The sequence below is a fragment of the Phocoena phocoena genome, chromosome 12, assembly GCF_963924675.1.
Source record: "Phocoena phocoena chromosome 12, mPhoPho1.1, whole genome shotgun sequence".
In the NCBI taxonomy this organism is placed as follows: Eukaryota; Metazoa; Chordata; class Mammalia; order Artiodactyla; family Phocoenidae; genus Phocoena; species Phocoena phocoena.
The window spans coordinates 57,931,551-58,003,639 of NC_089230.1; the positions used below are offsets into that span (position 1 = coordinate 57,931,551).

The 72,089-nt window shown below is 43.1% G+C and overlaps 2 protein-coding genes across 3 annotated transcripts in view; one reads left to right on the plus strand and one right to left on the minus strand.

Moving 5' to 3' along the window:
- Window positions 1-27,612: 27,612 nt before the first annotated feature.
- On the minus strand, window positions 27,613-35,325 carry PRDM13 (PR/SET domain 13). Its single transcript, XM_065888648.1, has 4 exons — window positions 35,182-35,325; window positions 33,516-33,647; window positions 33,096-33,216; window positions 27,613-29,363 (listed from the first exon to the last, which is right to left on the minus strand). Exons 1-4 carry the CDS (start codon window positions 35,323-35,325, stop codon window positions 27,613-27,615), a joined length of 2,148 nt encoding a protein of 715 aa, XP_065744720.1.
- Window positions 35,326-71,861: 36,536 nt separating this feature from the next.
- Window positions 71,862-72,089, plus strand: part of CCNC (cyclin C) — a 25,179-nt gene continuing 24,951 nt past the window's right edge. Inside the window, exon 1 of one of the 2 annotated variants that reach the window (XM_065888543.1) lies at window positions 71,862-72,014. In XM_065888543.1, the coding sequence (XP_065744615.1) occupies window positions 71,983-72,014 (32 nt within the window). In that variant the 5' untranslated portion in view covers window positions 71,862-71,982. The remainder of the gene's footprint in view (window positions 72,015-72,089) is intronic. The other variant, XM_065888544.1, reaches the window with a different exon arrangement.

The window sequence follows — 72,089 nt, forward strand, 5'->3', positions numbered from 1 at the left end:
CTGTTGAGGAGGGAGAAGATTAAATATGCCACAGTGGTCCCTTCATAATCATATGAAGTAGGGTTTCTCAACCATGGCACTATCGACATTTGGGGCCAGATAATTCTTTATTGTGAAGGATTGTCCTACGCACTGCAGGACGTTTAGCAGCACCCCTGACCTCTACCTACTAAATGCCAGTAGCACCTTCCCTCTCCAGTCATGAAAATCACAAATATCACCAGGCATTGCCAAATATCCCTTGGGAGTCAAAACTGTCCCTGGTTGAGAAGCACTAATATAAAGATATGGTCTTGGTTAAAACCCACTCTGGGCTCTGCACTCCAGACACATTTCAAAAGTGATGGCGGCTGCCTTTTCTGGCTCACATCCATAGAAAATCTGCTGTTTATTCCAATCTCTTCATAGAAAAGTGTTAACACTCCGTTTCTTGACAAATGACTTTGATTATTAGATTGCACCACAATGTGCATCAAAGTACAAGGTCAGAGCTTTAGCTCCGCTGTCAAGACAACCGCTGCCTCTTCAAGCAAAAGGAAAAGCAAAGACTTGTAGGATGCCGGTTGAGTCAGAACCTTGAGCCAAAGGCAAGTGCGGTGGCCACGACTGAGCACCTGGCACTTCCCTATGAGAGCTGAATACTCAAGAAAATTGAGACTTCAAATGAGATTCCACCTAACAAGCTGCAATTTTGTTTCATTGGGGGAGAGTCAGGGATGAGTTAGGGGAAGAAACCAGAGGAGAATTCAACATGACAGTCCATTTGCTACTTCAGTGAAGAGGAGTCCAAGACAATCCTCAGAATTCAACAAGACAAAAGCATCATTATCTGTAATTACTGCTTACCAGTAGCACGGATTGATAACAAGCTTCCTCTGCCAATCTTACCCCGCCATTATGAGAAGAGGTGATTAAACTAATTAACAAATCAACTTTTCTGTGCAACAGTGGGTTCAATAGCAGAAAATAATGAGAAAAGCTAGTTATTTGAAGGGATGAAATGAGATAGAAATCTGAAGTTAACAATATGGATAGGGACCTTGACTAATTGGCAAACATATACATTTTGACATTAGAAAATCTGCACATTGGGAAATACTGGACTATTTGTTTAAAGCCACAGTTTAAATAGAAAATGCTTTATTTGAACATGAAAAGTATATTAATTATAACAATCATGCACAGCTCTGTATATGTGACACACACAAATATAAAATAATACCTCACTATCGAGAAGTCAGATTGTCAGGAACCTCAGTCACAGTCGTGGATACTAAGTCAACAAGAATCCAGAAAGTCCTTTCAGCCATAAAGTCACACTACTCTATAGGAAGAGGCAAACAACTACTACTCTCAGACCATTTGCTATATTTTGTACTCCTCTCAACTCCCTTATTCCTTTTTTTTTTTTAATTGGAGTAGAGTTGATTTACATTGAGGTAGGCAGGGACACCGTGTTTTATAGCCCTGTCTCTAGTCTAATGTCTTTTATACACCATAGTAGGGGCTCCATAAACATCTTAAGCAGTGTTGACCAATGTGACAGGCACAACTACATGTGGCTACTGAGCACCTGAAATGTGCCTGGGGCAATTTTATTTAATTTTAATTATTTTAATAAAAAACTGATAATTTTCTCATTTGGAAACTTTAAAATGTATTTGGCTATGTGAATCTATTTTTTAACTATAAAGTTTATGAAATCTAAGTAAAGAAAAAGTATCTAATAAAAATTTTAGCACTGGAATGGAGATGTGCTGTAAGAGTAAAATACACATCAGATTTCAAAGATTTGGTATGAAAAAATTAATATAAATACATTATAATATTTGTACATTAATTACATGTTGAAATGATAATACTTTTTACATATTGGGTTAATTAAAATAAATCATTAGAGATAATTTCACCTGTTTCTTTTTGCTTTGTTTAACTTGACTACTAGAAAATTTTAAATTACAAATTTGGCTATTCGATAGGACTAGTCTATAGAGTGAATGAATGATATACAACATACAGCAGCATAGCAGAAGCAGTAAGAGAATACTCACAGCAACCAAAAATAACATCTACTACTTGAGGGAGACCAAAAAAATCAACCAAGCACAGTTATCTGGAGCCATTTAAAGTTTGAGTATATATCTCAACCTATTTCAGAGGGTCCTAAGGGTTCTACAGTTATTTATGTATTATAACTCAACCACAAAAAAAGGGAGGGATTCTATCTGCCTATTGTGTTTAAGAAGACATGATGCTGAATCTTGTAAATATTTTAATATTTAACAATAAGCTCCATTTATCTAAATATTTCACTAATATTTAACAACTCATCTAATTCCCACAACAACCTTATAAGATAGCTATTAGTATCAACTTTCTCATTTTGTAGGTAAGGAAACTGGGACTTAGGTTAAGTATAATTTGTCAAGGTTATATATATTTACTACGATATTCTATTACCTCTATTACAATTCTTTTCCAGTATTTACATATATCTGTGCTTGACCAAAGTGCTGTTCTCTTCTGTCTTTGAATATTGTTGCCTTTAATGGCCTGGAGAGGTTTAGCCAAATCAACCCTGGGGATGAAAGTTCTGCCAGATGTCTCATGTAGACCTCCATCACATCCTCAAACATTAGTAAATTAAGTCCTGTTGATGGAGGGTCCATAAGGAGACTGCCTTATAAGGTCTTTCTCTTAATTTCTGGTTAACAGTTGCAAAATTTCTAAAATTCTCTATGCTTCTTCCACATGGTGGATAATATCCTTAGCAAAGACTTAACAATGACACGTGAAACTGTGAATGTGATATTTGTATTGCATTACCTGGTAATGACATACCAAAAAAAAAGATAAATATTGTGATTTTTTTCAGGTAAGTAAAAATTATCCTTAATCTCTGTGGCTTCCACTAATATATAAAAGGTTCCACTCAGTGAAAGGTTAGTGAGAAGAATTAAGATGCTTTAGGACACCTAAAAAGATAAAAGGCTGATTGAGATTAGAAGAGGGTGACAACTAAGAAGGCTAAATAATTAAGCCAACAGGTTGAATGAAGAGAATCAGGAATCAGAAGGCAAAATGCTACAGAAAGATCAAAAGATTTAAACCCCATGTGAAGTACAAGGGAAGTGAAACTGAGCAGCTTAATAAGGAACTGATCTAGAGGAGTAACAGCAGCATGCAGTGGAGAAAATGAAGCACTTTTTAAGTGTGAGCATTGTGTAACATAGTTTATTAGCACAGAATGCTTAATGTGCTATGTGTTGAGCTGTTTAGTTTCTCTATTTTCTATTCATGGCTTTGTTTTTCCTCTTTGATGGTTGTTTTCTTTTTCTAAACAAAAACAAATTAATACACTGAGTCGAATATTGTAATTTCAAGACATGGAAAATTAAGCAGTTGGAATCAAGATTCTTAGTTTTTGTAAAAGGAACATCAGAACATCATCTCTTATTCATCCACTATCTGTTTTTAACCTATTTGATATTATGAAGAGTGAGAAGAGCTATTCAACAGGTTTGTGGACTACTGAATACCCAGGATTCTGTAGATGGTGACCGCTATTCTGCCTTTTTCTGTTGAGTGCCTTGGGAAACATCATCCTATGTATCTTTAATTTTCTTCTGGTAATTTCAGGATCACTTCTGGGGAATGAGCCTGGAGAAAGGAATCAAGTTTCTCTTTAATCTCATTAGGTCCCCACAGTGCAGACAGACTTTCCCAGAAGCTGTTTAGTGATTTTTATTTGCTGTGTTTTTCCAACAGGAGATGCTTTAAAGGAAAGACGTACTGCTGGCCTGTCAATTCTGGACACTCTACCACAAGGCCTGGCTATCACCACGAGGGTTTACCCAGCTTGCTCTGCAGGGCAGGTAACCCAACCAGAGTCACTAAAGAACCAATACCTGAGAGTCCAGCAAACACCATGACACAGAGCAAAATCTGGTATGACCAACAATTCATGCTGTTCTCAGATCCTTTGACAGAAAAGGCTGGAATCAGAAAAAATTGCTCTATGGAAAATTTAACGTAAAGGACTTTTAAACCTTTAACTGAAGTTTTCCTATCTTGAAATGGTATCTTTCTCAAAGTTCTTTTTATTACATAACTTTCACAGATCTCCTTATGGTTTAGTCCCTTGGGAAACAACATGTATCTTTAATATTATATGATTTTTTCAAATCTGTTGTTTAAATGCTAGAAACAAGTTATTAAAGAGTCATGACAGCAACTGCAATTCCAAACAACCTTAACAAAAGAAATCCACAATTAGAGATATGTTTGCATTTGATTATTTGCTATTTCTTGGTGCTTATAAATATTCTAAATCCTTTTCATCTTGTTTCTTTTAAATTAGCTTTTGGGCCTTCAGAAAGAATATACTTTTTTTGCTTTCTTTTGAACATCTTTTCTGGTTTAGAACTTGTCTCAAGGGAAAACCTTGAAAGAAAATCAAACCTTCTTTTTTTAAAGCCCGCATCAATTTATTAATATTTTAAAGCTTTTCAACAGAGTTGTATTCACAAATTGGATTTGTACTGTTTGATATAAAACAATTGTTTTATTCCCACTTCAAGTGCTCCACGGTTTTCAAGCTTGTTAATTAAATGTTTTATTTTTAAAAATGCTGCACAAGTTTCTCAAAACTTCATCTGCACCTGCTCCGTAAATGAAAAGACGTCCTTGGAACAAATCCAGTTTATTAAGTGGAAAGCCATTTATTTCACACAAGAATTCAGTCTTTTACCTATAAGCTTTAACATGAGTTACTAAGCATTGTATTCTTTCACCTTTTATCTTCTGTCAATTAATACAAGCATTTTCAGTGCATAGAGGGGGAAAATGACATGTCGTTTGGAATGTCACATCCATTGCCTGATGCTCCTATGTGTGTGCTCAGCTGACATCTCTGTAAAGCTATTTGGTGGATTTATCCTTTGGCCTGGCCCTTTTGGTCTTTCCCATCATCCTTTTCCCAACAAAATTGTGTAGTGTGATCTGATGAGATACAGGGATTGTGTGGAGCAGTAAAACTGCTACAACTTCTCAGAAATTTTCATAGCAGAGCCCAAACTAATGAACTGCTTTCTAGCATAGAAAAGAAATGGGAAAGCTGGAATAATTTGTTTACAGATTGGATCTGGAGCATGAGAGAAAGACAGGAGTTATGGATGACCCCCAAATATTGCCCTGAGTATCTGAAAGAAATGCCATTTACTAAGGAAAAATGCAGGAGGAGCACATTTGGGGGCAGAAAATCAGGACTTTAGTAAAAGAAAAAAGAGAGAGAGAATAAAGAAATGAGACACAGTGAATCCTACAGGACCACTAAGGCCTTATGCATTCTTGCCAGAAGCATTTGAAATTGATAAGATTAAACACCACTAAAGACAAGTCCTCAGTGAATGAATTTTTGTCACAGATCAATTTAAGATGTCTGAATATGACAATTCCAGTACCCATCTACCCTTACTTAGCAAAGAAGGCTCAGAACGTCTGCTGAAAGAACTGCTAGGACTCAAAAATATCAGCAATATACAATTGTCCCTTGGTGTCCATGAGGGATTGTTTGGCAATCTGTATATCTTCTTTAGAGAAATGTCTATTTCGGTCTTCTGCCCATTATTGGATTGGGTTGTTTTTTTGATATTGAGCTGCATGAGCTGCTTGTATATTTTGGAGATTAATCCTTTGTCAGTTGCTTCGTTGGCAAATATTTTCTCCCATTCTAAGGGTTGTCTTTTCATCTTGTTTATGGTTTCCTTTGCTGTGCAAAAGCTTTGAAGTTTCATTAAGTCCCATTTGTTTATTTTTGTTTTTATTTCCATTTCTCTAGTAGGTGGGTCAAAGAGGATCTTGCTGTGATTTATGTCAGTGTTCTGCCTATCTTTTCCTCTAAGAGGTTTATAGTGTCTGGCCTTACATTTAGGTCTTTAATCCATTTTGAGTTTATTTTTGTGTATGGTGTTAGGGAGTGTTGTAATTTCATTCTTTTACATGTCGCTGTCCAGTTTTCCCAGCACTACTTATTGAAGAGGCTGTCTTTTCTCCATTGTATACTCTTGCCTCCTTTATCAAAGATAAGGTGAGCATATGTGCGTGGGTTTATCTCTGGGCTTTCTATCCTGTTCCATTGATCTATATTTCTGTTTTTGTGCCAGAACCATACTGTCTTGATTACTGTAGCTTTGTAGAATAGTCTGAAGTCAGGGAGCCTGAGTCCTTCCAGATCTGTTTTTCTTTCAAGATTGCTTTGGCTATTTGGGGTCTTTTGTGTTTCCCTACAAATTGTGAACTTTTTTGTTCTAGTTCTGTGAAAAATGCCATTGGTAGTTTGATAGGTATTGCATTGAATCTGTAGATGCTTTGGGTAGTATAGTCATTTTCACAATGTTGATTCTTCCAATCCAAGAACATGGTATATCTCTCCCCCCGTATACTTTAAATAATCTCTAGATTACTTATAATACCTAACACAATGCAAGTGCTATGTAAATAATTGACAGCGTGCAGCAAATTCAAGTTTTGCTTTTTGTAACTTTCTGGAATTTTTTTTTCAATTTTTTTTCAATTTTTCAATTTTTTTTTTTTTTTTTGCAGTATGTGGGCCTCTCACTGTTGTGGCCTCTCCCGTTGCAGAGCACAGGCTCTGGACGCGCAGGCTCAGCGGCCATGGCTCATGGGCCTAGCCGCTCCATGGCATGTGGGATCTTCCTGGACCGGGGCACAAACCCGTGTCCCCTGCATCGGCAGGCGGACTCTCAACCACTGCGCCACCAGGGAAGCCCTTTTCAAATATTTTTGATCTTTGGTTGTTTAACTCTGTGGCTGTGGATCCCACAGATACAGAGGGCCAACTCTATTGTTAAGTTTTTAAAAAGTAGATTACAAAAGTACATAAAGTCTATTTTTATATAAAATCACATTTGTCCACATACATGACAGAGAAGAGTCAGGAAACTAATAGACCAAAGCATTAACACTGTTTTTCACCAGGTAAAGTGACACTGTGGGCATTTTTTAATTGTCTTCTTTTTGCTTGTCTGAATTTTCTGATTTTTCTGCAATGAATATGTACTTCTTCTATGAATTAAAAGAATGAGCTTTTTAAAAATGTTTTTTAAAGATGTATTCGACTGTGTTATATGGAATACAAGGAGTATATAGTAGAAAAACTTCTCTATATTATTAACTGAATCAATGAAATAAATCAAGGAAATTCCATTTTGGAAGATATGCATATTACTTAATAAACAGCTTTAAAGATATTTTGATAATCATAAGAAATTGTATTATGAAGTGTTTAAGGATATGAAAATATCCATGTCTCATTATCTTCCTTTTTTTCTTTATGTCATAAGTAACTGATATTGTTTTATAACTAAATGTTTTTTACAACTTGCTAATCCAGATATCTGAACCCATCCTGGACTCCCCAATATCTCTTCATTTTCTATACCATTACATAATCTAAAAAAAAAAAAAAAAATCAGGTATTACTTCTTTTAAATATTCTATCTCAAAGACAGATGCATCTTTTCCATTATTAAGTGGGGAGACGATTTTTCTTAAAATTAAGAAAAGAAAAGCTTCATGTGGTCTTCCTGAACTATAACTGATACTGTAGTTCTCAAGGTGGTACTCTTATTACAAGGTGGGTCCCTGTACCAAGATCATATTGCCCAGAGAAAGACTGGAGGGTTTTTTGTTTTTTTGTTTGTCTACATTTTAAATTTTGTGGTTGTTGTTGGAAAATAAAATAAAATGTACCATATAATCGTTTTATTCTACTGTCAATAGCGTTAAGTATAATATATTCTCATTGTTATGCAATAAATAGCCTGCATATCTTTCAGAACTTCTCCATCTTGCTGAACTAAACTCTATACCCTTTAAACAACAACTTTCTATTCCCTCCCCACAGCCACTGATAACCACCATCCTACTTCGTTTTTCTATGAATTTGACTACTTTACATACCCCATATATGTAGACTCGTAAGTATTTTTCTTTTTGTGACTGGTTTATTTTATTTAGCATATTGTCCTCAAGGTTCATCCGTGTTATCGCATGTGACAGTACTTCCTTCCTTTTAAAGGCTGAATAATATTCCACTGTGTATATAAACCATATATTGTTTATCCATTCATCTCATGATCAACATTTGGGTTGCTTCCACCTCTTTGCTTTTGTGAATAATACCGGTATAAACATGGGTTTGTACATATCTCTTTGAGGCTCTGCTTTCAATTTTTTTGGATATGAACCTAGGATTTGGATTACTAGGTTATACGGAAGTTCTATTTTCAATTTTTCAAAGGACCATCATACTGTTTTTCATAGTGGTTGGCTCCATTTTACAGTTCCAGCAACAGCACACAAGGGTTTGAATTTCTCCACATCCTCACAAACAGTTGTTATTTTCTGCTTTTTTTTGACAGCAGCTATCTTAATGTGTACAAGGTAACAGCTCATTTTGGTTTTGATTTGCACTTCTCTAAAGATTAGTAATGTTGAGCATCTTTTCATATGCATATCAGCCATTTGTGTATCACCTTTAGAGAAATGTCCATTCAAGACCTTTGTTCATTTCCTTTTTTTTCTTTTAATTAATTTATTTATTTTATTTATTTATGGCCACGTTGGGTCTTCGTTGCTGCGGGCGGGCTTTCTCTAGTTGCAGCGAGCAGGGTCTCGCTTTGTTGCGGTGCAACAGGCTTCTCCTGGCGGTGGCTTCTCTTGTTGTGGAGCACGAGCTCTAGGCACGCAGGCTTCAGTATTTGTGGCATGTGGGCTCGGTAGTGGTGGCTCATGGACTCTGCAGGGGCTCGGCCCTGGCTGACAGGGGGCTGGGCAGCGCCTGGAGGGGCAGGAGCGCCATGCCACCCAGGAGCCTTCTCCTCTCCACCCCCCTCCTCCTCCTCCCTCTCCCTCATTTCTTAATCAGGTTATTTGGCTAATGTTGTTAAGTTGTAGTAATTCTTCATATGTTTTATTAACACCTTATCAGATATGTGATTTACAAGTATTTTCTCCCAATCTGTAGATTATCTTTTCAATCTTCTGATTGTGTCCTTTGATGCACAGCAGTCTTTACGTTTGATGTAGTCTCATTTGCCTATTTTTGCTTTTGTTGTCTGTCCTTTTTGGAAATCATTGCCAAATCCAAAGTAAAGAAATTTTCACCTGTTTTCCTCCAGGAGTTTTATAGTTTTGCATCTTATGTTTAGGTCTTTAATACATTTTTGAGTTAATTTTTGTATATGGTGTAATGTAAATGTCCAGCTTATTTCTTTTGTATGTGGATCTCCAATTGGCCCAACACTATTTGTTGAAGAGACTGTCCTTTCACCATTGAGAGGTCTTCGCATCTTTGTCAAAATCATATACATGATGGTTATTTCTGGGCTTTCTATTCTCCATTGCTCTATACGTGATCCTTGATTGGACCCTGGATCTCTCTATTATACAACAATCACTTCCCTCTTTCTAGGGATATGCGGACAGTATTCTCCAGGATTCTCCAGGATTGCATCAGGTCAACTCCACTTCCACACTCTTGGAAAGCCATGCCATGCCATGCCTCAGTACCACCCTCTAAATCTCCTCCTAAGTGTCATCTGCCAACCGCCAGATCTTTCCTCCCATGATCTTGGCACCTGGTTACTTTCTTTCTTCTACCTTGGCTCCTTTCATCATTCTTTGGGACTTCAATACCCATATTTAGAAAACAAACAAACAAACTTTTCCAAAGCATGGCCAAGATGGCAGAGTAGGAAGACCTTGAGCTCACCTCCTCCCATCAGCACACCAAAACCACAACTATTTACAGAATAACTATTAATGAGAACAACATGAAGACTGGCAGAAAAGATCTGCCACAATTAGAGATATAAAAAAGGAACCACGATGAGATAGGTAGGAGAGATGGAGATACACTATAGTCAAGACCCACACCCCCAGATAGGCAACCCACAAATGGGAAAAACTTCAAGATTGCAGAGGTTCCCCCAAGGATCAAGGGGTCCAAGCCACTCACAGGGCTCTCCAGCCCAGGGGTCCTGCACCAGGAAGATAAGCCCTCAGAATGCCTGGCTTTGAAGGCCAGCAAGGCCTGCACACAAGAGAGCTAGAAGAAGGTAGGAAAGAGAAACTCACTCTTAAAGGAAACACATAAAATCTCACACACTTTGAGACCCAGAGAAGAAGCACTAATTTGAAAGGATTCTGGCTCAGACCCACTCACTGATCTTGGAAAGCCTCCCAGAGATGCAGGAGACAACTAGGACTCCCCCCTGGGGACACAGGTGCTGGCAACTGCCATTTTGGGGAACTTGTTCTACCATGAGAACACTGGTACTAGCCAGCACCACAATGGGGTCTTCCCTCCAGCCTATTAGCACTGGGGGTTTACCCACCCTGACCAGCTAGTCAGCAACAGCCTAAGGACCCCCCAGGCCTCAACAGCCAGCCACACAGGGAGCTGGCCCTGCCACCCCAGCAGGCCGGCAGCCTATGCAGAAGGAAGGGTCTGGCAGCCAACTGGGCCGGGGGCCAGCCCCACCTACCAGTGCACCCACACAACCCACACAGGGCATACCCCTAGAGCATATAGCTCTGGTGACTAGAGAGGAGTGTGCTGCTGAGTCCCACAGAACATCTCCTATATAAGCCACTTCTCCAAGACTGAGAAACATAACCATCCTACCTAATATACAGAAATAAAAACAAAGAATTAGGCAAAATGAGGTGACAGAGGAACATATTCCAAAGGAACAATATAAAACCCCAGAAGAAGGAATAAGCAAAGTAGAGAGAAACAATCTACCCAATAAAGAGTTAAAAGGTAATGATCGTAAAGATGCTCAACAAACTTGGGAGAAGAATGGATGAATACAGTGAGAAGTTTAACAAAGAATTAATAAATATAAAGAACCAAACAGAGATTGAGAATATAATAACTAGTTTAAAAAAAAACTAGAAGGACTCAAAAGTAGATTAGATACAGAGGAACAGTCAGTGAACTAGAAGACAGTAGTGGAAATTACCCAAGCTGAACAGAAAAAAAAATATTTTTTTTAAAATGAGGACAGATTAAGAGAACTTTGGACAACACTGAGCATACTAACATTCTCATTATAGGGGTCCCAGAAGAAGAAAAGAGAGAGAAAGGGGAGGAGAAGTTATCTGAAGAAATAATAGCTGAAACAAATATAAATTTATGACTTACTAAGTTTTCTCATCGGCAAAGTGGAGAATAATAACATTACCTAACTCACAGGATAATTATAAGGATCAAAGTAGTTAATATGTATAAAGGGCTTAGAACAGTGTCTGGTACACTGTTTGCTATTATTATGATTTGTTAAATGAATGAAATAACAAAAACAAAGAGTTACCAACCAGTAGAAAAAACTTTGCCAGAATAACCACATACTGACTCATTAATTTCATTTTTAAAATATGTATTACTTGCCTACTATCTTTCTGTTGCTATAAGTGGCACTACAGATATAAAAAACAATAGGTAGTTTCGGTCCTAGAAGAGCCCACATTTTAGTAAAGATGACAGGTTCATAAATGAAGATTTAAGATGTGTTACATGGGGCTTCCCTGGCGGCACAGTGGTTAAGAATCCACCTGCCAATGCAGGGAACACGGGTTTGAGCCCTGGTCCGGGAAGACCCCACATGCCATGGAGCAACAAAGCCCATGCGCCGCAACTACTGAGCCTGCACTCTAGAGCCCGTGAGCCTCAACTACTGAAGCCTGCACGCCTAGAGCCCGTGCTCCGCAACAAGAGAAGCCCGCACACCGCAACGAGGACCCAACTCAGCCAAAAATAAATAAATAAGTAAATTTATATAAATAAAAAAAAGATGTGTTACAAATACTGTAATACAGATATGTACAAAAGGCAGTGGGAATAATTACTACTGCAAGGAAAATCCAGGAAGTCTTCACCAAAAAGATGACATTTGAGCTGGACCTTTCTTCCACACTGAGGAAGGAACAAGCATTTGAAGCAGAGGTAACAGCATTAGCAAATATCAGTCCATGCCTCAGTTTCCCTGCACTCCCCATCAGTCCCACTCATCTTGCCATCTTTAAACCCAGTCCTACTCCTTCTGCAGTAATGAGGTGGCTCAGTGACACCACGTTGGGTCCAAGGACACAAGAGACCAAGTGGAACCCTCTCTGGGTCACCTACTCATTTCACACTGAAGCAGGTAAGTGTGTGCCTGCCCAGGCTCCCAAGCACTGTCACCACAACCATGCTGGACCCCTGGGATCCATCCTGCCATCTAATACACGTGGAACAAATGAAAGCCTCTCTCATCTTACTCTGAAAATAAATCAGTATCAACACTAAGTTGAGAACTGGTTAATCACTCCTTCGTTTTGTACTCCTGTGACACTTCGGATTTCTGAAATCCTCGTTTACCTGCCTGGGTCCTCTCCCAAACTGTGTACTCCTCAACAGCCTCCCACATAGCCTTCCTGATTCCACTCTTGCCTCACTCCACAATACTTTCTCCACTCAGCAGCCAAGGTGAATTTTTGACCATCCATGTCTTTGTAGCTTTTGTGACTGTGCAATGCCTGGCATTAACCAGGCATTCAGTGAATATTTCATGAATGAGTGAATCAATGAGTGAACAGAAGAATCCACAAATGAATGAAAGTCAGACTTTATAATACATGTACACATGCTTTTATTTTTACAAATAATAATGTGTATACATATGCAAAGATACTGTAATATATATAATATCCCACATATCAATATTATTTCACATGAAAAATTAGAAAATATTAGGAAGAATTTAATAAAAATACTATGGTATATGATACCTGAACATACTAAATATAAAAATAAATTATGTTAGCTAGCTATAGATAATAAATCTATGAAAGGAGAAAAAGCTATAAGTTTGTTTTTAATTAAAAGAAAAATTATTACTCTATTATTGCTCTTGCAATGTATAGACAGTAGACATATAACCACCTGATGCCATCACTGAACAGGAAAAAAACCTCTGTTTTGTGTCTTCTGCCTTGTTTTCAAAGGATGTTTTATAAAGGATGAAATAACCAATGAAGCCAAAGTTAATGGGAAAAAAGTACATGTTTATATACGATGTGTTATTATCTGCCAATCAGAAGAGTTGCAGGTAATTAGAAATTGTTGGCTTAAAGATACAGTGTTTTGTTTGTTTTTTGTTTGTTTGTTTTTTGCACAGGGTGTTTTTCCCAATTTTTATTTGTATAAAGATACCACGTTTTTTGATTAAGAGTCACTTCTCCATGTACAGACAGATTTCCACTAGTTTGCCCAAATTCTGTTTGCTTGCACTGGGTCTGACAGGCGAAGAACACAGCCAGCTGGTTTCCAGAGCAATACGCTCCCTGGTCTGAGGAAGGCCTGTGAGACATGTCACAAAACAGCTGCCTCTGTCTCCCCAACCAGCCAGAAATAAGCTGAGCAGAACAAAACCTGGAATAAAAAAACCTCGACTTTTCATGCAAGGACAAAAGGTGGTTATTAGGCATACCAGAAAGGTTCTTTTATAGCTGGTAATTACAAATAAATTGGGGACGTATAACAAGAAAAATCATTTCCCTCTTCATTTACTTAAAAATGTGATTTCTGCAGTCATTATATAATTACTGGTATTTTTCAGTAACATTATTAGGAATAAAGGGGCTACTGTTTCTGAAATTATCATAAAGATAAAAATACTGAAACTTCCTTTTTAGAACTGGTTGTTGGATAGGTGGAAAGGGAAAATGGTCCATTTCTTTAAAACAGCAAACTGAACTTTCTTCTTTGGCAAAAGGGATCAATCTGCTATTTTCCACCTTTGAAAAAGTGATTCCTCCTATTTCTCACATATTATTTCAAGCCCTCCATCTTGCTTAAATTCCGCCTTCCAACTTCTTGTTCTTTATTACTGCTGACCTGTAAGGAAAACTCCCCTAGACCCTAGTATCCCTCTGTTTCGTGCTTTCCGGACAACATGGTTAGTCAAGAAGAGAATAGGAAACAGAGTCTTGCTTTTGTTTTCTAGGCTATTTCAAGGGCTTAAGCAGAGTCATCCTCAACAAAAGTACAAAGCAATGATTTGTTTTCTCACATCTTTCAACATTTTTCTTCCCCTGCCTTCGACCCCCTCACCAGTCTTCATCCTTGGAGACCCTCACAGAAAAACCTGAACCAAGCCCCAGGTATGCACAGTATCTGTACCAATGGAAACCTCCTTCCCTCACCCAAGCTAATAGTTCCTTCCATTCCCAGCTATGTGCTCCAGACCCAACTACAGAGATGACAGGTGGTAAGCAGCTAACAATAAGATGAACAAATTCCTGCCAATAGGTTCATTCGTGTGCTGGTCCCATCCTCACTCCCAGATAACGTCATACCTTAACCTGGTTACCATTCACGAGTCTGCAGAAGGCCCTTATGGGAGAATACCACTGCTGGGGGTGTCAGACACTACAGCCAGAGAAGAGGAGAATATTTTCATCAAGCCGTCCTTTCAACTCTTCTCAAAGCGTGCCACACAAACATCAAAACTATGCCACGGCATGAAGCTGACACTGTTCATAATTGTCATTACCTCAAAAGTTTACAGTTTTCAGTGAGAAAGGAGGAAGGGAGGAAATCTCCCTCTGACTCCAGGCTATTTCTCAAAGCAGCATCAGAATTACAGCAGCCAGCGTACAGCTGTGCCAAGAACTTAGCCACAGCTCCTAGGGGAAGTGTGAGTGAACTGGCTAATGCAACCAGCTACAGAGACTTGAGATTTAAAAGATAACATAAGAAATAGCACATGCAGAAGGAATGGTAGAACTAGAAAACCACTATTTTGCACCCCTAACGAAAGAATGGATCTAAGCAAGTTTCGTCAACGGCTGCGGAAACCATTAGTTGGAAAGATGATGACTACACCTGGGACTTCACTGCAGTGGTTAAGACTCCGCGCCCCCAACACAGGGGGCCCAGGTTCCATCCCTGGCCAGGGAACTAGATCTCACATGCCTGCCACAACTGAGTTTGCATGCCACAACTAAGGAGCCCGCCTGCCGCAACTAAAGGAGCCCACATGCTGCAAATAAGGAGCCTGCCTACCACAGTGAAGAGCTGGCACAACCAAATAAATAAATAAATAAATTTTTTTTTTTTAAAGATGACGACTACACCTAAATCCAATCATCGATCTTCACATCACTAAAAGTGGGACATGCACACATTCCACACCCCCCGATGTGATACAATAAGTATGTAGCATCACCTATGAATTATTCCTGCCCCCTCCCCCAAATAAAAACACTGGACCCTAATCTAATCAGTCCTCTAGCTGTAACTTCCAGTTTATAGAAATTATGGGGGATAGAGGAAGGTGTTAAATAACACACTGGGGAAACAACCCGGCAGAAGGCAGATTCAGAACGTGGGAAATTATAAAGGACAAATGACCTGATTTCTTCAACAAATGAAAGCGATGGAGTGGGGGTGAGGGAGAGAGAGGGAGAGCCATTATAAATGTAATAGGACCATAAAACCGTAAAGCAATGCAATGAGTGGACCTAGTTCAGATCCCAATTCAAACATATTCAACCTTAAAAAGACATCTTTCAGAAAACTGGAGAAATCTGAACATGGACTGGGTATTAGATGATATTAGTGGAAAACTGTCAATTCTGGTGGGTGAACTGATACAATGCTGGGAATTTATTTTAAAATACTCAAAGCAAAAGCAAATGAAACTAGGTTGGTAAAACATCTGAAGGCTCAATTTACCATTCCCTCAACTTTGGGAAATTTTAGAAAACTTCCATAGTGAAATGTTTTCCGGTTGCTTGTTTGTTTGGGGTTTACCAAGTTACTGTACAGCCTCATATCCCTCATTGTCATTTTTTTAAGGCCTGATTTAATTCAGAAGATCCAGATAATCAAAAAAAGAGACAGTTCTTTGCACAAACCATAGAGAAGGTAAATCAACAACTCAGCCAGGTGTTTCAGAGCCAGCAGCAGCAAGCAGAGTAGGGAGGGCTGTGTGAAATCTTAGGACCTTCCACAACTGGCTTGACGAAGACAATGTTTCAAAGTTTCCCACCCTGAGCACAGACCTGCTGGCTGGTTTCCCACTCCTCATTGCCAGCTGGCTGCAAGAGTCTCAGCGCCTGTGCCCCCGGCTCCCGGGAGCAGAGGGCAGGAAACAAGAGGCAGCTCTACTTGCAGATGGAGCCGACCATCTCTGAGCCAGCTGCCCTCCTCCTCCTCCTAGGGCTCCACACAGAGAGGCCCAGAGGGCTGACAGCTCATCGCCCCGAGCCCGCCAGCCTAGGGACACTCACTGCCATGGCACCAGGGGCCTGGGACCCAGCCACTCTCCAATCAGCAGTGAACAATTCCACCAGACGGAGCAGACTGATCAAGTTATTTCTTTTTTAAAAGAAAATATGAATTGGGAAAATAAACGTGTCTGAGTACTAGATATTAAGGAATTAATTTTGCTTGATATGATAGTACAGTTATGGAGGAAAATGTTCTCAGTGCACACTAAACTATGAAGGGGTAATATGTCATGATAACTATAATGGACTTTACTTCAGCAACGAAAAATACCAACATGTTAACAATTATTAAATAACATCACAGAACTAGACTTGCTAAAGTAAAATCAGAAAAGTCAGGGTAGTGCACGTGAGAATATGTATAAGCACAGCACAACTACTTTCATATTTTGCATATTACTTCCAGGCTTTATCTAAACAAATGCATATTCTGTAATAACTGCAATCATAATCATATTCAGCTTTTCTCAGTTAATATTGATATTTTCGTTAAGAGTTTTCCACTGTTTTATCTTAACAATTATTTTTAACATTACTTCATAATATGTCATAATATTGATGTTCCCTAAATAACCATATCTTAATTTGAATACTTCATTGCTTTTTTTTTTTCTATAGGATTTATTGCTGCAGTGGAAAACCACATGCATATATAACTTTATGCTTTTGTTAAACTGTTCCTCTAGAATAAATCCTCAGAAATGAGTTCTGAGCCCATATATCGACATATAGCCCTGGCAAATTATCCACGTTGCTGGACCTTTAGTGACATCAGTAAAATGTACTTGTATCAGTTTCAGAAGATTACTGGAATTTTCTTAAATTTTTATCTAATTTTTATATTTAAGGAGCTTTTCATGTGCATCTCTGATTTCTACGAAAAAGAACATGTTTGTGCATCTTTGTTTACCAGAAACTTGGTTAATTTTTATCATTTGCGATTTAATTACTGGAATCATGAAGCTTTCTCATAAATTTTAATGAGCTATTTATATATTGCTATTACCCTCAGTTATTGGGAAAACTAATATCTTCCTTGGACTACAACTGCTGTCTTTATTTACAATAATTTATATATTCAAATGCATTGGTCTTTTTTCTTTTCTTTTTTAGGCTTTATTTCTCAACAAAACAGAACACCTCTAAGATCATCTTGACCTAAAGTGAATTTGCCAAAAGCCCATAGACAGTGTGACACTACTGAACACTTTGTAACCGTCCTATCATGAACACTCTTGACTCTCTCTCTTTCTCACGCTCCCCCATCCAGTCACAAAATCCTCCCAATGTTACCTCCTAGATATTTAACTTATCCTCTCCTCTCCATCCCTTTTCCCAATGACCTACATCATCTGTCACCTGAAACGCTGAATGCAACTGCCACCTAACTTGTCTCCCTGCCTCCAACACAGTTCTCTTGCAATGCAAACCATCTGTCCACATGGCTTACATCTTCCACAGACCCTCCTTTTATGGCCCCTGCACAACTGTCCAGTCTCTCAAAAACAATTAGCCAACATGCTTTGAATGTTTACTCTGTGCTAAGCACTTTGCAAACATTACTTCAATTAACCCTCACAAGAACCCTTTAAATACAATGCCGTCGTTGTTCCCATTTTACAGATGAGTACACTGAGGCACACAGAAGTTACATCACTTGACCAAGTACCCATGGCTGGGAAGATGCAGAGCCAGGATTGCAAACTTAACTCTGCCTAACTCGTCCAGGCTCAGCGGCCATGGCTCACGGGCCCAGCCGCTCTGCGGCATGTGGGATCTTCCCAGGCGGGGGCACGAGCCCGTGTTCCCTGCATCGGCAGGCGGACTCTCAACCACTGCGCCACCAGGGAAGCCCCCAGAAATACCTTCTTAACCACTGCACCACACTTCCTCACACATGGATCCTCATCTCTCAGCAATACTGCCTGCTTGCTGCTCTGCCCACCAGCAGCGCTGCACTGCCTGGAATTTCTCACATCCATCCGTGCTGCTTCTCCACTCAGTCTCTTCCCTCATGCTATCCTGTCTGTTGGAAATGTCCTTCCATCTCTCTTTACACTTGACCTATATGACTCTTATCCATCTTTTAAGACTTAGTTCAGGCGTCACCTCCTCTGGGAAGCTTTTGCCTATTTAACTCCTTCCCTGCCCTTACCCTCTTCTTTATCTGATCAAAGAAGTGTCCTTCCTCTGTGCTTATCTCCATCAATATGCCCAGAACACCGTGTTATCAATTTCTGTTCCTGCCTTTGCTTCCTCCAGTAGACCACCAGCAGCCTGAGACAATCTTAACCATCCTGTGTCCCCAACCAGTACAATGCCTGGTATGTAGCAGGCGTTCAGTGCTTCAACATAGTGTTCAGAAGAATGAGAAATTCAGAGTATTTAATCAATTAATTCTCGAATATTTGTTGAATATCTATGCCTAAGTATTATACCAGGGATATTTTTAAAAGCAAATGACATATTCTGTGTGCAATATATGCCTTTGACAAAATAAGTGACAAATAAGTCCCATAGAGCACTTGCTGTGGAAGTTCGTGAAGGCAAAGACCACCTTGGGCTGGGACAGTCAGAGAAAACTACAGAGGACAGGGGAGATTTTAAATAGGGGTTGAGAGATGAATGAGGGTCAGAAAGCAAAGCCACATAGCAATCATCTAAGTCTAATGCTTGAGGAAATGTCTAGGTTGGGGACCACGGCTAGCAATGAAAGACACAGCCGAGAAGATGTTCTTCCTCTTGATCCTCTAAGTTCAGCTCTGTAAGTTCAACCATTCCCTTACCTAAGCGCAAGATGCCAGATTCAAGTTTTATTGCAGGACACTTAGCCTTTCGGTGATGAGCATCTCACAGAACTCTCAGACCATCTCCTAGGACAGAAAATCATGGAAATGTTTCTAAATAAATTAAAAACCTAGAGATTGTTAGAACGTGAGATACACCAATAATGATAAAATGTCAGAAACATGTGCAAATCCAGGTAATGAATTCAGCAACTATCCTAAGGTCATGGATGTCTTCCTACAAAACACATGTCACTCTGTTTACATCAAACACAGAAAACTCATTTACAAGTGAATGTCATTTTCATCTTTGTTCCATGGCCAAGTGCATCTCAATTGCCTTCGTTTGTTTCCCTACTGGAGTGCTTGCCACTGTTCTACAGCTGGTGTGGGTTGTGCTCTGTACGTGCTACTTACCACAGGCCCACACTGCAGTCATCCAGTTACAGATGTGAATCATAATCCCAAAGATGGTTTTGCACAAGGTGTTTTTAAATAATACACATCATAGGGAAATCAAAATCTGAGGGTAGTGTAGATAGAAAAGAACTTTAAAGATTCAAATGCAAGTACACACAAACACACGTTTTCCATGTTAGTGTAACATTAGGATTTCCATGTTGCCTGGCCTGAAGAAGTGCAGTCCTATAGCTAAGGTCTCCCACGGATTCTTTGCCAAATTCCCAAGAGAACACAAGAATGGGATGGAAGCTCCGCTGCTGTCTCCCTTTGAAGAATATGGTCAAGAGCTAAAGGTACTCTGAGTTTTCTAACCACGGAGAAAAGGAGCAAGTTGGGCAGTCAGCTACTCATCCATCTCCTAGAGGTTGGTCTGGTTCTGATACTATCCTGGCCAGCTCAGTCCTCACTGACCACCTCCCCACTATAATCAGAGTAGTGACACCTTCTGAAAAATAACTGAGTCACACCTACAAAATCACTTAGCACAAGTTATTCATTGAAGCATTCTTTATAGAAAACAACCCACTTGTCCATCAACAAAACAGTGGTTGCATAATCTATGAATGTCTACACACTGGAATACTATGCAGCAGAAAAGAAAAAAGACTGAGAAAGCTCTCTTTGGACTGCTATGGAAAGACCTTCAGAGTATGCTACTAAAAGAAAAACCCAAAAGGTACAGGGGAAAAATCTTCAGCTTAAGAAAGGGAGGAAAATAATACATCCATTCTTGGGTGTTTATACTTATAAAAGAAACACTGGAAGTACACAAGAAATCAAGTAAATGGTTACAAAGTAAAGATCCAGATTTCGTACCTTTTTTGGGGAGGGGGATCACTTTAAGAAAAAGAAGACAAAATTAGGTACAAGTCTTGGAAGGAGCTGGCACCAGAGAGCTTCACAATAAATCTACCCCTGAAATTACCTCTAGGACTGGAGTGCACAGTAATGAGGGAGGACTAAGACTCCTAAATATGAACCTATTTATACCTATTTATCTTTGAACATGTGAGCATATTACCTATTTAAAAACCAAAATTAATTTTTTAGAAAATACCGATATCCAGGCTCCAGTCATTCAAGGTCTCACTCCTTCTCCACCTCCTTCATTCTACACCAACCTTCTTGTTCTAGTTTGGTTTCATTCTGCTTTTCATTCTGCTGCCTGTATCTACTGAGATTCTGCCTCAGCCTGGCTCTTTCCAGATGGCAATGTGCCTGACATTCTATTTTGATTTTGCCCTTGTATTTCTCTCTTTCTGATCACCCTTGGTTCTACCATCATCAGAGCAGCTTCAGGGCAGCCCAGTGCCACCCCTGCACCCCGCGTGGCCTAGACTCCCAGGAATCTAGCCTGCTACATGTGAAAAAGTTTGAAAATTGACTGAAGTACACCAGAGGTGATCAGTCCCAAGGGATGCTAGGAGACTGGGAAAAAATTTAGGGACTTACTTGGGAATTGGGTGATTCTCTGGCAGTACATAGTTGGTCCTGAAATTCTCAACAGAATCAAATTATCATACCTTCCTTTCTAGGGTCCTCAGGATCACAGGTGGGACACTCTAGACTCACCTCTGTAGATACATCTTTGTGTTTAACAAGACCAAGCCAGGTTAGACTAAACGGAACCCAGACTTATAGGGATTTACCAGAATTCAAATAATTTCAAATATATAACAAGGCAAAGATGGTCTCTAATTTAACTCTAGTTCCAGCTGAAAAAGTCTAGGCACCATTGTTCTTTCAGCTTACTGCATCACTGTCCTAGTAAAACATTCACTGGATCCAGTTAAAGGATTCAAACTGAATTTCTGGACACTTCCTACAGCAGATGACTGTTTTAAAGAGGACATATAGAATGCTGAGAGTCAGGCTTGGATTCGACAAGCCTAGGAATGCATTCTAGGACTAGTTCTAGCTGGCTGAGCAACATAAGCTTCATTTCCCTTATCTGTAAAATAGGTTGTTACAAAGATTAAATGAGATAATGAAGATGTAATGAAATGAGTTCTCTCCCAAAACATTCTCAAGGCAAAGCTAATTTTTTTTCTCACTTTATAAGGAGACTGCTGGCCAGTATGTATATCAGGAAGTCCCAAACTACCAATTCACGACAGTAATACACACATTGATTTTGGAAACAAACATAAGGCACAGTATATATACAAGCACCTACAGTTGCAAAGCCAGTATCCTGAGCTCACATTTCAGCATGTTAACTTTAAATAATTCAGAAAGTCTACCCTATAAAGCCCCTAATAGATTTTCTTTTCTCTGTGTCTTCTTGGTTGCTAAGGCATTTCTTTCTCCAGCTTTCTGAAAATCACAAATAGGCTTATAAAATGCGACATCCAGCATTGACTCATTTCTCATTGGACTGACTTTTAGCATACCTGAAAGCATTTTGTTGCTCACAGACGTGTTCTGCTATGGTCCGATGCACTCAAGTAAGCTTAAACCTGACCTGGTCATGTCTCATTATACCTTAAGGTGGTAATTCAGGAATCAACTGTTCAGTGTCAAGTATAGAATCTTATCTTTCTGCCGGTTGTCAGGGATATTTAAAAAAAGGATTAAAAACTATCTTTGACCTTCACTACGTTCTTATGTAAAGCCATCTGCTATTGCATCTCTCTTCACTGTATCTCCTGTCACATAAGACATTTCTACCTAAGACTTTCTACTCAAATCACTGGAATTGAGTGTCTCCCATTCAAATACAACTTGCCATGAAAAGCTGGATTTTAAATCATTCACTACTTAAAATAACCTCCAGGAACATTCCTGTACTGCCAACATCAAAAATAGGAAATATGTATAGAAAGCCATTTCCTACAATACTGAATTATGCAAAAGTGTATGTGGATACCAAAAAAAAAAGGAGAGGAATATTCATGATATTTGGATATCGGATTTATTTTATTTTTAATAAAGTTTCCTCTGTATGAAAACGTTCCTCTCAATCTATTTGATTCGAATTACCAAAAAAATCTTTTATGCTATCACTTTTATATTGTTTAACCAACTTGTGCTTTAATTTTTATCTACTTACATGATATGCTTAAAACTGAAATTATTAAAACATACTGAAATAAAATCAGTCTTTAAAGGGTTTACACGCATACATAGAGTCCACCCAATCTCAGTCACTTTTTGAAGGGCCCTAGGATCGTTTGCAAGGCAAAGGCATTAACAAGTTGTCTGTCTTACAGCGGTTACACCTAATTTGAATTAAACTACAGTCGCAGAGGACAGAAGCGCTGCTTTCATCTTTTGTAGGAAGGTCACCCAGCCCAGAGCGAGTGCCACACTCCTTCTGGAACTAAACACATTGGCCCCGCCGTCTGTTGAGTCCTCCCCTTCACAACCCACACCTGGGTGGCCAAGGGTCACGGCTGACCTCCCGACGGCGCCAGCGCCTCTTCGCTCTTCCCTTTGGGGAAGCAGCAGATGGCGAGGGCGCGCAGTGCTGGTGCCGCAGCTCCCTGCCACCGCAGGCCAGGAACACCGAAACAAGGACTAGTTCGGCGCCTGCGACTCCCCGGGCCGCCTGCTGGGCGCCGCGGGGTTTTTCCCGCGTCTCTCTCCCTTCTGGGTTCCCGGACTGTACACCCAAACGCGGCGAGACTCCCACCCTTCTGCCCGGAACACACACACACACACACACACACACACACACACACACACACACACACACACACACACACACACACACACACACACAATCACACAATCACACAATCACACCCCGACGCCGCAACACTTACCCAAGCGGCGCCTGGGCCCGGGGTTCTCGCGAGCCTGCCCGGATCTTCGCGCGCGACCAGCCCTCTACCAATAGCAACCCTGGCTCCAAGGGATGAGCCAATGGGAGCGCTCGAACTAACGGGAGCAGCCAATCACCGCCCTCTCGGCTCTGGAACCCCGCAACCAGTACCACTAAGCTCTTCCAGCTCACGCGAACTACAGTTCCAATCTGGAGGCTCGCCGCCGCCTGCCTTCCTCTCTCAATCTAGGCGGTAAATAAACTTTCCCCACAGTACAGCCTTGGGGAATTGCAGCTCCTGCCTTGTACTCCGCTCTCTGCTCCGCTCAGGAGGGAAGATGTACGCACGGTCACCTCCTTTGCATTCTTCTACCAAAACTCATGGCTCACCGCAAGCACAGCCAAGCATTTAAAAAATTAGTGACAACAGACGAAGAACACTTTTCTTCCCGTTCACGTAACCACTATGAACCATTTGAACCAGTGTCTGAATTTTAAATGGAAAGATGGATTAATAAGGAGCTTGAAGAAATTTCTCTTTAGCAAAAGTGTGAGTCCTTTACTGAAATTGTTGAGAGTTTATCGGGGCTAGAAGTGAACCAAGGGGATAGCGAGTGCCCTGCAAAAAGATGCTAATGCTTATGAAAGGGCATCTCCCCTTATCTCGTTCGTTGATGTCTTCGAAATAAAACCACAAAGAGTTGCTAGAGGTTTGTAAATACTGTTAGAGAGCTCACTGTGTGTCAGGCTTGATTCTAAAAGGAGTTTAACTGAATTAACTCATTCAGTCTTCATAACTACCTTATGGCTCATTTCAACCTGTTTTACAGATGAGGAAATTGAGAAAGATTGGCCCAGGATGCCAAGCAAGTGAGAGAAGGTAAGCCTAGAACCCATGTCTGGATGATTTATCCAGCTTAGCAAAACATTTTCATGTCTGAATTAACTAGACCTAAGCAATCTAGAGTCTTTCACTTCTAAAAGGTATGAATTCTCCTATTTTTTAAAATATCTTTTGGGACTTCCTTGGTGGTGCAGTGGTTAAGAATCCGCCTGCCAATGCAGGGGACATGGGTTCGATCCCTGGTCCAGGAAGATCCCACATGCCACGGAGCACATAGCTACTGAGCCTGCACTCTAGAGCCCACGAACTACAACTACTGAATCCCGCGCGCCTAGAGTCGGTGCTCTGCAACAAGAGAAGCCACCGCTTGCTGCAACTAGAGAAAGCCCGCGCGCAGAAACGAAGACCCAATGCAGTCAAAAATGATTTAAAAAAAAAATCTTTTGTTACAAAATATTCAGTTAAAATCTCAGGAACTTCCAGTGGCTTTAGTGTAACCTTCACAGTTAGCTGCGGATATCAGGATGAGAAGAATTGAGGGTTGGGGGCTGGGAGTGGAGAGAAAGGGATAGGAGACTGAAGGAAGTGACCTGAGAAACATTGTCAGCTGAACCACTTAAAATAAGTAATATTGTTACTGATTGTACATCACTGATTTGATTTCATCATTAAAATAAATAATTGCATTAATTATGTATGATAGTGTGCACACCCGCGGACAAATATAGAGGTTATCTGAGGCAACCTATGGAGAATTATGAATGATCTACGATTGAGAGCCTTTTAAATCTGTATTCAATTTTCATTTTTATGTTGGAATTTATTCTAATAACATAGTAGATATCAATTATAAAGGGGAAAACAGAAGGCTGGAGTTGTTTTATTAAATATTTATCAATTTTCAATGCATTTCCTTTCCAAACTATTTTTAATTTATTTCTTTAAAGGCTATTTTCACACAAAACAAGTTATAGGACTGAGTACTGAGCTAAGAAATGGGAGAATGAAACATGACTTTTATAGCTGTTAAAACTTCCTGTGTTTCAAATCTGGGCAGCCTTTCTCACTTTCCTTGAGGACTTACACGATCTGATTTCAGAAAAGTTTTCCAATATTTCTCTGTAAGTGTGGATTTGGTTTTAAGCTTTGCTTCAAAGGGCAGGACCATAATACTAAGTAGGCAGTGATAAGCCCTGGGATCCTGGAGCCCAGGCTGAACTGGCAGATGCTTGGGTTCACTTCCAATTCTGTGTGGCAAGGCCATCACTAAACCTTGTTCCTCTGCAGAGAAGAAAGAATTGCAAATAGCATAAGGATCAATGGTAGTATCATTGTCACCATATGTAAATGTTAATCCACACATATATTTTGTTTCTCTTTGGGCTTTCTTTTACAAAGCAAAACATTTTCAGGTCAGCTGACACTAAAAAGCCTATAATTCCCAGCATAAGTTTTCCCATAGAAGAAATCTTTTTTGCTGATCACCGCCCATAGAACTTAGATGCCCTTCATCTCCCACCCATGCCTCCTGCTGCGATGGGTTAGAGAAAGTCCCTGCCTGCCACCCAGTAACTGAGGCCGTGTTCCCAAATGGAAGACAGCAGGTTGGAGACTGCCACAGTACTCAGGATGCAGAAAATAAAGGACATTTTTGACTGAGTTAAATCATCAGGGTCATATCCAAGACCCTTTGGTGACCCACTAGATGCTTCCCACCAACCTCTGGGAAGAGCGCTGCAGACCTGGGCTGTTAGGGTACCTACCCTTAGCAGAGGAGTGTGACTTGTCCTCCTCTTCCTAGTAACTGCAGTGAAACCCCAGAAAGCATGTGGGGAGAGGGAATGGGAGGTAGAGGAGGTGTTTTCCAATTTTAGCCCACAAAATTATATTCTTTGTGATATCCTTCCATTAGTTAGCATTAATTTTTTATACCCATAAATAAAGTCACTGCTTCTAACTTTTCCTTCTAATTATGGGCCTCCCAGTAGTGACCTTGAAGAGTATACTTTCTCTTCTGTAAAATGGGACCCATTCAGACAGCAGGAGATTGTTGAAAGGTGTACATGGGAGGCGGGGGACCTACATAAAGCAGATAGATCAGCACCTCCAACAAAATAGATCCTCCTTCAGTATTTGTTGAATGAATATTAAAGTGTACAAATCATAAAAGCACTATTCAAGTTTCCTTTTTCTTGCTTCCCATGGGAAGTTCTGTCGAAGTGTACGTAACAAGAAATAGTGATTCTACAGTTCCACAGTTCTTTTTGATGAGAAATATTGTGTGTGGGTGTGTTTTTCCTTGAAGGTCATTAGCTTTTTTCCATAAAGATGAAAACACTTAGCATGATTAACAATGGTTTCAGAAAACAATTGTTTTGCCTGCTAGCTGGGAGCCTGTGAAATGCACGTATTAAAAATTGTATATTTTCCTATTACAACAGTACTTAAAATTTATTTAATGAATAATCAAAGTATTCAAGTGTCCTCTAATTTATTGTATTATGGAGTCTCCTTGAAAACCGTTTTCAAATTAAACGATTTCTTTAAAAGATCTGCTGAAATTGCTAAGTGAACAAACTCTCATTCTTATCTTTATTTTTATTAAAGATTGCACAAACTGGAACCAAGACGAAAATACTGAATCCACTGTACATCATTCATTATAAAACAACATACATCACATTTGTACTCTACCAAATAGGACATTTTCTTTAAAATTATATATTGTGTGCTCTTAGATTCATGCTTTAGATATTTTACATTTGTCACTATTCTCTTATAAATAATTGCAACTTGACCAATTTGTACACCTGCTACCACTATATCTTCAATGCAGCGAGGCGCAGTCCTTGACACGAAAACAGATGAAATGGAAACAAGTGTATGGATGTCACATCTACCGAATTGTGACTACTGTTTTGCCTATGCAGTGAAATGCTAATGTAAAATACACACACAAAACGTCGTTTCAAAAGGCACAATTTTCTCCACAAAAAAGAACAATTTAAAAATACGTGGCGGTTAAATTCGGCACCCTCGAGGGCGCTGTGGCTTCACATTAATGTGATCCTAAACTCCGAGAGCAGACCGCCTGGCTTGGGGGGTGACGGAGCCTATCTGCGGAGTCCAGGAGCCTGGAGCGCGCTGGGACCCGCGGCCCTCGGTATGCTCGGAAGGCAAGATTTCTTTAAGCCACCTCGAAACCTTTGCTCAGAGTTTCAGCATCGGACCAGCGATTTCTCACCGTTCCAAATGCGGCGCCCAACCAAAACAAAACCGGTTTTGTCCGCTGGGCCCTTCTCACCACCAGCAGTTCCTCTTCTCCCAGAACAGAAGCCCCTTTTCTCTCTGTCCACGGCCCCATACTCCCCGCTTCCCAGGAAGACTCGTTACGAGTCGCGCTCGCCACCGCCCCCGGCCTCAGGGTCGCTCTGGTCGTCGGTGAAGCAGACGTCCACGTCGCTGTCGTTGTCGCTCTTGGGCTCCCCCGGCTCCGGGGGGTAGTCAGGCTCCGCGCCCGGGCCGTCGGCCGCCTTGGCCAGCAGGTTCTGGCCGGGGTGGCGGGACTTGACGTGGCGCTCCAGGTCCCGGCGTCGCACCAGCACCTTGCCGCAGAACTCGCAGCGGTAGGGCGTGTTGCCCTCGGCGTGCAGCCGGATATGCTTGTTGAGATTGCTGGGGTCGCCGAAGGGCCGCAGGCACACTTTGCACTTGAGCGGCTTGTAGCCCGTGTGCGTTCGCATGTGGATCTTGAGCCCATACTTGCGCGAATACAGCTTGCCGCAGTAGAGGCACAGGTGGCCCGTCTTGGGCTTGCCCGCGCCGCCGCCCCCGCTGCCGCAACCCCCAGCGCCACCCGCCGCCACGACGGCCGCGGGCAACGTTCCCGCGTCCAGGCGGCCGCGGCCTTTCCCGGCCGCCATCTCCGACAGTTGCTGCGTGTGCATGGCGATCTCTCGGTCGATGGTAGCCAGGGAGCCCAGCTCTGCCGGGCTCAGAGCGGTCGCCGCCGCCGCCGCCGCCGCCGCCGCGGGCCCACTGAAATAAGAGAGGGACTCCGGATACTTGAGCAGCCCGCCGAAGTGCAGTTTGAGCGGGTAATAAGTGGCAGCGGCCGGTGAGCCGTAGAGTAGCTCCCCGTTGTAGACGGTAAAGGCCGGCATGACGGCGGGCAGGTGGCTGCACTCGCCACCCGGGTAGCCTTTGAGGCCGCCTGCGTCGGGGGCGGGCAGCACGCAGCGCTCAAGGGGCAGCCCGGCCGCCGAGGGCAACTGCGCGTAACGCGCTCCCGGCAGCTCGGCGGCTGCGGGAGGGGCGCGCTCCATGTGCTTGAAGGCGGACGCTTCTTCTGGGGGCCCGGGGAGCAAAGGGAAGCCGCGCAGAGCCCCGGAGCAGGGCAGGCCAGGAGGAGGCGGCGGGTCCCCTGCGAGCAGGCATTTGGGGTGGTGGTGGTGGTGATGGTGCGCGTGGTGGTGATGGTGGTGGCCCGCTTCGCCCGCCGCCGGGTTCTCCCCGCTTCCCGGGCGTCCGCCCACCCGGCCCCCGCCCAGCAGCCTGCTTAAGGCCAGGCTGGCCCCAGGTTTGTCGCCGCCCTCCTCCCGGTAGGGGTCGCAGTGCGCGGCCGCGGCTGCCCTGGCCAAGCCAGCGGGCTTGAAAGCCGAGCGCACGCCAGGATAGAAAGCCAAGCCGCCGCCCCCCGCTGGGGAACCTCCCACGATGCCGAGGAAGTGGCCGTGTCCCCGGGCAGCACCACTCATGTCCAGGATGCGCTCCGGCTGCTCCTTGCCCTTCTTGGACGGCCCCCACTTGGCCAGGGGTGGCGAGGTGGCCGAGGGCGCGGAGGAGGCCTCGCGCTTGATGCTCTCCCGCGCTCCGCAAGCCTGGAGGGCCGGCGGCACCTGCGGGTGGGCCCGAAGAGTGCCCGCCGGGGCGGCCGCAGCGAAGTCTGGCGCCGGGGGTTTCGGGGAGAGGCGAAGGCCATCCGCGGCCGGGGCAGCGCCTTGGCGAGCCGTGTGCTCGTGGTGCAGGTAGGCGCGGCCCCCGCCGCTGCTGAGCACACAGTGGAAACGTAGGTGCGCCTTAAGGCTGTTGGGGTATCTAAACGTCCTCCAGCAGTACCAGCAAATGTAGCGCTCCTCCCCTGGACGAGAAAAAGTGAAAAAGCGAAAAAGCGACCCAGTGAGAAGCAAGCAAGCGAGAGAGAAAAAAAGCGCCAGCGCGCCCAAGGCAAAGCCCAGGTTTTGACCAGCGGTATGGGAAGAAGCAGGAGTATTCTTGAGTTCCGGCGAATAAGTGAGTTCGGTAGCCCCATTGTAGCGAGGACTCCGAGAAGCCCCAAATGGCCAACTTTGTCACCATCTCCATCCTCTGAGACTACTCAGGGGCCGAGAGGGGTGACCTGGGCCTTTCCAACGAAGACTTCCTCCGGGCCATGCGAGCAAATCTTTCTTGAGAGGGCAGCGCTCAGGCAGGCTGGCCAGGGAAGAGCCGAGAGCAGCTGTTGCTTTAAATCAAGTGTTTGGGGCTGTGGTGGGCCTGGGCCCATCTGTTGGCGTTTGCAGAATAGGTGGCGTATGTCAAGGAGTTTGGGTAAACTGAACAAAGGCCAATCTAATGGTCGTGAGCGCCTCATTACCAGGCGAGACAATATCCTGTATGTATGGGCCATATGTAATCATTCCTTTTCATAGAACAATGTCTTTTATGTCCACTACCCACCCTCCACCACCCCCTCCCAGCCTTAAACACTTTGCCTGAGGTTTTCCTGGAGCGTGACCAACTGAAGGACCACATAGGGACTATGATTTGCTATTCTTCAAAATTATTTGTATCTTTATTTCCTCTTTAACCCCATTTAATTTGATGGGAGAAAAGAAAAAGTCTTATGTCCTGATATTCTAAAAACAGAAGGATGATGTTGCATTACCTTGTCAGTTGTTTCACCTGGTAATTAATTAACTCCTAGATAGCTGCACAAATCCAAGCTTAGTAAAGTCCTTATAAAATATATATGGTGTGTGTGTGTGTGTGTGTGAGAATAATACACTCAACTTTTGATAAGTGCACCATTTTATATCAGGGACTATATACATGGTTTTGGCATCAAACCTTTTTTGTGTGTTTAATATTATTAACAGTTGTTTTTAAATTTTGCTAGGGTCTGTGAACACAATCAAAAGACACATGTATGAAACAGATTTTGATCACATGGTAGAAGTTAATTTTCACTCAAAAAGGTCATGTTACATCCCTACAGAGAACAACGAGCTTGCAATTGGATGTCTTTTTTTTTTTTTTTTTTTTTTTTTTTTTTTGCGGTACGCGGGCCTCTCACTGTTGTGGGCTCTCCCGTTGCGGAGCACAGGCTCCGGACGCGCAGGCTCAGTGGCCATGGCTCACGGTCCTAGCCGCTCTGCGGCATGTGGGATCTTCCCGGACCGGGGCACGAACCCGCGTCCCCTGCATCGGCAGGCGGACTCTCAACCACCGTGCCACCTGGGAAGCCCTGGATGTCTTTTTAAATATTGTGGTTGATCAATAATACTGAAGGGAAGGATGTCTGTGAGAAAGAAGTTAGTTGAGCCACAAGGAAGTATCCAAAGTAAATGTCAGTTTCATTAAATGTAATGGGAAAGTTAAATTTTTCCTCCTTGCACACAAGTAGCTTAAACTTCTAAAACATTACTACAGAAACAACAATGGGGGAAATTTTCAGATACTCCTCCCTTGATGTATTTTGCTTCTGAATTTGTATAAAGCAAGTAGTCCTCCCAGATAACTAAGGTGGAAGTTCAAGTAAGGAGCAGATTATTCCAGCTGAAGCCAAGGTAGATCAGAACGAAAAAGAAGGGAAGAGGATTTGCCTATGTGCCCTATCCTAATTATTTATGGAAGACTTAAATAAAAATCAATTCAATATTTCTGTTGTATTGAACAGCCATGTAAAATAAATCTTCATAAAAAGAGAGAGAGAAGAGACTACCTGAGTTCTCTTGGTGGGTATGTTGATTTAATATATTAAGTAACCTTCTTCCTGCTAAGTTCAGAACCTTCCTCTCATCACCCCTTTTTAAAGAGGGCATTTTCAGAGGCTGCCCTAGAGTGACTTAGCTCAATGCAAAGCCAAGTAAGCTTTGTTCCTAAAACAAAGAGTCAGTATTTTTGTTAATCTTACTATGGAATTGAAACCCACTGGGGTTAGTCAATATTGGAAGAATAGCAGCCATCCCTACTTATTTCTTCCTCTTTTCAAGGTTTAAGCAAATGTATGTTTTCTGTTTCACTGTGTTCTTCTTGTTTGTTTGTTTATCCTAATGAACTGACATGTTCTCTGGATTCTGAAATCCAACCTATGCCAAAAGTACCAAACACACTTCATAAGTGATTTTGCCTCCTCTCCTGGATGTAACTCTAAGGTGGTCAAGATTTCAAGCACCTCAAAGCTGTGGAAGTCAGGGTTCAAAGTAACCCACACATTCCCCAAAAGGAAAATGGTGTCTCTTTTGATATCTGTGACCATATGATGTTTATAGGCTCTATTGACTGAAATGAAAACATGAGGGCCACCACTCAAAAAAGTTGCTTTTGTACTATTTGAGAGTGTCTAAAGAAGGGTGTTCTGTGCAAAAATTCCTGGCCCCCAAAGGCCAGGAGTCCTTGAAATTGTTCTATAGTGGCAGATTTGAGAGTTTTCCACTATGGGGCTTTTGTCATGTTTCCCTTTTACTGGAAGAAGTTGACAAGAGGATGTAATGTGATGCAAGGAACAAACTAAGATAACTTTTATGAATACTGTACATACAGATCTACCCACAAAATCAATAGAATTAGTTTACAGAAGACAGTGACACTCTGAAGTGAAGTGATTCATCATTTTGAATTAACTTCATTCTCTTATTCATTAATTGTTTCCTAAGTCCCACACTAGTATTGAGATCTTTAACTCTATTTCTGAAGGAATGAGATTGAGCAGGAAATTCAGGAGAATGTGTTAAAATAGTTGACGGCATCTATGATGTTGAGTTTAAATAATATAACTGTGTCTTTAGGAGAAATTACAAACAAAAACAACTGGCAAAGAACAAAGAAAGTCATGGAAGTGTTGTACAATAACAAGGAGTCTCAAGATCTTAACTATTTTAGCACCTCCCAGCCTTTTTCCACAGGAAGTGTTCCTCAGTGTTCTAGGGAAGGTTTGAAAATGTTTTTCTCTTTAGTTACTGCACCTTAATTTGCATAAATCCGCTCTTGGCTTTGGAAGGGGTCAAATAAATCTGAGAAGAAACTGGGATACATCCCAGTTTCGATTTAAGTAGGGAGAGGGAAATGAATAAATACCATTTAAATGGAAGGGCCTCAGTACCTGCCAACTGACCAGCTGTAAGTACCGTAATGCTTCTAAAATGCTGTAGAAATACATTACTTTCCTCCAAACCAGTGAAGAGATGCCCCTCGCCTTCAAAAGCATTCCAGGTTTGAGTTACACTTTTTGGAGCTCATGAGGTGGTTACCCTAACACTACGTTAAAGCATCTTTATTGATTCTTAGGTGAGTAAATAACTGTCTCTATGGGTATGCAATCAGAAAGGATGACCTGCATGAAATTCACAAAGAGTATTTTTTCCCTGCCATCAAGAGCCAGATTATTATGGTTTGTTTTTATCATTTACTGTTGGTTTGTTTTTACCATTTACTGTTGATTTAAAGGAGGTAGTGATGACGTCGCCTCTGCCCACTCCGACAGGGAGTATGAATTCAGTTTTACACAGTGCAGGAAAAAGACCCTTCAAGTCTAGGGACGGGCCCAAAGACCGGAGGAGGGCTGGACTCTCGCCTACCCGCGCTGACCCGAAGGCTTTCTCAGAGGCGGTACCTTTCTCGTCATGCGTCGGAGTTGCAGTCGTGGGGATGTCAAACCACTGCGCCAAGGAGTTGGAATACCACACGGTCAGCTCCTCCCCTGGCTGGACGTCTCGCAGCGCTCGGTAGAAGATCTGGGACGCAAGGAACAGGACAGCTTGCTGTCATTTCCTGGGTAATCGGTCAAAAAACAACTGAGAGGAAAGGTTCGATTCCGCGCCCTGACTCTCTGTGACGCTGGGAAAACTATTGGACCTCTCTGAACCTCAATTCCCTCATTCTTCAAACCAGGAAAATAATAGTATCTACCTTATAGGGTTGTTCGGACGTTTAAATGAGACCTCTAGCTAAAGTGCTTTGCTCTTAATATCAGTGACTGTTTGGTAGATAGAACTGGCAGTGGGGGGGGGGGGGGCGGGAAAGCCCACAGTACCTGTCCTCCGGGAAAGTCTGCAATAGCTTCGAGAGTCTGTTCCTGGGGGTTCCTGGCTGCCCGGATTAACCCTATCCACTCCAGGGGGGAGCCCCCCGACTCGTCCACCAGCTCCCCTCTCACCATGCGCACCTGCAACACAAGCAGTGGTCGTTCTCCCCCGTGCCACGACCAGGCCCACAACCCATCGGGCAAGTGTATCCTCCACCCCCAGCCGACTCAGGAAAATGGTTGTGCTCATGTTGGCCAGACTGCTGTGGGCTGCTGGGAGGAGAGTAAGTCCTTAGGACCCTTGCTTGGGGGAGGGAGGAAGAGGGGAGGCTGGCTAGTATAACAGATCCCCCCCCCCGCCGACCCCACCCGTCTTGTCCCACTTTGACAGCACGAGGAGTGAAAGCATCCTGCCCAAGTGCCTGGGCACATCTCGTGCCAAGACGTCTCCCACCCCCACCCCAGCTCTCCGTCTCGCAGTTCTAAGAGCAGACCCGATACCGGGCTAGAGACGTTTCTAAGTCAGTCCCAGAACGCAGGGTGTCCCGCGCCTCTTCTCTTGCCTCCGCATTCCAGCGGCACCGCACCAAAACGCGGAGGTGCCCGCGAGCCCCGCGGCGAAACTGTCTGAACAAAGCGGCCGCGCGCTGGCCGGCCATTTAAAAGCAATTAAAGCGCGTTTAAAGAAGATGGAGCGGTGCACGGCGAGCCTGGCTATACTACTCTGGAGAAGAGGATGATTGCGTCATGAGCCAGATGCGGGTCCCGTCGACCGGGCCCGGAGCAATTCCTTACAAGAAAGCTGTAGTCTAAAGTCCTCTTCCCAGTCACCCCTGCCCACGCCACCGGGCTCCTGCCTTCATTCCTGGTGTCATTTGGTCGACCTTCGCCCGCTGAGACGCCTCGGAGCGGGCGGGGGCCTGTTAGAACCTCTCTCTGGTCGGGGTTCGCGACGCTGTTCGGGAAGTCGGAGCGGGCGGGTTGGCCCTGACGCCTCCCAACTGCGATTCTGGCCCCTCCGAGCCCGGCTGCAGGCGCTCAGCCCCGGTGCCCCTCGTGGCTGGGCGCTCCTCGTCCTCGGAGTCTGCGTCAGAGCCACCACCTGGGGCACCCTCTCTCCATTCACCCCGAACCCCCAAGCAGACACCCGCGGAAGGAAACACCTGGGGTTGTTCTAGGAACTGAGAGTCCCCAAGGATAAATTTTTCGGAGACGATGAGATCAAATTATTTGAAGGCAAATTTAAGCCTCAAATTAGCTCATTGAAGGGCAGAAGGTAAGAAAAGTCCTCAGCGCCTGTGAGTTGTATAAAAGAGAAGAGGCATATTTGCCAAGAGAGGAGAGATGCGGCGGGAGGAGGGGTCGCCTCTGCGAAGAACACCTCAGCGCTCCAGGGAAATCGGGGGTTCCGAGTGGTCCCGGCACGTAAAGAGCCCCACGCACCCCACCCGGGGGCTGTCCCCTCTCAGCCACGTCCTCTCCCCTAGCCCGGCCCACGTCCAGCTCTCGGCTAGGGCGACTTGTGGGAAATGATCGGAGTCCCCTTCCAACTGGCAGAATTGGCAGGTAACGACTCAGTCACCCCTTTCCTCCCCTGGCCCTATCCACCCCTTTCCTGGAGAGGATAAGGGGAGGCGAACGAACGGCAGGGGGCGGAGGTCGGAATGGCTAATACCTTTTTCTTGGGCCCGGGTTCCCTGCGGTCTGACAGGTACTTGCCCAGCTTGAAGGTTCCAGGCACCGGCCCGAGGCGCAGGCCGGCCGGGATGCAGCAATCGGCACTCACGCTGGTGGCCGGAGTGCGAGCGGCTCCGTGCATTGCTGCCGCCGCCGCCAGGCAGGCGCTCGGGCGCACTGGGTCCTCGGCAGGGCGCGAGCGACTGAGCCTGAGCCGCGCGCTAGCTGGCTAGCCGCGCCCCGACGTGCGTTCTCCGCCCTCGGAGTGACGCGGCCGGGCCGGCACTGCGCCTTTTCAATCTGGGCGGGCGCCTTTTGGCACCACTAGCGCAAGGGCGCGGAGTTTGGTGAGAGAGTTGCGCTGCAGAGCAGCTGCAGAGTCCCACCCGAGAGGGTCACATGGAATGGTTCCCTCAGCCCCCTGCATAATCGAGGCCTCTGAATGGCTGGCGCACAATGGTCCAGGCGACCTTCCCATTCCTAAAAATCCAATTTGTCAAGGGCGAAGAAAAGGCGCTGGTGAATCAAAGGTCCGGCGGGACCATTAATCCTCAGCATGGGGCATTGTCCTCGAGACAGTTACGATATTTTAAGTGACAAATCCACTGTATAATTTCTCCATAAATTTTACTTCCTTTTATTGTTCACCGACAAACCAGTTTTGGGAAATAAGTGACTACTTTAAGTCTACTTGGCTGATTCCTTTGAGCCTTGGTCTACTTCAAAGATTTTTAATTCTCTCCCCTTGGCTTTATTGTAAAGGAGATTAAACAAAGAGATGGGGACTGTTTGGAGGACTTGTTAACTTCTATTGATTTCTGGCGTGTGCCATACAGAAATTAGGCAGGTACTTGATGGGAAAACACCAGAAAATACCTACACTTTTTAAATAACGGCCGTATTACCATTTCAGGGGATTGGGTTCAGGCCAGTCCTCTATTTAGAACCGCTTTACCGTTCCCTCTGTCCCGTTTCGCCCCGAAGTATGAAGCGTCCGGACTAGTTTTGGGAGACGAGGTCAGTTGTTCATCTCTGCTCCCGGGTGCACCCCAGGGCCGCACTTTCTCTGGAGAACGGGAAGAGGCCGCAGGACCGGACGCTGCGGGGGTTCGCGTGCCCTGACCGCACCCGAGGTTTGAAGAGGGGTTCTGCGGGCTGGGTTTTTAATCATGTCTCCCCTGCACACCAACCGACGACTCAAGTCCTGCACGCTTTTTTTGTATTTTTGAATTTTATTTATTTTTTATACAGCAGGTTCTTATTAGTTATCTATTTTATACATATTAGTGTATATATGTCAATCCCAATCTCCCAGTTCGTCCCACCACCACCACCACCCGCCACTGTCTCCCTCCACCCCTTGGTGTCCATACTTTGTTCTCTACATCGGTGTCTCTAAGTCCTGCACGCTTTTAAGTTTAAAACGAGGATGAATTCCTTGGGGCTAATTTCCCCAGAACCAACACACCAGACTTTTCCTTAAAAAAAAAAAAAAAAGGAAAATACTATAGCAAAGGTCACAGAAAAGAGGGCGAGGTGGGCGTTGATAACCTCTGCCTTTAGCCCAGTTCGTAAGCCAGGAGAACGAGTACTTCGTTAAACTAGAATGTTCCTCGTTTTCTTTTAGGGAAACCTCCGATTTGCGTGGGGACAATTATTTTCATAAGTTAGGCGAGTGATCAAATTCATTAGATATTTGTGACGGTTCTGCCCTCACCTGCCACGTGCTGCTCACCCCGAGCGCCACTTCCCAAATCCAGTGGACCGGGACTCGAGCCCGACGTGGTATTCCTGGAGAGGACTGAATGACTCTGTGTTCGGGCCTGGTGTTGGAGGCCCAGCCACTGTACAGATGGGCAGAGGACTCCCCGCTGCCGCCACGCCGAAATCTCCACCAAGCTCTGCCCGGGAAACTGCGGTTCTCAGGCCACTGGCGTGGATGACTCTGATTAACAACGGCAGCAGAACGCAAGGTGGCGACACCTGTATTTTAACAGTCCGTCCCATGAAGCCCTCAAAGAAGCTACGTGTGGCACCCTTCGGTGGAGACCTGCGTTCGCAGTACTGGACAAAGTCAAGAGGATGGGGGTCATTCAGTCTGTGCTCCGTCACTCAAGCCTCGAGGAATTACTTCAGAGCCTCAGTCTCCTAATCCGTAAAATGGGAATGATGATGCAGACTCTTGGCTTCCATTCTGCGATTCACTAGCGTTTGTGCGAAGGTCAACAGCAATGATCTGTAGAGTGAATGAATTTAGGGCTCTCCAAAACTCGCGGTTTGCCTAATAGGGGAATCCAAGCCAGGTCAAGGGTCTCAAGTCTAAGCATCACAAGTCAGGCGGGGTGGTGACACACGGATGGCCGCTAGGTGGTAGCTCCAAGGCCTGTGTAGGCGCGGCAGCTGGAGCAGAAAAGAGCCGCTCGGCGGGTCTGGGCGATCATACGCTGCGGTCCCTCTATCCGTGCATCCACACCGTGCCCAGGGCCACTTTCTGAGGGAGCTACCACTGATTTTTTCCCTTCTTAACCCTCCAATTGCCTCTCTTCGGGCCGCGAAGGCTGCCTGATATGGAGAGGAGGGAGCCTTTGATCCAGCTGCCCATGAATGGCAAAAGCCGGGGGAGGGGAGGAGAGGAAGCCGCTCCGAAGAGTTGGAGGGCAATAAATTTAAGCCATGAACATGTCCCTCTAACCTCTGGCCTGGCGACTCCAGGATGACACCCAGTTTAAATTACCAGCACTGCGAGCGGGAAGGGGCGAGTGCGGGGCCTGGGTTCGGGGCTCCTCCCCGGCCCTCCTTAATGAGTGAAAAAGCGTGAACGACACGCGAACAATTTTATCAATAGGGCCATGTAAAGGCTGACTGTGAGGAAAGTTATTTATTAATATAGCCAATTGTGGCTGGTTCCCAGCTCCACCAGAAGAAAGGGACTGCGCCAGAGGCATTCACACCAGCTCGCCCAGTTTTATTCTGTCCTGTGGCTCAGAGTTGAAGTTCCCCAAGTGAAATAAATTGTCCACAAAGGAGGAAAGGAACACATTTTCTTTTATTTTTCCTCCCCTAAAAAGCAAGGGTGAAACCAATCTAATGTGCCCAGTGGAGCAAGATGGGCCGTGAAAGGCTGGGTGTTAAAAGTAAAAGCGGACTGTGCAGCAAATGGGATGGAAAATTAAATGAAATTAAATAGCTTGAACGGCCGTATTGTCCCTTATTAAAAAGACACATTAATTACATGGTCTCAGCCTTATTCAAAGACAATGTTGAGACTCAATCAAAACATTCCACTTGGCTTTTTTATGGACTGAAAATGGACGTCCAGAGGCCCCGTTAAAGCGAAATCCCTTCTGCGCCGAGGTGCGGGGCCAGGAGGGTTTGGGGGCGGCCCACCGCGGAACCGCGCGGCCAACGCCGCCGCGCGGGTAACAGGTTGCCCCTAAACAGGCGTGGGCGCGGGAGAGCAGCGGCCCTTCCGCCACAGGGGGAGCCTGCCTGGAGTCCAGTCCCACCGCGCCGCTGCGCTCAGCGGGCCTGCGCCAGGGGGCGGCCCCCGCCCGCGCCTGCTGGCGTCGGAGCGCCGGGCTGGAAACGCTGCCGCGCCGCGCACGTGTGACCCTGCTGGGCTCCGCCTAGAGGAAAAGAGCCCCAGCAGGACTTCTCGCTGAACTGCAGGTCTCCCGGGCTCAAAGTCCTTGGGCTTCGGATCCCCAATCCCCAGGGCGGCGGAGCTGGCTGCTCACCCTCCTCCGTGTAGCTTGGCCTTGAGGACTCGGGTGTTGGGGAGTCACCAACCTCACCCCACTCCTTGGCCCGCGCGCAGAGTCCCGAACCCCGGGTTGGAGGGAGCGGTGCGGGGTCAAGGACAGCAGGCTAGACCCGGGCGGAGGCAGAGGCCTGGGTCTCCACCGAGTTTGGGCCGGAGGTGGTCTGGCCGCCGCCCCCCGATGGTGTCCGCGCCGGCCGGGCGGGCGGGTCAGCGCGGACCAGCTGCGCGGCCCCCGAGGCGCGGGTGGGACATTAAGGCCGAGTCTGAATAGGGCGGCGGCGACGACGGGCTCTGGGAACGCCACCAGATGACACGCCGGCGACGGGGCCATTTTCCCCTTAATTGCGAGGCCGGTGGGTGCGCCGCGGCCGGGAGGCTCCAAACGCGCGCCCAGGACTCAGCCGGGACGCCGCTGGTGGGTTTTGTGGTGCCTTTTTTTGTTGTTTTTAAAGTCCTTCATTGGAAGCGGCTCAATAAAAGTATTCAGAGTCCCTCTCAAGTTGCCTTTTAACCGGAGTTCCCCAACTTATTTCTTGGTTCTTTCGGTTGACATGGTGCAAAGAAAAGTCAGCGAGCTGTGTTGCTGAATTGCAATGTCTCGGGGCACCTTCACATTCAACGCTCCTCTGCCTGCCGCTGCCGAATGAGCCCGCACTCAATTCGATTTTCCTTGCTGTTGGGCACATTTAGGAGCGCCTCTATTTGTGAAGTTCATTTCTAGGCAAATGTATTCAAGAGCTGATGGGAATGAATAGGACCGTGTGTCAGCCGCCCCTAATTGGGATTAAAGCACTTAGGAGCATATGCAGAGAGTGACAGAAATTCTCAGGTTGCATTGTGTTCAGACTTCCACCCGCTTGGACACTCCTCCTCCAAAGGAGATTTATAAAGCTTGCAGGGAGAAACTGAGGAAAGCAAAGCGAAATGGAAAAGAACCGGGCTAATGGCTCAGGATGGGGCTGTGGTTCAGCAAGTGGTGGTGACAGCTTCTGAGAAAAGATGCTGGGGGATAATTGAACGCGGGCGGGGGAGCGGGTCTGAACTCTAATCAGAAAGGCGGAGAGTTAAAAGGCAAAATAAAGATGTTCTTGAGATTCCCAGACGGTTTTCCCCCCTTTCCCCCCGCCCTTGAAGAGCTCGGCTTTCTTTCTCTTTATCTCTGCCTCCCATCCCCAACCCCAAAGAACATACCCTCTCTTGGGGCAATAATAAGAACAATTTGGTATTTGAATGGGGGGGAAGAGTCAAAAGAAACAAAAGTATCTTCTTTTGTATGTTAAAGAGAACTTCACACCCAAATAAGTCAATGAAAATATTTGCTGATGTATGTGTAAAATATACACACACTATGTTAAAACACAGGCATAATGATAAGTATTCTTGTACATTCAGATGTGTATATAGATGTATATTCTCTTGTAAATCTCCACTCCAAGGTGGCCGCTTGGTTTCTGAGCTGAAGGAGACAAGGCCTTTTAAAAGCTGAAAATCAGCCTGAGTTGAGGCTGGGACAGTTGTCTAAGAAGAGAGCAGTGACAGCCTCTTTTAGCCCCTGAGGAGCAGGGAAGCCAGAAATGACAGATGAACACTACACAAAAGAATAGTGAAGGGGAACACAGATTATCTGAATTTCCTTGTTTCTAAGCTCAGGGACAGATGGGGACCTCTCACTTTAGGTGTCATTTTGGTACCATAAGAATGTATCTCCCCCCCCAAAAAAAAGAATGTGTTTCCAATTAAAAATTATTTTGAGATTTAATTTTTTAAAAATCTGCATGGGGCAAGAGAAAAAAGAGGGAGAAAAGAAAAACAGTTGATGTGTGGACCTCAAGAAGGAATAATAACCAGTGGTTTTTGTAATAAATTTCTACTCAAAATTAGGTTCCCAAACTCAATATCTCTAGGGACACTTCCCCCTCCCTGCCTCCTGCCTGGTGGGAAGGTGAGTTCTCCAGTTACAAGGAGGCTGTCTGGGCCGAGAAGATGACCATGTGACAGCTGAACAATCCCCATTGGTGAGCCGTAGGTCAAACATTTTTTCTCTCTTCAGTTCCTCCACAGGTCTAAAACCCCTTCTCCCCAAGCGAGCCCCCCTCCTGAAGAAAGAACACGTAAACCTATGTTCAGGAGACACAGAATTTTCCTTTAACCCATGACCCAGTGGTGCATAATGGGAGGAAACTATCCTAGCAGATACCTGTGTAATCCCTAGGACAACCTGTGAGTGATAGAAGTTCATCAAATGGTCATTATGATAGCAATAGGAAGAGAACAATAAAAATACCCAGCTCAATGTCACAACTAAAAATCAAACTCAGGTTCATAACCAGCATCTCTGAATAACAATTAGTAGGTTCACTAGTAGGATCCTGTGTACTCTCCTAATGTCACCACGAATTATGTGTTTGATTGAAAATGCGATGCCATCGCTTGTGTTATTCGTGCTCACGTTATTGTGTCCATGACCAAATGGTGATACATTTTAGTTTCCTGAAAGCATGTTTGAATTTTATAGTAGGGACTTCATTTTATGGTAGGGATTCACATTCAGAAAAGCTTTCAAATATATATATGATCACAACATAAAAATTAAGTAAGGTTATGAAAGGTACGTTTTTATACATATATACAAAACATTTTTCTTAAACAGTTTTATTGAGATATAATCCACTTACCGTACAATTAACCAAATTAATTCAATTGTACAATTCAATGTTGGTGGGTTTTTCTTTTTTTAGTATGTGCACAGCATTGTGCAACCATCACCACAATCTGATTTTCGAACATTCTCATCTCCCCTCCCCAAAAGAAAGCCCATACCTATTTCCTATCACTCCCCATACGTTCCCAAATTTCCTAGGTATAGGCAACCACCAGTGCATTTTCTGTCTCCAAAGGTTTGCTTATGCTGTAAGCATAAGCATTTTATATAGATGGAACCATATGATATGTGGTCTTTTGCAACTGAATTCTTTCACTTAGTGTAATTTATCAAGGTTCATCTATGTTGTAGCATGCATCAGTATGTCATTCCTTATGTATGGATAATGTTTTATTGTATAGATATATCATATTTTATTTATCTATTTATCAGCTGATAGACCTTAGGGTTGTTTCTAATTTGCTATTATGTATAATGCCACTATGAACATTTGCACACAGCTTTCTGTGCGCATATATGTTTTCATTTCTTTTTGGATATGTACCTATGTGTGAAATTGCTGGGTCTATGTTAAACTCTTTGAACAACAGTTTAACTGTTTTCCAAAGTGCTGCACCATTTTACATTCCTACCAGTGGTGTATGAGGGTTCAAGTTTCTTCATATCCTCCAACATTTCCTATTATCTACCTTTTTTTACTATACCCATCTTAGCGGGGGTGAAGTGAAATCTCATTGTAGTTTTGGTTTGCATTTCCCTAATGACTAATGCCCAATCATCTTTTCATGTCCTTCTTGCAATTTGTTTATCTTCTTTGGAGAAATGTTTATGCAAATCCTTTTCCCATTTTAACTGTGTTGTCTTTTTATTATTGAGCACACATACATTTTTATAACTTTTAAAATGCCCAACACAAAACAGGCTGTTAGGTTTAACCATCATAATAACACTATGAGATAGATTTTTTTGTGAGGTAGATTTTTTTTTTTTTTTTTTTGCGGTACGCGGCTTCTCACTGCTGTGGCCGCTCCCGTTCCGGAGCACAGGCTCCTGACGCGCAGGCTCAGCGGCCATGGCTCACGGGCCCAGCCGCTCCCCTGCATGTGGGATCTTCCCGGACGGGGGCATGGGCAGGCGGACTCTCAACCACTGCGCCACCAAGGAAGCCCTGTGAGGTAGATTTTATTACTTATATTTACCAATGAGAAAAGTTCAGAGGGGTTAAGCAGCTTGCCTAGAGTCACATAACAAATAATAGACAGAACTCCTCCCACACCTTCTGAGTTCAAAGCCCAGTCTGTTTTCACTTGACCACATTATATTCAGAAGTTTTAATTGACTTCACATATCTGCTCTTCTCCATGAGGATCATTAAATTATCATGGGATGTCCTCGTGGTTGAGAGAGTGGGCTCTAGAGTCAGACTGCCTGGATTCAAATCCTGCCTCTGATACTTACTAACCGTGTGATCTTTAGCAAAAGGAAACTTTCTATTCTTCAGTTTCTTCATCTGTATAATATGAGTAATAAGGAGACCTACTTCACAGCGTTGTTGAGAAGATTATGAGATGTTGATGGAAAGCGCTTAGCATAGAGCTCAGGACAGAGGATGTACTCAAGAATGTTAGTTAGTAATATTTTTTAATGATACTTATGGTACTGTACTGCTAGGCTGGGAATTGTACATGATAAATTAAATGGAGCAGGACTTCTGACACCAGAGGCCACTTAGGCAGGCAGTCACATAAGATATAGATATGCATATCTCAGAGCAACAAATAATGCATGAGGGGAAACCTCACTTTATAGACATATTCCACCTAATAAATGAAGAGTTCAAGAGCTCAAATATTATTGTTCTGCAACCCTTCATGGAATAATGGATGCAGGCAATGATCTCCAATGATGACTAGCATCGCAAAGAGCAAGCCTCCAAATGGAAATATGCAACACTGCCTATGAAACAGACTTGTCAGTACAAGCAAGCAAGCAAACGAAATGAAACCTGTATCTGATTTCTCTGATAATAGGAAATAGAGAAGACAGATGAACTTGATCAACAAATCCTCGGGGATACAGTCAGAAAAACAGACTGTGGAACGCTCTACTGGACAAATGACCTGTTTTTATTTTTCACAAATAGGTTGCAAGGGGAAATAAGAAAGAGAGGGGGAATAAAAAGATTTAAAGAGACTTAAAGGATATAATGGTTTTAAAATATGTCCACAGATTCTTTGACAATCCTCCCCTCTAAAGGTGGAGCCTCGAGTGTGAGTCAGATTTAGTAACTCGTTTGTAATGAAGTGACAGTGTGTGATTTTCAAGACTAGGCCATAAAAGGCATTGCAGATTCCACCCTGATAATCCTAGAACTGACTAAATATTTAATGATATGAGAGAGTAATGTTAATTACAAGTGGAGTAATTATAGTATGTTTAATTTTTTAGTCCTTATTTTTCAGAAATACACACTGAAATATTTAAAGATTAAATATGATGTCTAGGATTTGCTTCAGGTAATTCTAAGGTTGGGAGCAGCGGGTACAGGTATAGACAAGGATTTTTCAGTCTCAGCACTATTGACATTCTGGACTGATAATTCTTTGTTGTGGGAGCTGTCCTGTGCATTGTAGGATGTTTAGCAGCATCCCTGGCCTCTACCTACTAGATGACAATAGAATCCTTCCCCTAATTATGACACCAGACATTGCCAAAATGTCTGGCAATGTCTGAGGGTCAAAATTACCCCAGGGAGAACCACTGGGTATGGATGAAACAAAATTGGCCATAAATTGATAACTGTTGTATTTGAGTGATGGTAACATGGGGTTCATTACGCTATTCTCTCTACTTTTGTATGTGCTGGAAATATTCCAAAATAAAATGTTATTTTAAAGTAAGATTTAATTAAAAGAAAAAACAGTAAGGCAGAAGAGATCAGAGGCAAGCAATGGGTATGTATATGTTGCTAATAGCCCACTGAAATCCGTGGGGAAAAAAATAGGTTCTTTGGTTCTATGATCTTTTAAGAAGCTGTACGAGGGATGAGCCAGAGGGAATGTGTTGAATTGCAGAGTCTGTGATCTAAATGGCCATCTGGAATCTTCACAGCTACAGTGGTGCCCCACCAGGCTTAAGGAACCCACAGGCACAGTGTCCCAAGCTCTCACAGTCAAAAATGTTAATCCCGTGGCACTAAGTAAAACTCTTACTCCTACTCTCAGTTGAAACAGAAACCACCAAATGTGTTCTGCACTTAAGACAATTATAAATGGCCTACATTCATTCTATTGGTACAAATACCTTCTCTTAAAAGAAATCAGGGGCTTCCCTGGTGGCGCAGTGGTTAAGAATCCACCTGCCAATACAGAGCACACAGGTTCAAGCTCTGGTCCAGGAAGATCCCACATGCCACGGAGCAACTAAGCCCATGCGCCACAACTACTGAGCCTGCGCTCTAGAGCCCGCGAGCCACAGCTACCGAAGCCCACATGCCTAGAGCCCGTGCTCCGCAACAAGAGAATCCACCGCAATGAGAAGCCTGTGCACCGCAACGAAGACACAACACAGCCAGAAAAAAATTTTAAATATAAAATAAATCAGTGAAGTTATTTTACATCCATCCTTGACCTTTGAAGTCTTGCAGTTCTGTTTTGGAGAGCAGTAGAAGGAAAGAAGGCAGCGGGGAGGAGGAAAGTCTTCTGTATTACTACTGAGTTTGGGGGTACTGTGCCCCTAACGTGATGTCCTAAGGCATACCTTCATCAGTGAGGGTTATGTATTATCATGGGTTGAATTGCTCCCGTCAAAATTCATACGTACCACAGAATGTGACGTTATTTGGAGATAGGGAGTTCACAGAAGTAATCGAGTTAAAATGAGGCCATTAGTGTGGGCCCTAACACAGTATGACTGGTGTCCTTATAAGACGGGGAAATTTGGACAGAGACATGAATATAGGGAGAACATCATATGAACAACCATCTACAAGCCAAAGTGTAAGGCCTGAAACAGATCCTTCCCTCACGCCCAGGGTTGTTCAGAAGAAACCAACTCTGCCAAAGCTTTGATTTTAGACTTCTGGTCTCCAGAACTGTGAGACAATAAATTTCTGTTGCTTAAGCCACCCTGCTTATGGTGCTTTGTTACAACCACTCTAGCAAACCAATCCAGGTACAAACATCAGAAAGCGTGTCTTAGTGGTTGAAGCAGAAAAGGATATGTGGTGGTTTCGATTCTAAGCAATACCAGGAGTCTAGCTTGGAGGCTACTTCCCCAGGAAAACTACCCAAATTAGCCCACTTGGATGGCTCCATTGGAGATACAACAGCCCATACACAGGACACAGGCCCCACAAACTGTGCTGTCAGCTCTTGGTGTGAACCTCTGCCACCGCTGCCTCAGGAAGTGTGCTCTCTGCTGCTACCCTCACAAATGGATTCCACATAGGCATTGGCTTTTACACATTATTTACTTCCAAATTAAAGTCCTGGGTGGTGGTGTCTGACTTAGATTCTAAGCTGCATTGCTATGCCCTATAGATTCTAAGCTGCATTGCTATGCCCTAGATGCAAAAAGAAGGCTGAGAAAGTGAGTTTTGACTTACAAACAGGGAAAGAATGGAGCCACAAAGTAGGATATTCCCGGTCACAGTTTCTCGTAGAAAAAATAATGGTAATAATAATAATATGCAATTTCACTACATTGCCTTATTCATTGTAGCAAAGTCTTCTGTTTGTCTCCCAAGTATCCATTCTCTTCATCTTCTAAGAGAACTCTGATTACATTACATTCCAGCTGGTTACAGTGCTGTGGCACAAAGGCTGTGTGTCCCAGCCTCTTTGTAGCTAGACGTGGTTATGTAAAGTTCTGGTTAATGTGATGTAAGCAGAGTGTTATCTAAGACGAAGAAGAAAACTCAGCCCCCTTTTTCCTTTCCTCATGCCTGAATGCAGATGCAATGGCTGGCACTACAGCAGCCATTCTTGTTTATGAAATGACCTTGTGTATGGAAGCCATGTGCTGAGCGTGCCCAAACAAAACATAGAAGCAGCAGGATCCCAGATGACTTAAAGGAACCACCACACCAAACCTGGATTACCTATGTCTGGACTTCATTTAGGTGAAAATGAACACTGATGTCTTTAAACCATTACTTTGGATGTGTGTGAAGGAGGAGGAGAAGGGAAGAGGGTCTTATTACTCACAGCTGAAAGCAATTCCTCAGTGGTACTACGGACAACTGGAAGATGTTGGTTTGTCTCCTTTGGGGTTTGGGCTTTGTGTGTGTGTGTGTGTGTGTGTGTGTGTGTTATCAATGAATTGCCTTTTTAGATTTACTTGTAATTTGGGTCAATTTTTTTTTTTTTTTTGCAAAGGGACTGCCTTTTTAAATTTTATTTATTTATTTTTGCTGTGTTGGGTCTTCGTTTCTGTGCGAGGGCTTTCTCTAGTTGTGGCAAGCGGGGGCCACTCTTCATCATGGTGTGCAGGCTGCTCACTATCGCGGCGTCTCTTGTTGCGAGCACAGGCTCCAGATGCGCAGGCTCAGTAGTTGTGGCTCACGGGCCCAGTTGCTCCGCGGCACGTGGGATCCTCCCAGACCAGGGCTCGAACCCGTGTCCCCTGCATTAACAGGCAGATTCTCAACCACTGCGCCACCAGGGAAGCCCCTGGGTCAATTTTTATATTCAAGAGATATATAAATAAATAAACCTTTTAAACTGAAACACCATTGATTTTATTTTACTCAAAATAACTGGACAATAAAAACAAAACTTCAAATTATTTTAAAACAGGAACCATTCTCCTGAAAACTGCCACTTAATATTTTTAAATTAAGACATCCTTTGAATCCAGTACCACACTGCCATGCATTCATGGATTTGTGGTCTGTGGTATAAATTATGCACATTGTCAGCTGAGCCAAAGTTTAAATATATTTTAGTAGCTGTTTAATAAAAGACATCTGACTATTTGCATAGCATCTATCTTCCTCAGTTTCTTATTTTTCAAATTTTACTTATTTATTCCTAACATCAAACAGTTGTGTGACAAATTTTAGGCTTCTCAGGGAAAAGCAACAAATGCAAAACTGTGTTAAGTGCAGGACGTAAAAACAGGTTCCCATCAATGAACAATGAAGGAGATACTCTTACTGGTTTCCAAGATCAAACCAAAGGACATAACTGTATAATTTACCACTGATCGTGACAACAGAGGACTTTATTTAATTTCAGCTGCTTCACTTTAAATCATGTGAAGAATTGAGTTGATTTGAGAGAGAGGAATAATAACAAAGAGAAACTAGGAGAGAGAAGTAGATGAAAGAAAACGGAAAGAAAGGAGGGAGCGATGGAGAGAGAAAGGCTGTTAGAAAGAATTCTTTACATTTGAACAACACAGACAGAGGAAATGATGTGCTGATTACCAGGACTGAAAACACGGCGAGAGATGGATTCTGCCAAGACAGCATCTGGATTTAGTACTTCATAAGGAAAATATAATTCAGCAAATATTTTTCTCTTCTATGGTGACTTAGACATTTCAGTGGCCACAAAAAGAGTGGTTTAACAAAAGAACAGCAATCAGAAGCTACTTACTCCCTCATAATTATACCAGAGCAGAAAGGACATGTCTTTTCAGGAAATGTAGCCAGGTTATTAATGAAGTTGACAAATTGAAGACAACTTTCTGGTTCTTGTTTTAATAATGACTTGACTTTCGTTTTCACAACCCAATGATTCTGGGTAAAATAAAACCAATAGACAGAGAATAAATTAGGACAAAGCTTGGTTGCTTTTGTACATGTAAAATATCTAGGAAGATGCTTCATTTTTATCCTGTCCCTGATTCTATTGCCTTCATCCATATTTGAATTCAGTTTTAGATAATTAAATCTTATTAATTTTAAAAATATATAATAAAGCATACATAGCAAAAGTTTTATTCTGCAGACTTGGCCCTCTCATTTCACTCAGTCAGAGCTGAGAAAAGTTGTATAGCAGACCCAAAAGAATGGCTCTTGGATTTTCACAATTCCTCCAGTGATGTTTCTTTTCTCTTCAGTGGTTCATCTCCTGTGCTAAACTGTTACATCCTCATCCCCAATGAACCAAACCTCCTGGTATCCATACTCTTGAATAGTGTCCTCTCACAAAAACTCTGGGCTTGGCCATGTGACTTGCTATGCTCAATGGGACATCAGCAAATGTGACACGAGCAGAAACTTGTTAAGTATTTGCACACTGGAGCTTGCCCTTTTCGTGCACTGTTGATTACCATGTGAAGAAGCTGATCTAGTCTCCTTAAAAATGAAAGATCACGTGGAGAGAGAGACCCAGCCCCTATCTGCCCACCAACGATTACAGCCACTTGAATAAGCCTAGGTGACACCAGCAAAGGATTCATTCAGATAAGTCCAGCTCAAATTCTGCAGAACTGAGAGCAAAAAAACAGTTGTTCTATGCCACTAAGTTTCAAGGTTGTTAGCTATTCAGCAACAGATAATAGATAAACATCCTGTAAGTGAATACAATTAAATACAACAGAGACAAATGGGGGGAACTGCCTTGAGTCAAATGATCAGCTGCCTAGAAATGTGAGAGCACAACCTATAAGAGATGGCCAAGAAAACGGGGGTTTTGGTGGATCACAAGGGTGGAAAACACTATTAAGACGTCCACCCGACAGCCGTTGTCTCTACTTCTTTTTTGCTAATAGAAAAAGTGGTCAAGTATTTTTGAGTATAAAAATGGTCAAGTACTTTTTTTTTAATGTATTCTTTCAGTCTTTTTTTAAAAATTGAAGTATAGTTGATTTACAATGTTGTGTTAGTTTCTGGTGTACAGCAAAGTGATTCAGTTATATATATGTGTGTGTGTGTGTGTGTGTGTGTGTGTGTGTTATATTCTTTTCCATTATGGTTTACTCCAGGATATTGAGTATAGTTCCCAGTGCTATACAGTAGGATCTTGTTGTTTGTCTATTATATATATATATGTATATATATTAGTTTGTATCTGCTAAGCTCAAACTCCTAATTTATCCCTCCCCCACCCCCTTTTCCCTTTGGTGACCATAAGTTTGTTTTCTATGTCCGTGAATCTGTTACTGTTTCATAAATAAGTTCATTTGTGTCATATTTTAGATTCCACATATAAGTGATATCATATGGTATTTGTTTTTCTCTTTCCGACTTACTTCACTTGGTATGATCATCTCTAGGTCCATCCGTGTTGCTGCAAATGGCATTATTTCATTCTTTTTTATGGCTGAGTAGTATTCCATTGTATATATATACCAGATCTTCTTTATACATTTATCTGTCGATGAACATTTACAATGCTCCCATGTCTTGGCTATTGTAAATAGTACTGCTATGAACATAGGGTTCATGTATCTTTTCAAATTATAGTTTTGTCTGGATATATGCCCAGGAGTGGGATTGCTGGATCATATGTCAATTCTATTTTTAGTTTTTTGAGGAACCTCCATACTGTTCTCCACAGCGGCTGCACCAATTTACATTTCCTCCAGCACTGTAGGAGGGTTCCCTTTTCTCCACAGCCTCTCCAGCCCTTGTTATCTGTAGACTTTTTAATGATGGCCATTCTGATCAGTGTAAGGTGGTACCTCACTGTAGTTTTGCATTTCTCTAATAATTAGCGATGTTTGTCTCCCAGTCCATAGATTGTTTTCTTGTTTTGTTTACAGTTTCCTTTGCTGTGCAAATGCTTATAAATTTGATTAGGGCCCATTTGTTTATTTTTACTTTTATTTCTAATGCCTTGGGAGACTGAGTGGTCAAGTTCTTTAGAGAATGCTATGTCCCTCCAAATCCCAGGAACTAGGATTAGTTTACATCAAATCTTGGAGTGAGTCAAGATTAGTTTACATCAAATATGGCAGTTCCTTTTCTCTTGCTTGTGATTGGTTTAGAAATGTGCATGTGGAACAATTCTGGCCAAAAGGACATGAGGGTAAGTTTTCTAGAGATACATAGGAAAGGTGTATCTTGATCTTTAAAAGGGTGTTCAAAAGATAAGGGCCCCATTAGTTCTGTCTTTGAATGTGTGAGGATGAGATTCCTAGAATAGTTACAATCAATCATGAGGGAACAAACCTGAGGACAGAAACCAACATGGTAAGGAGGCCAGAGACTTATCATTAAGCCATTCTGAGACACTGAGTTAACCAATCTTAGAGCAGTTCTGCTTTTAGATAAATAAATAATATCTGAGATAAGTGCTATGAAAAAAAATAAAGCAAAGCAAATGGTGAAAGACTAATGGAGGAAGGTGTTATTTTATATGGGATGGCTAGGAAAGGTCTGTCTGATAAGATGAAGTTTGAGACTCAAAGGAAGTGAGGGAGAAGGCTATGTGAGGTATCTGGGGGATATGCAAAGGCCCCAAGGTAGAGGTGTACCTAGTAACCTCCAGGTATAGCAAGGCCGGTGTGACTGGAACAGAGTGTGTGAGGGGAAGAGTGGTAAGAGACGAGATTAGAGAGAAAATAATGGGGCCAATTCATATAGGGCCTTTTGAGTCATGTTAGGGACTGTGGATCTTTCTCTGGTGATATGGGGAATCATTATAGGATTTTGAACAAGGGTGTAACACAACTGGAATTTTACTTTAGAAGTATCACACTGGCTGCAATATGGACAATAAGCTAAAGGGGACAAAGGTGGAAGCAGAGACCAATTATGAGACTCTAACAATATCCAGGGGAGATGATGGTGACTTGGACCAGGGTGGTGGTGATGATGAGAAGAGGCAAACTTCTGGAGATGTTTCTAAGGCAGAACCACCAAGATTGGGTTAGGATGTGAAAGAAAGAAAAACCAAGGGTATGTCCTAGGTTTTTGGCATAAGCAAATGGTTAGGATGGATTTGCCATTTACTAAGATGAAAAAGACTGAAGGAGCAGAAACTTGGAGAGAAACACGAGTTTTTATCAAATTTGAGATGTCCAGTAGCATCCAAGTGGAGGAGAAGTTAAGAAGAAAGTTGGAATATACAAATTTAGAAAAGTAGTCAGGCTAGAGATGTCGTCAGTGTAGATACTGGGAAGTCAATGGGGAAGTCATCAGTGTACAGTATGCATTTAAAGTCATGATAATGATAATGGATGAGCTTGTTAAAGGAATGAGTGCATATGGAGATGAAAAATCCAAGGACTGGGCAATGGGGCACTTCAACTTTTAGAAGTCAGAGAGGTGAGCACCGAAGACAGAAGGAACAACTAGTGAAGTAGGAGAACTAAAAGAGTAGTGTCCTGGAAGTCAAGTGAAGTTTCTAGAAAAAAGAATTATGATCTCTTCCAAATGCTGCTGAGAGATCAGGTAAGTTGAGGATTTAAGAGTTGACCATTAGATGTGGCAACATGGTGGTCACTACTGATTTTGGCAGAAGTTTCCATTGGACTGGTGGGGGTGAAAGTCTGATAGGGTGGGGTTCAAAAAAGAATGGGAGAACAGGAAGCAGGGACAGTGACTATAAGCTACTCTTAGAATGATTTTTGCTATAAAGGGAATCAGAAATATGGTAGTAACTGGAGGAGGATATGGGATCAAAGACTTTTTAACAGTTGGAACAGTTGGTAGATACTACAGCAGGCTTGTACAATGATGGTGATAATTCACAAAAGAGGAAAATATTAATGGTGCAAGAAAAAGGAGAGGACAACTGCTGAGTTAATTAAGAATTAGATCAGAATGGTTGATAATATATCCCTGAAAACTTGTAGCATACTGGGAGACAGGCTCAACAATTCAATCCCTAATACTATTCCTCCTCATCTCTCATCAAATCACAAAACTGGAGGCTTTAACCATCATCTAGTCCAACCTCTTTTATTTTATAAAGGGAAACCGTGGCATAGGAGGTAGCCACACTTGCTCAAAGCCATATAACCAATGAGAGGTGCAGCCTGCCCTTTCCATCTCACCAAGCTTCTTCTAGTGTAATTTAAAAGGGAGGAGGTCAGAGAAGCAATGTCCCCTTTTCATCTTGGTCCTCTCATGCCTCCTCTTGGAAGTCAGAGGGATTGACCCTATCCCTTGCAGTTCCCTACTGCAGGGACTGAGGCTGACTGCATGGCCCATCAGCTCTCCTGCAAGCAGCACTGCGGCCCCAGTCAATTTGGGTGATCTAAATGAGCTTTTAGATGCATTCATATAAAAACTTTTGATTCTGGGGTCTGAAACCAAGATAGTTTATGGTCTAGTTTGAACTGATCATTTCCTCTGAGCAATCATTAATTTTTCTCCCAAGCCTTGCTGAACTCGCAACCATTAACACAGCCTTACCAAAACACTGACATAACGTAGTTACTAGGCAACTCCTAAAAGCCATTTATATTGTGTTTCATGAAGCCAAGGATCTCCGAACCTTGGGAGATCTAGAGATTCCAGGTCCCAACCTCCATATACTTTTATGAAATAAAACATATATATAGAAACAAATACATCTCTTCCAGGTTTTAGGTTGCTGAATTAAATAAAAGCCCACAGGACGTCTTGAATTTATACTTACTGATACTGGAACAGGTGACCATCTCAGAGATACAGGTTCTTACTTCTGTTCCCCTCTTCATTCCTCTTCTCTAGGCACATTTGATCTTCCTTGATCTCGATATGTTATGGTCCAAGAAAAGAGAGATACTTCCTTTCTCAGTACAACATTTAAGTTATACCAAAAATGGGGGGAATCCCATGCAAAGTCACTTTAAAGGCATCAAAGCACAGGCATAAATTCAGGACAGGTTATTATTTCCAATAATATCCCTCTATAGAAACACTTCAAGATCCTGGTGTGTTTTAGAGAAAAACAATTTAAAGGCTTAACTTGAAAACAACTGAAATATTTAAAGTTATAAAATGTGACAAAATGTTTACAAATGAGAATACTGAAGATACAAGGTACATTTCTTGAATTTTATTCAATTTTAAGGAACCATAGCTACTCAGTCAAGGCTAAATTGACCAGCTATCCAAAAAATTTTTTAAATTATTGATATTGTTTAAATGTTGGATAGCATTACCCTCAAAATTCTAATTTTGATAATTTTACATGATGTAGATGATAAGAGTAAATAAAGTAAATTCAGTATGTGTGTTGACCACTGAAACCATTCCTACTTCTTTCATACTGTCTATATAATGGAGAATGAATTTTCCAGGCTTCCCATTATTACAATGGAAGGCCAAGGATATAACATATGGAAAAGAAGAGTAAATATTGCTTAATCTCAGGAAGAAAGTTACACCCTCTTCCAAGTTGGAAAGAATCTGTGAACTAAAGATGGTTGTGATTTATTCAAAGCCCTAACCTATTCTCGGCACCCAAGACAAAAAACATGGGAGAAAATGAAAAATAAGAATATACAAAATTGGGACTTCCCTGGTGGTCCAGTGGTTAAGACTCTGCGCTCCCAATGCAGGGCGCCTGGTTAGATCCCCGGTCAGGGAACTAGATCCGCATGCTGCAACTAAAATACCCTGCCTGCTATAACTAAGACCTGGTGCAGCCAAATAAATAAATAAATATTTTTAAAAAGAATATAATCAAATTTATTAATAAATTTACTTATTACCAAATAAAGACTAAAGATATTTAGATCTGGCCAACTGAAATATTCATTTTAAAAGAAGATATTTGCATAAAATGGTGTTACCGTGAAGAGGAAAGAACACCTTTTGCTCTCAGCATCATAAACTTATTCCTTCCAAAACATATTCCTAATTAGGCTTGGTAGATTTGTTTTATTTTGCTTGGTATATTTGTTCCATCTGAGAAAATCAAGGAAGGTTTAGCTTAGATATATAAATTTTAACGAACCGGGGTTTCTACTGTTGAAAAGTCCTGTCCTAAGGAAGGTTTCTGCCAAACTATTTAAGCCTAGGCAATTAGACCTCCACATCAAAGAAAAAAGAAATGGGTGTTTGAGTAACTTGGCAACAATATCTGTAATCTATCGAAAAAAATTTTAATTAATTAATTTATTTTTGGCTGCGTTGGGTCGAGTGGGCTTTCTCTAGTTGCAGAGAGCAGGGGCTACTCTTCTTGCCGTGCCCGGACTTCTCATTGCGGTGGCTTTTCTTGTTACGGAGCACGGGCTCAAGGCATGCGGGGTTCGGTAGTTGTGGTTCGCGGGCCCTAGAGGGCAGGCTCAGTAGTTGTGGCGCCCGGGCTTAGTTGCTTCTGCGACCAGGACTCGAGCCCATGTCCCCTGTATTGGCAGGCGGATTCTTAACCACTGTGCCACCAGGGAAGTCCCAATATCTGTAATCTAAGTGTGAGATGTGGGTATTTCGCTTTTCTTCTTCCTCTTGCAAACTGGGATTGAAATGAAAGAAAATTGCTGGGAGAATATTTTTAAAGGGGGACCAGTTTTCATTTGCTGTTTTAACTAATTTTTCTAATAGTTTCCCTCCTGCGCTTGCAACTAATTTACCTTTCGGCATTGTTTGGTCTTTCAAAGACTAACTAGAAATTTGTAACAACATTGCAACTCTTAGAAAATATATTCAAACAATCGATTCTACATTCTGGCTATACCAAATGTTACAGTGAATGCTGGAATCTCAAAAAGTTTTTTCTTTCTGGAGCAGTGCATTTAGCCGGATTTCCAATGACTAAATGGGTCAACTCCGACAAGAAATGATTGATTGCTCAAGGCATGAGATTTTACTTTATTCCGTCAAAGTGACGCTCAGGTTCAGAAAGCTCTATACATGCGCCCTTTGACAAACACTGACGTGAGAGTGGAAAGAAACGTGAGACTCCATCAATTCCCCCATGTGGTCCTTCAGCCCCCTGGAAAAACTGACCTCGGGCATCGGCAGAAAAGCAGAGGGATTTTTGAAGGAACGCTGGGGACTTTTGCGGGTCCGGCCAAGGCCGCTCCCCGGCCGCCGAAGAGGGACGCCCCAATCCCTGGTGACCCGAAGGGCTCCATCCGACAGCCGGACTCAGGCGCAGAAGAACGGGAGGTCTGGCTTCTGCCCCACGTCCGGCGCCCCGGGGAGGGGGAGAGCCCTGGTCTCCTCCGGGGCTTGGAAAGGACCGGGCGCCGGAGTCCTTCGGTTCTCCTCCTGGGGTTGGACCCGCCGGCGAGCCAGGCTCTTTTCCGGTGCAGGCGAAGAGGGAAGGCTCACCCCAGACCTCCGCGCTGGACCTTTGCCTCTTCCCGTGGACGTCTCACGCCGCCCTAACGCCTTCTTAGTGGTCGGCTTGCGTCGCGGTGGCCCTGGGACTACGCGCTCCTGGAAAGTCGCGCGCGACAACAGAAGCAGTGGCGGAAGCGCGCGTACTCAGGGCGGATTTCTGGAGCTGCAGGCTGAGGGCGGGCGGAGCTGGGCGGCAGGTCTTGCGGACCCCGCCCGCTCCTTGAGCGGAATCACCGTCCAGCCCTCGCGCCCCGCATCCTGCTCTGCGCCTGCGCCCCGCTCGCTCCCCAGCCCCGAGTGCAGCTAACCTGTACAGCGCAAGGCGCAGCAAGCCGGGCCTCCGGGTTCCGCGGCCGCACAGCTCCATGAAGGTTAGGATGGGTTTGGGGGACTTGGGTACCAAAATCGGAGCGAGGCAGGTGCCGCCATGACTGTACCGGGCTGGCGAGGGACTTCCAAGGTAAGAAACCTTTTATAATAATTCCTGTAAATGCTTTTTACTGCTAAAGACATAAATGATAATAAAAGAGAAGCAGGAGCTCAGACTTGTCTGTAAAAGTTGGAGTAACCGTCCTCTTGGTGTGAGCACCCTAGGTTAATTCACGCACCACTCATGCTGTAAAGAGCACGTACCGTGGGGCAGCTCTACTTGTGCTTGACAAGCATCAGCTCCCAGGCCCGTCAAATATCATCTTTCCCCACGTTTTCAGGAGCACTGCAAGGTAATTGTTACATAGACAGTTTTCACGATGTCTGGAGAGCTTCGTGACCATTACAAAGGCACGATCACGCACAGGAAATGTTGTCCAATTCACTTGCAGGGTCCCAGGCTCATGTCTGTCTGGCACAGGGTTTTTTTTTTTTTTTTTTTTTTTTTTTTTTTCGGTACGCGGGCCTCTCACTGTTGTGGCCTCTCCTGTTGCGGAGCACAGGCTCCGGACGCACAGGCTCAGCGGCGATGGCTCACGGGCCCAGCCGCTCCGCGGTATGTGGGATCTTCCCGGACTGGGGCACGAACCCGTGTCCCCTGCATTGGCAGGCGGACTCTCAACCACTGCGCCACCAGGGAAGCCCTGGCCCAGGTTTTGATACTTCGAAAAAAATGGACCAAAGTCAAGGGCTTGGTGCTGCCTGGAGGAAGACCAGGAATCTAAATCAAAAATGACTATTTTTGTCATGATTGCTGTTTACTTAAAAAAAAAGTTTGAATGTAAAATTAAGTCCATTTAGTCAAAGAATTACAACTACAGCTGAATAAACCTGTAGTCGATATAAATATTCATATCCTAAGGAAAAATACAGAAAATTGATGAAACTGTGATTGTAAAAGGTAGTGATTGGTTTCCTGTGCCCATAGTAGGCAGGCAGTATGATTCTGTATATTAAGCACAAGAAAGAGTGCTTACCAAGACGGAAGACTTTTCTTTTGGAAAATTTTGTAGGTGAAAATGTTGAAATTGTCAGGTGATGTCCAACATTATCTTTAAGTAAGGCACAAGTGGCAGGAGGGTACAGATGCAGTATTCCCGGTGTGAGTTTAACTCTTCTGGTAGTCCTCCCTCCCATTGCCCCACCCCACCCGAATTCACTACACAACAGTGGCAGAGCTGGCAGTGTTTGGGGCTGTCAGGCAGAAGTAACAGGGCTTCAGAGCTCTTTGCTTAATTAAAAGATGGTTAGTACGTTCCCGAGTGTCCGAGGACGGGCAGGTTGGAGACACACACACCGCCCAGCTTTTGGCTGCTGCTACTGCCGTTGCTGTCCCCCTGCCAGCTCCGACGCGGCAGCCGCGCTCCCTCCTCCAGATCTCTTGCAGCTGTTGAGGGTTTAAGACACAAGGGGAATTTCAAGTTCTCTCTGGAATTCCGCCCGTGAGACTGGCCCCTGAGCACTGAGGGTTCCTTTGGCTCCAGCTAACCCTGGCCGGAAAAGGAAGCCGCGATTTGACCCTGCCCGGACCGAAGTGAAAGCACCTCTCGGAAACACCACCGTCCCCTCCCCCCCCCCGCCCCCTTGCACCTGGCGCGGGCCGGCGGGAAGAAGCGCGGTGCGGTGCAGCGCCGCCGCTGCCCTCTAGGCTGCGTCCCACGCACTTCCCCGGGCTTGGAACCCGCAAAGCGGAGCAGGTGAGGTCGCAGTGAAGAATTTGGGGGGTTGTTGGGGACTCCGCCGCTGTTCTGGTTCTCAGCCTGGGGATGGGGGGAGCATCGCTCCCTGGAGTCCCGCAGGCCTGAGACGCAGCTGGGACGACGGGTGTGTGCTGCCGAACCCCGGAGCACCGGGAAGCGTCTGGGAGCGAGAGAGGAACGTCCGGGCGCTAGTCCGTCGGGAGGAATCATCTGGCATTCAAGCAGCTCCCAGGTCCGTTGCTGGAGCTGCAGATCGGTCCGCGCCGCTGGAGCCAGAGGAGCGCCAGGCCAGACCCTGCAGACGCGCACGCCACCCAGCGCCGCCTTGCGCTGGTCTCAGCCCTGAGTTCTTTCCCTCCGTTAGGCAGGACACTTAGCGCGTCTGTTTTTGTTCTCCAGTGCCCGCCTCCACAGGAACCGCAGTGTAGTCGTCACCTCCCTGTTCGTAGCTCCTAGAGTGGTACCGGCACACAGAAGCTCAATAAAATTTAACAAGTATTTGTTGAGCGCCCACTATGTGCCCATGTGCCAGGTACCGATACAGAAGTGAACAACACAAACGAGGCATCTGGCCTCAGCAAGCTTTTATTTCCAGTTGGCTGAATGAATGAAAAAAAAAATCAGGTATCAAGAGCAGCGCCTCTGAACAACCTTCCCTTTGACCATCTGAAAAAGGACAGGAAAGGAAAACAGGACCAGGGAGATAAAACCAGAACTATCCCCTCCCTCTTGGGTCTCTAGGGATGATTGAAGGGATCTTCTTTAATGTGTTCAATGGGCAAATTACCTACTTTCTCATGGTATTCAGTGCTATGGTCTGAATGTTTGCATCCTTCCAAAATTAGTATGTTGAAACTTAATGTCCAATGTTATGGTATTAGGAGGCGGGCCTTAAGGGAGTGCTTAGGTCATGAGGGTGGAGCCCTCATGAACGGGATTGGTGCTCTTATAAAAGATACCCCAGAGAAACCCCTTCCTCTTCTGCCATGTGAAGAGAGACACAGGGAAAAACTGCTGTCTATGAACCAGGAAACAGGTTCTCAACATACATCCATCTGTCCCCAGTCTTGATCTTGGACTTCTCAGGCTCCAGAACTGTGAGAAATAAATGTTTTTTGTTTTTAGGCCATGCAGCTTATGGTATTTTGTTACAGCAGCCTAAGTGAACTAAGATGTTCAGTATATTTTCTATACTGAGGAGAGAGCTTTGTCTTTTAAGTGCTAAACATAATCTGTCATTCTAGTCTCATGGAAGAACACCCAAAGAAGACAAAGACTTAATAAATAAGGTGAATAAAAGGGGGGGTGAGTACCCAAGCAGTTCAATGATTAGAAACAAACAAAAAGAATATTGGGGTTAATTAACATCAAGTCCTATTTTCCCTTCTCACAAAGAAGCATTGTGAGTTTAAGTCATGTGAACTCTGCACTGTTTTTTTTTTCTTTTAACATAGATCAAAATCTGCCAAGTAAAGGAATTAGAATCATAAAATAAATATATCCTGATAACCTTGCCCTGAAGTGGAAGTCATTATTTGATAATACTAAGTACTCTTTTTCCTCTTAAGGTACTTTAGCTTCTGGCTTTGAAAAGACCTGCTGGCCTGTGTTCTGTGCCTAGGTCTTATTTATAAAGGGGACTGAGTAACGCCACAGAGAGGTCAGTGCCACTGAAAGAAAAGTTTAATGTTACTCACGATTTCCCTAGAAACAAGAGGGACAGCTCACCACACAGGGCCACAGAAGCAACACCAGATCTTGATCATGAAGCAAAGGCAGGAGTGAGCAGTATGTTTAGGACAGACTTTTTATTAGGGTTCCTGTGAGAAAGGTAAGGCAGGGCAGGGTGAACAATTTAGGTTTGGCTAGTTTGAATAGTTTACTTGAGTTTTAGCTATAGCTGAAACCACAGAATGCGTTTCTGGACTCACTTGAGCGTAGGTTCTTCTGTGTCGGTGCAGAAAGAATTCGGCGAGAGGCAGAGTGACAGGTAAGGAAAGAGTTTATTAGTATAGGACACTTGTGAGATTTACAAGCAGGCAGGCAATGGAGTGCTGCCCTGAGAACCAAAGGAAAAGTGGGGAGGGGAAGAAGACCACCTTCCTCCTCATTCTTTTTTTTTTTTTTTTTTTTTTTGAGGTACGCAGGCCTCTCACTGTTGTGACCTCTCCCGTCGCGGAGCACAGGCTCCGGACGCGCAGGCTCAGCGGCCATGGCTCACGGGCCCAGCCGCTCCGCGGCATGTGGGATCTTCCCGGACCCAGGCACGAACCCATGTCCCCTGTATCGGCAGGCGGACTCTCAACCACTGTGCCACCAGAGAAGCCCCTTCCTCCTCATTATTGAGTAGACATCAATCTTCCATCATCAGTTCCTCCTCCACATCGGGCAGGGGAGTCTTCTTGTCCCTACATGGTCAAACTGAGACTGTCACGGCACAATGGAAATGACCAAAAAGGCGGTAACATATACTAAAATATGGTAAATCATCTCAAATTTCAGTATAACGTCACCTTTCCCTTATATTTTTGTTTTTTGTGTGCGCAGAGGAGCATGTCCTAGGAATCATTAACTTACTGACCTCGCTGGGCAGGATGGGGGTCTCATTCCACCACTGTTTTATTGTTTTGGGGCATGTCTCATGCTTCTGCTGCACAGGTTTTGTTGCTAAGCAAGTCTGCTTGGTTTTGTTGTTAAGCAAACCTGCTTTCTTGAGTGATCATTAACTTCCAGGGGTCTTCCATACTTTTTTCTTTACTTACGATTCCCTAGGGGGATTAACTATTTAATCGCTACTTTGTCCTTTACTCTGCCCCTATCATAGGGGTGGTCCCTAGTTGCCTGGCACCTAGCCCTGTGAGGATTAAGACAGAGGAATATTGCCTCCGGGGGTGTACGGGCCAGATTGCAAAGGTATGATGGCTCTGTATTCGTTAGTTTACATATCAGAGGCATGCGTCTCCTTGGACCCTTTGCATTCTCTAAGAACTGGCTAGACCTGATAGGGGCAGTCTCTCTCCAGCCAGAAAGATTTTTTAAGATGTCAAAATGTCATAATATACTTTCTTCTCTTCAGCTCCAGAAAATGACTTTGGAAAAGAAGCTGATTAGTTTGTGTAGAGGGGTGATAGAATCAAATAAAAAATTCGGAGAAATAGGTTCAGAGAAGTAGAATCCAACGAAGGGATGAAGTTATTAGCTAGACTTATGGTGGGCTGCCGAGCTTGGTTTACACCATGATCAAGTCTGTGTAGCAGTGGTTGAGCTGACTTTTCCAAAGGAGTGGGTTCGCTATCAAATGGGCCTGTTTGAACTTAGAATTTGAGACTGTAAAGACTTTCATTTGTTCAACAAATCACGTTTTCCAAAGATCGCCTCCATATGTGGTCCCAACATTGGAAAGTAGGCCCAGCAGGTATTGTTATTCTGGTTTGTTCCTTCTTGGCACTGTTGGTATAATACAGAAGTCATACCCACTCTAGACTCACAGACTGGTATTGCATCCTGCCTGGCTCCACCATACCACACTTGTAGATCTGGGCTCATTGTTTAACATTTCAGCCCAAGTTTTGCCATCCATAAAAAAAGCATAATAATACCTACTTAACAGGCATGTTAATAGGATTAAGTAAAATATGTACATGTGACTATTATTAACTATGATTTCAGGTAGCTGAATTTGATTTTATGGAGATAGAAGATCAAGAATTGATTACCCAGCAGCTGAATAAGGATTTCTGTATTCAAAAATGTGCATTTAAAAGACTGCTCATATTAAGTGTTTCTAATCATTATTAAATGTACAATGTGTACGGAGAGAGAGCAATAGAGCATGAGCTCACCAAATTCAAGTATTTTACGATACTGTGTTAATTTCTGCTGTACAGCAAAATGATTTAGATATAAATATATATCTTTCTTATATTCTTTTCCATTATGGTTTATCACAAGGAAAACTTCTTTTTTGGCTGCGTTGGGTTTTTGATGCTGCATGTGGGCTTTCTCTAGTTGTGGCGAGTGGGGGCTACTCTTCGTTGAGGTGCGCAGGCTTCTCATTGCAGTGGCTTCTCTTGTTGCGGAGCATGGGCTCTAGGTGCGAGGGCTTCAGTAGTTGCAACACGTGGGCTCAGTAGTTGAGGCACGCAGGTGCTAGAGCACACGGGCTTCAGTAGTTGTGGCACATGGGCTCAGTAGTTGTGGCTCGTGGGCTCTAGAGTGCAGGCTCAGTATTTGTGAAACACGGCTTAGTTGCTCGGCGGCATGTGGGATCTTCCTGGACCAGGGATCGAACCCTTGTCCCCTGCATTGGCAGGCGGATTCTCAACCGCTACGCCACCAGGGAAGTCCCACAAGGAAAACTTTTAAATCAGCTTACCCAAGGCATTTCTCTTACTGGCCATGGATGCCTGAATCTCTTACCTCCAGTGTTGCCACTAATCTCTTATTAAATAGATAGTTTCCATAAGATCATTTAAACCTTTTCACTATGCTTTGTATTCCTTGATTTCCTCCCTCCTCTATCACATTAGAAAGAGAAAAAGGAAAAGAAAAATATGGTAATGTTTTTCTTTCTCCATTTTTTCCTGCTCCCATTGTTTTAATAATTAACATAAAAAATTATTTTCCAAGTTCAGTTCCTACAATTTTTCTAAGTTGCAGATTTAAAGAGATCATGCTATTTTTTCCCCTTTTCAGCATTTTCAATGTCTTTGAACAGAAAAGTTTTGGAACTGTTTCCTCAAAGAATATATAAAAAGTATTATAGAGGCCCGCGTACCGGAAAAAAAAAAAAAAAAGTATTATCCATGCTTCCTAACTTCAAGTCACAAATAAGTTTTATTCTATTTTCTGAGAAGTAGAACAAATAAAATCAGTGCAGTTTAATGTGATGGAAGTGCCCAATGAGCATCTGAACGACAGTTGGAACTTGTTTTGGAGGTCTTCCCAGAGCAAATAAGATTTCAGAGTCAGTACAAGATTGGCCATTTCCTCCTGCCCTGCGAAACTCTGTGTTTACAGCCACACCACATTTTTTGTCCTAATCCTTCTCCCTCCTTCAGTGTCAATTAGGATAATCTTGTCTGTGGATATCAGAAATGGCAACTGAAAGTTGTTTAAACAATGAAGGGACTTATTATTTCCACATAACAAGAAGTCTGGAGGCAGGTTCTTGAAAGTGGGTTAATTCCACAATGAACCAATTTTTTCCCCGTCTTTTAGTTTTGTCATTCTCAGTCTGACAGCCTTGTCCTCATAAGCATAACACACCTGCCACACATTCTTCACTAAGGAAGACATCTCTTTTTACCCATTTACTTATTGAAGTAAACATTTGTATCAGTATGGATTCAGGATATTTACTTTATTCTTTGGGTTATAATAGTACATGATTTTGTTGTTGTTATTGCTCACATATTTCCACCTTAGGCTATCGGGGTCTTTTTCAGGTTGACTCCTGTGTCCTTTTGATATATTTCCATCCTTCTGTATTTTTGAGCACTTCCTTCCTTACTGGTAGTGTGACTCAGGATTATCTTGTATTTCCCCTGCTCAGCCTTAGAATTAGCCGTTTCTCCAAGGATCCTGCGTTCCTTTTATTGGAGAATAGTATTTAGAAACCAAGATTTGGTGTGAGTGAGCTCTTTGCAATTGGAGTGTCACTGCTTCTAGCTTCTCTCAGTAGGCAGACTAGGAAATATATATATATGCATACTAATCCATGGGTACAAATATGTATATGTCTGTGTATATAATAAGCTAAACAGAGTTAATTCTGTGATCTCTGACTCTCGTTCATTACCATAGAGTTCAGTCTAGCCTTCCTCCCTTGATTGTGTGTAACTTCTTTCTCTGACAGTAAGAAACCTGGCTCCCATTATCTACTATCCATTTACTTATTTGTTCAACCTCAGCATACATGTAAAGCAGGTTCAGAATTGTTAACCTATATTCTTATGAGAAACCAGAGTACAATGTTTCTACAGTTCTTTTGTTTTTAACCTTACAGTTTCCAGTGGAGAACGTCTTTTAATCAGAATGTTAATACAGAAAGAGGCCCCACAAAAAATTTTGCCCAAGACCCCATATCTTAGCAGTGGCCCTGTTCTAACTATCCCACTATTCCCATTATCATTTTAATGTCAAAGCATATTCTTCCACGTTTCTCTCCTTGCTCAAACAGGCATATAAATACATGTATGTGTACATTCGTTCTACAGAAGATTTTTGTCTGGAAGTAAAGTTTGAGAAATACAATGTTTTAGAAACCTCCCAAGTAACTCTAAAATACAGTCAAGATTAAGGGCCATCCTCCAAGCCAATCATGGTAATTCTAATCAGGACTGCCCCTAGCTGTGTAGAGTCCCAGAAAAATATTTTGTGTGTGCGACCTCTATCTATATAAACAAACAAATAAACAAAAGAAATAGAGAATGAAGTAGAGTGGAAGTGAAGCTCAAACTTCATGATGTAGAGAAAAGCTGAAGAGCACAAAAATTAAAGTTACAATGAGCAGAGACTAGGAAGTAGACACAGAACGGGGAGATAATACAGGCTAGCTGGGAACAAGGAAACAGAGAAAACATACAGAAAGAAGTATGCTTCCATGAAAATATGTGCAACATTGCTATTATTAGAGAAGTGCAAATCAAAACTACAATGAGGTACCACCTAACACCAGTCAGAATGGCCATCATTAAAAAGTCTATAAATAACAAATGCTGGAGAGGGTGTGAAGAAAAGGCAACCCTCCTACACTGGTGGTGAGAATGTAAGTTGGTGCAGCCACTATGGAGAACAGTATGGAGGTTCCTCAGAAAACTAAAAATAGAACTACCATATGATCCAGCAATCCAAGTCCTGGGTATACATCCAGACAAAACTATAATTCAAAAAGATACATGCAAAAAAAAAAAGATACATGCACCCCTATGTTCATAGCTGCACTACTCACAACAGCCAAGACATGGAAACAATCTAAATGTCCATCAACAGATGAATGGATAAAGAAGATGTGGTACATATATACAGTGGAATACTACTCAGTCATAAAAAAGAATGAAATAGTGCCATTTGCAGCAACATGGATGCAACTAGAGATTATTATACTAAGTGAAATAAGTCATAAAAAGACTTAAAAAGATACCATATGATATCACTTATATGTGGAATCTAAATATGACACAAATGAACCTGTCTATGAAACAGAAACAGATTCATAGACATAGAGAACAGATTTGTGGTTGCCAAGGGGGAGGGGGTTGGGGGAGGGATGGAGTGAGAGGTTGGGGTCAGCAGATATAAGCTATTATATACAGAATGGATAAACAACAAGGTCCTACTGTATAGCACAGGGAACTATATTCAATATCCTATGGTAAACCATAATGGAAAAAGTATTTTTTTAAAAAGAATGTGCATATATATATATGTGTGTGTATATATATATGTATATATAACCGAATCACTTTGCTGTACAGCAGAAATTAACAGAACATTGTAAATCAACTGTACTTCAATTTAAGAAAAGTATAAAATGAAACTTAGCTCAAAAAGGCAATTAAAAATTGCCTCAATCCTGTATAGTTTTCTAGTTACAATTCTGGTGTCAATCCATATTTCTTTTTATATTGAACTGTAGATTTCTGGAAGTAACATTAGCAATCAAAAGCATCTAATTAAAATGTACAGATTTGAAATAAGAATGACTGAAAAGATGGAAGGAAATTGGTCAGTGTTCCAGGGATAAAGGATGTGATGGGAGCAGTTAGGAGAGCATTCAGTCCACAGCCAGATAATGAGATCCATTTTGAGTATCAGTTTGAAGAGAAAAGTATATTAAAGTCAGATTTCAATCATTTGGGAAGACCACTGAGACAGATGGATTTCCTCAGGGTCTGAGGATCTGCCTTTTATTCTTGCAGATTCAGAAACCTGAGCTGCCAGCTTACCAAGTCTAGACCATCTCTTAGGTTTGGACACACACTAATCAAGCACACAGAAATTCATACATTAAAAGGCCACTATATATTTATTAATGTGTGAGGATAATAATAATTACCAAATTGACCAGATACTTCTGTTCACTGCTCAGAGTATTATACTTCTATAGGCAAATCCATGTGAAAAGCCAAATTATTATTGGAAGATTGCTTGGTAAGTATACAATCAGATCAATAGGAGTTGCTATCAAGCTACATCAGTCTGAGGCATTCACTTCTATTCTAAGCACATACCTCTTGAAGAGCCTAGATATTTAACTCTGTGAGCCAGAGCCTTTGAACAATCTGAAGGCACTGCAGAAGTCAGAATAATGCACCCCCTCCAAAGATGTCCACATCCTAATCCCCAGAACCTGCGACTAGGTTAGGTTACATGGCAAAAGGAAGTTAAGGTTGCAGATAGAGTTAAGGTTGTTAGTCAACTGGATTTAAAATAAAGAAATTGGGACTTCCCTGGTGGCACAGTGGTTAAAGAATCCGTCTGCCAACGCAGGGTACACGGGTTCAAGCCCTGGTCCAGGAAGATCCCACATGCTGCGGAGCAACTAAGCCCGTGCGCCGCAACTACTGAAGCCTGCGCACCTACAGCCCATGCTCGGCAACAAGAGAAGCCACCGCAATGAGAAACCCGCGCACTGCAACGAACTGTAGCCCCCGCTCGCCAGAACTAGAAAAAGCCCGAGTGCAGCAACAAAGACCCAACACAGCCAAAAATAAATAAATTTATTTTTAAAAAAATAGATTATTCTAGTTTATCCAGGTGGGCCCAATGTAGTAATCACAGGGTACCTTAAATGTAGAAAAGGGAGGCAGAAGAGTCAGTGTCAGAGTGATGCTATGTGAGAGCCAACTGGCCATTGTTGGCTTTGAAAATGAAAGGGGACCATGAGCCAAGGATTGTGGACAACCTCTAGAAGCTGGAAAAGACAAGAAAAACAGATTCTCCTCTAGAGCTTTTAGGAAGGAACACAGCACTAGTGACACCTTGATTTTAACCCAGTGAGACCCATGAATTTAGGACTTCTGACCACTGGAACTAAGATAATAAATCTGTGTTGTTATTTACATCACTAAGTTTATGGTAATAAACAAACAGAAACCTTGCCATATTTGATCTTCCTGACCTCCAGTTATATATTCCACAAATTTCCCTTTCTTAAATACCTTCTTTTTTAAGCAAAGTGATACAATAACTTGATGTAAACTTTTGGTTACAATCACAATCCAGACAAGCTTCCCTAGTTGGTTCACCTTGACTGGGCTTAAAATGTTTATTAATTATTTGGAAATTTTTTGTTCTGGACAATCTTCTTGGAAATGTTCCATTTCCTGGTCCTGGGAATTTTCAGACAATAGGGATATTTGGGCTCTGACTCTAACATTTATAACTGACACATTGTGTTCTCTCAAAAGTCATTCCAGACTAACTGAAACCAGACTAACTGAATTCCAGAATCCCCCAAATTGTTTGGGTATTCCAAACCTAGGAGTGTACAGGGCAGAACAAATGACTAATGATATGAGTAAACTGGCACATTGTAAATCAGCACATTTGGTTCTTTTCCCTGTGGAGTACAAATGCATTAAAATGTTAAGGGTTAGTGTTAAGAGATAGAGTACATCTTTCTTTGCATCAAAGGAGCACTATTTTCCTTAACTCTGAAAACAAAGTTCTTTATAGTCCAGCTTGTAGAATCTAAACTTTTTTTAAATAATAAAATCTGAGTTTTAAAAAAAGGTAAAGGGCTTTCCTGGTGGCGCAGTCGTTGAGAGTCCGCCTGCCGATGCAGGGGACACGGGTTCGTGCCCCGGTCCGGGAAGATCCCACATGCCGCGGAGCGGCTGGGCCCGTGAGCCATGGCCACTGAGCCTGCGCATCCGGAGCCCGTGCTCCGCAACAGGAGAGGCCGCAACAGTGAGAGACCCGCGTACCACAAAAAAAAAAAAAAAAAAGTAAAGGGTAAGAGTTATTGAGCTCTTACCATGTACCAGGCACTATTCTAGTTTCATTTAAGGTTCATTTAAACTTCATCAGAACCCTATGACTTAGGAACTACAATTAAACCTGTTTTTACAGATGACGAAACAGGTTAGAGTGGCTAAGTAGTTTGACCAGTAGTAGTTACTTTTATAGACTGAACATATGTGTTGCCCCCAAATTCACATGTTAAATCCCTAATCTTCAGTGTGATGGTGTTTGGTGGAAGGGCTTTGTGGAGTTAATTAGGTTTAGATGAGGTCATGAGGGTGGGGCCCCGTTGATGGGATCAGTGTCCTTTCTCTGCTATGGGAGGACTAAGAAGGTGGCCACCTGCAAGCCAGAAAGGTGGTTCTCACCAGAAACTGAATCTATTGGCAGCTTGATTTTGGACTTCACAGCCTCCAGAATTATAAGGAATAAATGTCTCTGTTTAAGCCATCCAATCTATGGTATCTGTTATAGCAGTCAAAGCTAAGAGAGTTACACAACTAGTTTGTGGCAGAGTTATTACTTGAAGGTTCAAGTAATCAGTCTAGTTTAGAGACTGAGTTCTTAACTAGTATGTTTACCATAAGTTAGAGGTTTAGCCATTGTCTACAAATGCAGATATCCATGAATTAAAATAAAGGGAGGCACAGTGAATGACTAGATAGAGGACATTTTCACAATAAAGACTGTTAGTACCAAAGCAAATTACAATAGTAATTTGGTTAAAAGTGAGCGGATAGTCTCCAATAATAGTATTTGGGAAGAGAAACCTCCACTAAGAACCTGGAATAATGTGGGGTTTTTTTTAATATAAATTTATTTTATTTATTTATTTATTTATTTATTTTTGGCTGCTTTGGGTCTTCGTTGCTGCGCATGGGCTTTCTCTAGTTGCAGCAAGTGGGGGCTTCTCTTGTTGCAGAGCACCTGCTCTAGGCACGTGGGCTTCAGTAGTTGTGGCATGTGGGCTCCGTAGCTGTGGCTCGTGGGTTGTAGAGCGCAGGCTCAGCAGTTGTGGCGCACAGGCTTAGTTGCTCCGCGGCATGTGGGATCTTCCTGGACCAGGGCTCGAACCCGTGTCCCCTGCCTTGGCAGGTGGATTCTTAACCACTGCGCCACCAGGGAAGCTCTTAGAATAATGTGTTTACAGTACTGTTGGTCATTACAGTTTTATTGACGCTGTATAGTTGGGTGAAAAGCTCATTGCATTGGGAATCAGAACTGTATTCTAGCTGTTCTTGACACTAACTAGCTAAGTAAGCTTAATACAGCTGCCAAATTTCTAGGCTCTAGTTTCCAAGAAATAGTATTCATGCTGCTGGAGAAAGCACTACAAGATAAATGATAAATACTTTCTTGTCACAAGATAATCAGTATTAGTACCAAGAATATACTGTTCACATCCCTATGTGAAAAGCACAAAGCATAAATTAGAAGGGACCAGATTGATTGATTTCCGTGAGTTTAAATTATATGGGTAGTGAGGACTGAGAAATAATACTCCTAAAATCATAAAGAAACGTTTTTTTAAAAGTATCAGAAAACAAAAAAGCAAACTAACATGGCTCATCATCTTTTGCATCCAGGTAAGCTGAGGTATCTAGGCATTCTAACAGCCTTTGTAAATTGCTCTATTCCACCAGAGATATCCTAAAATGAATTTGCTTTTGGTTCAAGTCAATTCAATCCAACCTACATTTACAGGGTCCCTCAGAGATGATTTACTTTGAAACTAATGAAGCCTAAGCTTCATGCCCCTGACTTGCACAGCCACTGTGTGCACTGCAGGCTGCTGGTCATTTGGAGTTCTGGGTAGGAAGCAGACACCAAGTTGCACACAGGAAGCATTTCTATGTAGCATTTCTGGTAAATTGCCTATAAGTTCACAGAAGGAAGCGACCTGAATCTCCAAGGCTCTAGTACTTTGTTGTGATTTCTTTTTCTTTCATTCTTTTGCACTCACTTTTCAACCTAATTTTGTCCATAATATTATATTCTTTTTTCTTTAAGCACACAGCACCCCACCCCCCATTGTATAAGTCAGGTTCAAATGCCAGTATCTGCTGTGTCTAATAAGTGTTATGCCCAGAACTAATGAAGATACAAAAATGAAGGGGCTCACAGTTTCGTGGGAAGAAGAGTGCAGAATTAGGTATGAAACAGAATGCTAGTCTAGTGGTAGAAACAAAGTGTTACAGGGGCACACAGGAAAAAAACATTGAACAATGCTATTTTGTTGCAGTATCCTTATCTTCTAAAAGACATCAGGCTGACCAAAAATTCAGAGAGTTGAAGAAATTCTGAACTTCTGTAAGTAGCCTGTGGCCTGGCGTTTCTTCAGCTATTGCCTTTCAAACTTTCTTGACTATGATTTGCAGTGTAGCAGACAGTAGTGTTAGCCACGCTTCACGCTCCCTACATCTCTCAGCCTACTTTGAAGTTAAGTTAGAGGCATGTGCCTATTCAGGTCAACAGGTCATAAGAGAAGGTGAGTGCGTTGTTTCAGGTTCAAGTCTCTTATCATTGATTAAAAGCCCCACTGAGAGTCCTCTGCACTCTCTCTAGAAAGATTTTAAACCTGGAATCAAAGATCCAAGATGGAGTATTGTTGACCCTTGAACAACTCAGGGGTTAGGGGCCCAGAGCTCTCCCACCCCCAGCCCAGCAGTTGAAAATCAGCATATGACTTTACAGGAGGCCCTCTGTATCCTCGGTTCTGCAACTGAGGATTCAACCAACCTCAAACAGGTTCCGCATCAGAAGCTTCAACAAACCGCAGATCATGTAGTACTGTAGTATTTTTTTTAAAAAAATCCACCTATAAGCAGACCCCTGAAATTCAAAGCCCTGTTGCTCAAAGATTAACTGTAGTTGAAAGATGGAAATATACTAGATCCTTGAAGATCTGGAGGAGAACCAACAATGAGAGCAGTCTAATCCACATCAGACTTTATGGGAATGACATGTGACATAAAATACTTTTATGTTAAACTACTAAAATGCATTTCACATCTTGACCTAATACACATATACATATATAACTGAATCAAAATTTTCAAATAATACCCTTGCTATTTCTGACATACCTGATATTTCATTTCATTTAGTAAAATGCGTATCATACTCAATTTCACAACCTAATTGGTTCCCCCCCCCCCCAGTGTGGAAAATACTCTTAAGCTACCTCAGAACACTGGTCGTCTGGGAAAAACGTTCAGGTGTGTCAACTTATTAGATTAGCAGCTTTACAATAAATGCAATGTTACGATAATAGAAATGTGAAATATAGATTACATCGCGTAAAATTAAATTACTGCATTTTTGGCTCTATGTTTCTCCATTTGGTACACATATGTGAATATACACACATACATATATATCTAATAAAGGAAAAATGTTTTAGGCTGTTCTGCAAAACTGTTAGTCTCTAACATTAAAAGAAAACATTGCTGCTCTAAAAGTTTGCGCTTCATTCCAAAAGAACTCCATTAAGAACGTATCTGGCTTGGTGCCGGTAGGTTTTGGTAGGTCTTTGAGGCCAAAATAATCTTTATGTCTCTTTCCAAACACAGGAGGAAGAAATGAAGACGGGAAATCGTATATTTTAATACAAAGCCATTGTGCTGCTTTGGAAGCCTGCAACCACGCAATAATAAAAGCCCGAACAGGGCGTCGGCCTTCCCCATTTCATCCCTTCTCAACGAATTGGAGCTGCAGCAGAAGACCGTACTGCGCGGGGTCCCGGCCGAAATCCACGCGAAACTCTCGCGAGAGCCTCCCGATAGCCGCGAGCCTTCGTGGGAGCTAGTTCCCGTCTCCTTTCTCAGGGCTCCCAAGGGCTGTCTCCTCCCCGCCGGCTTCCTCCGCTACCGCGGGGCGGGCCGGAACTTTTATGCATAGGAACTGATTTACACAGTAGAGTGTTGCCGGCCGGCGTCAAGGAGAATAGGGTGCCCTCCTCTTCCTCTCACCGTCGCTGCCGCGGAGCGGAGCCGTGCAGATCAGATCGAGGAGCGCGGTTACCGGGAGGGCTGGGTCTATGGTCGCTCCGCGGGCCGCTCCGCCGGCTGGTGCTTTTTTATCAGGGCAAGCTGTGTTCCATGGCAGGGAACTTTTGGCAGAGCTCCCACTAGTAAGTGATCTTCCGTCTTCTTGTCCGGGGCTGGCTCTTGGGGGTGCTGTGTGGACGGGGCCTGCGACTCCCCTT

What these genes read in the sequence shown, in the direction of transcription:
- PRDM13 (XM_065888648.1), bottom strand. Translation starts at nt 35,325, where the DNA reads ATGCACGGAGCCGCTCGCACTCCGGCCACCAGCGTGAGTGCCGATTGC. An exon ending in AACCCGGGCCCAAGAAAAAG is followed by an intron (nt 33,648 to 35,181) that starts GTATTAGCCATT and finishes CTTGTGTTGCAG; the next exon opens with GTGCGCATGGTGAGAGGGGA. An exon ending in TCCGACGCATGACGAGAAAG is followed by an intron (nt 29,364 to 33,095) that starts GTACCGCCTCTG and finishes TTTCTCGTCCAG; the next exon opens with GGGAGGAGCGCTACATTTGC.